The sequence below is a fragment of the Agelaius tricolor genome, unplaced genomic scaffold, assembly GCF_023055355.1.
Source record: "Agelaius tricolor isolate 1412-34295 unplaced genomic scaffold, bAgeTri1.0.p SCAF_3, whole genome shotgun sequence".
Taxonomy (NCBI): Eukaryota; Metazoa; Chordata; class Aves; order Passeriformes; family Icteridae; genus Agelaius; species Agelaius tricolor.
Window position 1 is genome coordinate 39,045,181 of NW_027269263.1, and position 72,089 is coordinate 39,117,269.

The window sequence follows — 72,089 nt, forward strand, 5'->3', positions numbered from 1 at the left end:
CAGCCTTCGGTCACCTTTGTGTCCCTCCTCTGGGCTGGCTCCAGCAGGTCCATGTCCTTTAGGGCTGCAGGGCTGGATGCAGCACTCCAGGCGAGGTCCCACCAGAGCAGGGCAGAGCAGAGGGGCAGAATCCCATCCCTCACCCTGCTGGCCACGCTGTTTTGGGTACAGCCCAGGACACTCCTGCCTTTCTGGGCTATGAGTGCACCTTGTTGGGTCATGTCCAGCCTCTCCTCCATCCCAAGTCCTTCTCAGCAGGGCTCCTCTCATCCTGAAGCCTGTGTTGACATTGAGGATTGTTCTGACTTAGGTGCAGCACATTGCTCTTGACCCTGTTGAACTTCAAGTTCATGAGGTTCAAGTGGACCCACTTCTCAAACTTGTCTGCCAAACAGCCATTAAGGCCCTCAGCAGATTCAAAAAAGCCATTTGACAATTTCAGAGCATGATGCTTTGATTTCAGACAAGTAGTAGCAAACTACCAAAGTCATTTTTTGTTTGTTAACATAGCCAGATAGTTCTGTTCTTAATGCTGAGTGCAGGGAATGTGATAGGACCATGTCACTTCGATCAAACTGAGAGCAATACGGAGAATATTTTGCCATTTCATAAATTGTATGAGATAGCCTGTTTTTTAAGAGTTACATTTTTTGTTGTTGTCTGACATTATGTAACATCTGGCCTTTTATTTTACAGGCCCTGTGGGTAGGGATTCAGATAAACCCTTGTGGCAATCATGACCAAAGTGGATCTCTGACTGCTGTTTTGCTAGCTGGAATTATTTAGGGACATGACTCTCTCTGTAACATTAAGATAAATGGGAGCCTTACCTCCCATTTCAACAGGGGTGTGATCAAGCTGCATTATGCTGCTGGACACAGACATAGCCAGGAAGACATACATAAACTTAAAAGGGACCTCTCATTATCAGTCAGATTTCTCTCAAAATATTGCCTCTTCTCAGCACTATCTGAGGCAACATATTGGCAACTGAACTTTTAAATTCAGTCCTTGTCCAGTTAACTTCCCACGGACTTGAACAGAAAAAACACTTCAAAATCATGAGCTTTGAGGAATATTGCAAGCTAGTAAATGTTTTGTGAAGGAATCATGTGGCTTATGGAAATATCAATGATTTCCCCAAATGGAGGCTATTAGGTAGATGTTATGAACAGAGTGAAATTTTATTATGACCCTAAATTATGATTAGTTTTTAGGTTCCTCCTTGAATTTGAGACTCCAGGCACTAAGAACTGTAATTAAATCCATCTTAATAGGTTTTGACATATCTGTTTGACTCCATACTATGGTCCATTTTCCAGAGAAGATTAAGGTAATAACATTTTTTTAAATATTAAGCTTTCAGATTACCAGCTGTTCAGTCTAATAGTAGCATATAATTGAAATTCTCAAGGATCACCTCCTTTACAGAGCTTCACAAAGCATATTTGATTTTTATATTGTCTCAATGTGTGGGCAGCTGGTGTGTCAGCATCCAAACAACAATCTCCTTTGCAATGACAGAGAAGTTGCCTTATCTTGGCACAGTAATGGACATGGTGACTAAGCACAAATGATTCAGTATATTTGACAGTGAGTGTTATTCAAGAGGACACAGTTCCTAGGAAGAGTTTGAAAAGTTTTTCTCATTATTTTTGCTCTGGCATTTTATGGGGCACTCTTTTCTAATACATTCCCACCTAAGCACTGGCTGTCACTTAACAAAATAAAAGAAATAGGAGAAAAAAGAGGAAAAAAAAGAAGGCATATCAAAGGATTAAAGTCTACTGTAAGAAACACAACAAACATAGTCCACAGTTTCCTAATACTTGTCTCTATGTAGGGATGTAATATTTATTTTCTTAGTATCTGTTAATGTATTGAGTCTGTGTTGCAAGGTTTTTGGAGTTGAGGAGGGGCTACAGGAGTAGCTTCTGTGAGAAGCTGTCAGAAACTTTCCCCATGTCTGACAGACAATGCCAGGAGGCTCCTAGAACAACCCACCACTGGCCAAGTTCAAGCCAGTCAGCAACAATTGGTAACATCTCTTGGACAACATGTTTAAAAAGGGAAAAAAAAACCAATCTCAAGTTATTGTGCAGATGTAATGGCCAGAAAAGAGTGGAGTGAGAACATATCAAAGGAACAACTCTGCAGACGCTGAAGTCAGCTCAGCAGGAGGGGGAGGAGGTGCTCCAGGTGCCAGAGCTGAGATTCCCTGCAGCCTGTGTCTGTGGCACAGACCATGGTGAGGCAGCTGTGCCCTGAAGCCCGTGGAGGTCCATGGAGGTGCAGAGATCCACCTGCAGATCACAGAGCAGACCCACACTGGAGCAGGTGGATGAACAAAAGAAGTCTGTGACCCCATGGGAAGCCTGCACTGAATCAGGCTCCTGGAAGGAACATGTGGACCCTTGGAGGGAGGAGGCCACGCTGCAGCAAGTTTGTTGAGAGGACTAGTGACCCTGTGGAGGACCCACACTGGAACAGCCTATTCCTGAAGGACTGTACCCCATGGAACGGGCCCACACTGGAGAAGTTAATGGACAACTGTTTCCTGTGGGAGGGACCCATGCAAGAGCCATGAGAGTCCTCTCCCTGAGGAAGAAGTAGTGGCAGAAGCAGCATGTGATGAATTGGGGGTAGTCCCCATTCCCTGTCTTCCTGTGCCAGAGAGAAGGTAAAGCTGGGGAGGAAGGAGGGGTGGGGGAAAGATTGTTTAAGATTTGTTTTGCTTCTCATTTTGCAGCTGTGATTTTGATTGGCAATAAGTTCCCTGTGGGAACTCAGCACATCGTTCCCGATGTCCAGAGATGCCAGGAGAACCCTTGGGGGTCTCGGAAATCCTGGAATGTTGCCAAGAGTGTTTGGTGGCTTGATTTTGATCCATCCACAGAAGTGACAGCAGTTTGAGGACATGAGAATCACTTTAGAGTGAAGGGTGTAAAAGGGACACATTTAGAGGGTGAAATATAAACTTTAAGGTTTTTGGTACAGGGGAGTTATGGAGACAAGATGGAGGGATCAGGGCGTGTCTCGTCCTTCTTCTTTCTTCTTCTTGTCTTCCATCTCCTGTGGTGATGTTGGCACTTGGGGATTGGTTTATGGTGAAGGTGCACTTGCTAACATGGGTGAAAAGTATTGGAAAATAAAGGTAAATATCATCTACGTAGATTTTAGTATAAAAAGACATGACCGCCCCGTGGGTGGTCAGAGTGCCTGTGGCTGCCTTGCAGATCAGATCTCTGTTGGGCAGACAGAAAATTTTGTAGATAAGAAACAATAAACAATCTGAAGATCGAAAAGCTGAAGAGTCCAGACTCGTCCTTTGAAACGCGTGCCACCCAAGAACCACCCTACCCGTGTCGGGGCAGAGACAGACAGCCGGACCCGACAGTTCCCTAAGTTGTGACGACTGTTGTGCCCATGATGGTAATTGGTGAGTGATCTCTCCCTGCTTTTATGAGCCTTTCATTCTATTTTTTTCTCCCCTGTTCAATTGAGGAGGGGAGTGATAGAGTGGCTTTTGTAGGTAGCTGGCCTCCAGCCAGCATCACACCACCACAGTCTCATAAGAACATCACCGTACAGATCATCCAAAAGTAGACAAAAATAAAGCAGAAAAAGACCCTGCAGATTTACTGCAATTAGGTAAATCTAGCTCACATCCTAATCTTGCTGCTGTGAAAATCTTCCTTTGACTTGGAGAAGGAAAATATATCTATTCTCAGTGAAGGTAGGGAAAGCAGCTACGGAATGAGTTACTTGGATAAATATTTCAGACAGTATTTTTGGAAGCTGGATGCTTGTAAATATCCTCAGTTCAAGAGAGGTCTGCCATCTACAACTCACACACACAGGACAAAAATCCAATCTCACACTAAGATCATCCTTTTCAATCACAGGGTGAGTAGAGTGCAAGTGAAGCATGAATAGCAATGCAGCATCTACCAAAGCATGACTGCTCTACAGGGCACGGGAGAAAGCTAATCAGAGGACCAATGACTTCATTACAGGACTCCCTGCTCAGCCCTCCAGAGGACAAAAGTTAAATTCCTGATCAGATGCTTATTTCTCTTGGTAAAGAGAAATTTATTTAGGCACAAGAAATGTAATATTTTTCAATGGAATAAAGAGAAGATGTCATGTTACATCACAAAAGAGAGTAAGCTGGAAGTTACTAGAAGGCCCTGCTCGAGGCTTCTAAACAGCATATGCAAAGTTTAATTTTGCATGGCCAAAACTCAGGAAGGCCATGAGTGTATCTGGACATGAGGAAGGCCAGATTTGTCTGTTAACAATCTGCACTCTCTAAAGGGATTTTATGGATCAAAGACACTAACAGGCTCCTTAGACAAAATAATCAAAATAATACATGGGTGTGGTTTACGCCCAGCTTGATTCTGCACTTCTGCCAGTGCTGAACAGCTGCCAGCTCTCCCTGATATGTGATATTTGTGGGTGAAGTGAAGGGTCCCAGACTCTTGCCTGGGGTGGGCTGATGTATCTGAGACAAGCCTTTTATGAGAGTCTAAATCTTGCTGATTTTCGTGAAAACTGTAACAGCTCTTCAGATCAGTCCCTACCCCTCATCCTTACAATATCTAGCAGATTTCTCTTTCATTTTTCCCTGAAAGAGTCATGATAGCATCAGTGACAACAACAATTGAACAGAAACTCAGCGCTCTCAGTGAGGAGACAGAAAGCAAAATCTGAGTTTATGTTCATCCTCCACATCAGAAGTTCAACCTAAATTCAATCTCTGTTGAGGCATTGCACTAGTGTGTATCTCAGATTAGATATCCACCCTTTGTCATTCTCCTGCTTGGCAAGATTGCAAAGATTTGTCAGCAGCAGCTTTGGAAACCAGGGATGATAGTGCAGCCTTGGAAAATCTTAAAGATAGAACTCTGAAAATGTTAGGCTTTGTGTTTTCTCAGATCACTGCACCTGCATAAGCAGTATGATAAATGATATAATTGTTAGATGTGATGATTGTTTAGTAATTAAATATAATTATTATATAATCATAAGAAGAATCATGAGAAACTATGTTGGAAATTTAAGGGGGCTATGTTTAGCTGAAATCTATGTATACAATAGAACAATATAAGTTTAATAATTAACATGAAAGTTATATAACGATAGAATATAAAAACACGATCATCTCAAATGTATGGTCGGAGTCAGATTTGAGTTGAATACTCCTGACACCCGGAGCTCTTAATAAAAGCACCTGCATATAATTGCTTATGTGATTATGTGTTTCTGAATGCTAACAGGGGCAGATGCCAAGGGTATTAGGCAGCAGCTGGATGGTTTGGGAAACTTAATGCAAAGGAAGAAGGAGGACTGTGCATCCCCCAGGCGGTGTCTGAGGTGCTTGCTGACTCTTCTCATGGTCTTCAAAGAATCACTGTCAGGTTATAGGAGTTGCTTTTTCTTTTGTCCTTCGTCATTAGAGCCTAATGAGGAAGCATGTGATTAAGGAAACTAGGAGGCAAGCAACACACTTCAGCTATTTCACTGAGGAGCAAGGTCATGTACAGGTAAAGATGTAACTGATGAGCTTAGAACTAAATGGGATAACTACTTTTGTTTTCCAGCTGTTATTTTTCTGGGTGGCCTCCAGAGATCTGAAGGGCATTTTTCTCATAGACAAGCTATTTTCTGCTACAGATGGTGCTTTTAACTTTCCTAAGTCACAAAATGACAACAATTTTTAGAGGAGCAGTTGAGTCCTTATTTTACAGATTTCCATTCACCACTTTGAAATTTCAGGTAAAGCAACCTCCCACAGATCTTAATTTTGGAGGCTAGTTGATACAACAAACTTTAAACTTATTTAATTTATTTAGAATATTAATTTATTCATAGGGAGATGATTTTTAGCTAGTAACAAGTTTCTGCTTCTAAGACTGCATAGACATACACAAAAAATATTTTCCTCACAATTTGTCTACTCTTTTTTTGCTGTGACCCACCACTCTCTCCCAAACTTTTGTCCAAACCATTTCTATTTGGCTCTGCCTAGAATCTAATACTTTGAGCCAAGAAAACAAAAAACAAAAATTATGAAAAACATGCTCAGCCAAAGTCTTTTAGACTGTGAAAGAATGAACATAAGAAATGACTTAGAAAGAATGTGGTGCCTGGAGAATTAAATTAGAAAGGCATTAAAAATATATTTTCCATACAAAAACATTTTGAGAAGAAATAAAATAGTTCATGTGAGGAAATCATGGTGATGGGAAGAAAAAATTATTATTTATACAAAGCAAAAGAAAATCAGAGTAAAATGTATGGGGTCCTTCAGTGTGAACAATTTATTCATAAATAGGCATATGTTCAGAGACTGTTTGTCCACACTGGATTTGTGTAACTCTATTCTATTTGGCAAGATTTAGATTTTAAATGAAGAACACATATGGCAGCTTCATCTCCAGCTCTGTGCAAGCATAGCCCAGAACACAGACACCTCAGCTTTACCTGGGAGTTGTGCTTGTGCACCAGTTTGGGCCCAGACTACAGTGCCTCAGATGAGAGCAGCATACTTCTGCTGGTTCTGAAGTTTCATCACTTCATACTATCTGTATCCAGGCATAAGGTCTGAGACCAGGCAATATTATTTGATGTAGATTTGAATATACACTCATGGTCTATTAATGTCTGGCAAATATTTTAAGTGCAGTTTGTAGGTACTAAATTTAATTTTGTTAAGGGTGTATGGAGTGTTAATAGAGTGTTTTCTTCAAATTGGTTACATGAAAATTGATATTTTCATCAAGAATGCAGCTCGGCCATCCCCTGTGATGCTGAGATTGTGCATGACACAAATGGAGCAAACTAAAAAAGCAGATGGCCATACATTAGCTGTTAAGTGAAGAGAAGCATCCCTCAGGATTTCCTAGAGGACATAATGATGTGAGCCCTAGGAAGGACTTAGGAAGATCACCTTTTAACTTGTTTGAGATCTCTGAGAGTACTCTAACCTTTAGCTAGTGCTCTGCAGCTCTCAGACTCTGCAAAACTATGATACTGTATGTAAATATGAAAAAGAACATCTCTGGATTGTGATTTTTTAATCCCCTCTCTGCTGTCAGGACCATTGTTATCACATCTCAGTGTTACAAGGTAAAAGAAAATAGTCCATTAGATCTCTAGGGCAAAAAGCAGGGTAGGAAGAGAGTGGGTGAGCCCCACAAATATCTTTATGGGGCCCCTTCTTTGCTACTGGAGAACAAGGATGGTGAAAATTAAATGGTTCATTAATGTAATCATCTTTATGTAAAATCAGGAAAGAAATGTTAATTTTAGTACTTTAAATCTCCATTAACATTCTGTGGGGATCATGGTCTATCAGGAGGAGCAATTATTAAGTCAAGCCCTGATTGAGAAACGAAGAAAGTCACAAATGTCAGCATCAATGAGCAATTTACTTGAGGGAGAACACAGATGATGTTTCCTCTGGATGTGAAGGGAGTTGAGCATTGATGAGTGAGGCCAGACCTATACAAAAGAAAGAAAACTTGGTCCATTCAAAATACTCTCCAAGTCCTTTTTTTATACCTGTTTCTATATCTGCAAGGACTTCACTTTTCAGGAGCTGAACTGCATGCTTTAGCCTGCAAGACTTTGTGACATAACACTCTTAAAGTGTGTTCATGGAGTGAGTTAATACCTTCTTTGGAAAGCTTTACCTGCCTTTTATCTGGTTTGTAGGTAGAATTTTATTGCAACCACTCTTGACATAATTTTGATCTTTCCTGTCACCCCAACTTTCTCTTCCTCTCAACTCATCTTTCCTTTTTTTTCCTGCTACTACCTTAAGCCTTGTTCTGTAAAAGTCATTACTGTTCTGAAAACCAACATAATACAGTTAAATGGATTGGAATTCAGACTTCCTGTGAAGCAAATCTAGCTATTCAAATCAACAAACTCTTTCTTTTCTTATATTATCCTTTTCGAAAGACTTATTTAAAGGAATGTCTTAGGCAATTTTACTTTTTACTAGGCTTTTAACCTATGGCATGGAAACTCTAGTTTTCTACCTGCAGTTAATCTACATCCATAAGTTTTGTTGATTTTGAATGAAGTAGCAGAAGCAGCCTGTAAACAAAGGGGTTAATGGAGAAATTTTCACAGAATATCACATTTTACAACATTGTCATTTCCAAGAGCATATTTTTAATCACATGTTTGTTCTGGATTAGAAACATAATTAAAAGGACAATCCCCCTTCCAGCTGGAAGATTATAACTAACAACTATCCAGTACACATATAGAAGGATGTGTTAAAGGCAGAATAAAATCACCTTTCATTTTATTATTCCTTGATTAACATATTCCCCTTAGCTCTAATGTGCTTTTTTTGTGCATCTGTGTGATAGGGTTTTATTATTTTAACAATGGTTTCTGGTTTTCAGCTTGAAAAAACATTATACAATACCTGATCAGTACACAACAATTTTTCAGGAATATTTTAATTATGCTTACAATAGGCCAAGCTTATGAAAAAGTAATTGATTACCTGATTTTTGTCATAGCGAGAGGCTACAGAAATTTACTGTTGTATTGATTATGGACTTTGGCTTCCTGTAAAACACAGGTTCCTTTTATTTCCTGCCTCCAGCCAACACAAGGTACTAGAAACCAGAGATAGTACCATTTGTCAGTAGTATCCAACAAATTTATTTTAAAAATCAAGTTATATATTAATTTTGATTCTTTTTAAATTAAATGGGAAGAGGAAGGGAATCTCATGTATTTTTTCTCCCTCAAGAAAACACAATTCAAATTTGTACAGTGACCTGTAAATGGAGTGGGCATGTTCCTTTGTTTTGGTAATGTATGAGGAATGCCAGCACCCACCCAAGTCACAAGAACTGGAAAGTACATACAAAATGGTATATGGGAAATTTGAGGCAGAGAAAAGACAAAAATAATAATTTCTGAGTAACTTTCAGAGCACTGCTAGCTAAGAGGTGGCTGATTCCTCTCTGAAGTGCACTCTGCTGCTGAGAGTGCAGCTCTCAATATAAGAAGTCCTCATAATGGTTTCAGATTATTTTGAGCTGTTTTCTTCCCCACCAAAACTGGTTTCACACCGTTGTAAATCAAGGAAGCCTCTTGTGCTTTGCTTTGACAGTTTTGGACAGAGGAGAGATTCAGGAAAAAATTAAACCCAAGTTGAGCATGGGAACATTTCCTCTACTTTGTTTAAGATCTGATTTCCCCTTACCTCATACTTCTCAGTTCTCTCTTTTTTAGCCTCAGAGAAGACAAAATAGGGATGTGTTCATGGAACACTTTAGTCTGCCCCTACTTTAGTGAACATTTATTATCCAGTTATATGTGAACATATATTAACCAGTTATAACTCACAAAAGAAAAAGTTTGGACTTTCAACAAGTATAGTAAAAATTACAGAGGTTTATTGTAAAATTTTTTTTACATAACTGTTCTTGTAGAATTGGATGGGAAATAATGAATAAGATGTTTGCAAAATATTAGAAATACTTCTTAAATTTATCTGCTGGAGGATTTCAATAAATTCACATCACATACACACAGATAGAAATTAAAACTTCTTTCTTTCATGAAAAATAATTACAAGGTCCAACTGTTTCTAGACATGACTGTTCTACTTGGTGAGAAAAACAACAACATGATAGTTTTGAGGTACTGGACTCTACAGTATGGAACTAAATACATGTAAGAGGGACATAGATGAATCAAGAATTCTTCTCATTCCTTGAAAGGGCTGATGTGTTAATCTTGCTTGCATAAATAAAATTCTCTGATTAAAGTAAAACCCCAGGGGTACCATGATGTATTGAATGGGAAAATGAAAGCTGTGCCTTCTAGCCAAAGTAATACAGCTATTTATTAACCAAAAACGATATTTTCTTTTCCTTTTTCCTTTGCCAAAATAATGATTGTAGCCTTCTAGCAAGGTGAATAATCAAATCATGACATAACCATTTATTTCACAATACGGTGAATATTCTATCCAAGAATACTCTGAAATGTAGTTATAAAACTTCCTCCTTCTTTTGTTTTGCTAAACTGAAGTGAAAACAACTGAGAAATAGTATTGGTGTGTGTCTCTACAGATAATTTTATATTCTGATTATTCTGACACAGAAGATGAATAAAACAGGATTTTTCCCCACAGAATTTTTACATTTATAAACGCATAATTTAAAAAAATCTAAGAAATATGTCTATAGTTCTATGGATCCCATTTAATGGAAAATTGATCCTGCTTTTAAGAAAGTCCTAAAACTAGAGTTTTTCCAATAAAAGAAAACCTGTTGTCATTCTTTAAATGGTAAACAATAGAGGCTGTAATGGTTCATCCTTTCTTCAGGTTCATTATTGCCTTCCAGCTTCCAATCTAAAAGCTCTTAGCAACATAATTACCTCTTGGGCTTTTGCAAAATGTCATGGCTCCTGTTTAGCCAATGGATCACATCACATGAGTCTGCAGCTTCCTTTTTAAACACAGAATTAATAGCTGAAATGTTGGGCAGGCTGGCTTATAAGCTTGGCAACAAATTGGTCTCACTTCTCACCTTTCCTGGACTTGCTGTTATTTTGGGAAGCAAGAAGGAGATCTGAAGCCACATATATCTGGATCCAAAGACATGCCTACTCAGAGTGACCTTAGAATCGAAGACATCCGCGCCCTTTTCCAGACACCTAAACACTATCCTTGCCACTTTGTTGCATTGTCATTAGTCTTAATCATTCATAACTTTTGTATGTATGGTGGCCTCATATATAGAAGTACAGTTTGAAGTCAGAGGTTAAATGGCATTAAATAGACTACTGTATCTGAATAAGAAAGAAAAAAAAAATCCAATGACAGACCTCACATGGGGATCCCGACGAAGAATGTCTATCTCTTCCAGCTGTGTTGAGTAGAATAAAAAAACAAATTTTCACCAACAAAATTGTTATTCTCCCTATATTCAACATTCCATTCTGCTGGGTTGCTAGGGCATCTGTCTGACTTTCACTCTTCCTCTTTCCCTCTAATATGAGATCTTTTCTGAGTCCCTTGGAAAGTCACATAACCTCTGTGCAATTAGCAGCCATACCAGCCTTTCAATGTGGTGAGTCTGATGTTATTCTGCTCTAACTCCTGCTGCTCAGCTTTTCATCATGTGTGTATATGTATCTTAAAGTTCTTCATCTGTTCACAAATTTTTTTGGCTACCTTGAATAAAAAAAAGAGCTGTCCAACTAGCACAGATAAGGTGTGTGAAGTGCCACTTTCTCTTTGCAAATTGCTCTTTTCCAAGACCAGAACACTTTCTATGTGCAGAATATGTATTTCCGCCCTGAAAAAAGCCTTCCAACATGAATGAAATTATGAAAGCTTGGTTTCCCACCCTCTTCATGAAAGAGGATAATGTGTTGATGAGGTACTTCAAACTCTCTGTGGGCTGGCAGCATGACAGAATGTGGTTATTTAGTGAGAACACATTGGGTGAAGAGAGAACAAAAACTACTCATCAGTGTACTGAATTGATCCTCAATATGGCAAACATTGTGATTAACAAAATTTCAAGATTAGAAGCAAAATGAAAATTGTAATTAAAATTTAAAAATTGCTCAGTGCTTTGTGATCTGTAAAAGTGAGCTAAACCCCACCTTTTTATGCTAATATTTGAGAAAAGATAAGATTAATAAGGTTTAATCATCCAAAGAAAATCCCATTTATTAATGGAATAAAACTGAAATAATGTGCACACTCTACTAGATGATTTTGGGGTAAACTCCACATTCTTTGTTAGATATTTGTGGACAATAACCCCCTGATAAGGAATGTGACTGAAATTAGGAGTTTAAAAGCATCAGGTGATTTACCTGGAGTTCTGCATCCCACTCTGTGGTCTGCAGCACAGGAAGGACGTGGACCTATTGGAGTGAGTCCAGAGCAGGGCCACATAGATAATTAGAAGGATGGAACTCCTCTCCAATGAGGAAAGGCTGAGAGAGATGGGATCATTGAGTCTGGAGAAGGGAAAGCTGGATGGAGAGGGACTTTTTACAAGAGCATGCAGAGACATGACAAAGGGGAATGCCTTCAAGCTGAAAGAGAATGGGCTTAGATTAGATGTTAGGAAGTAATTCTTTCCTGTGAGAATGGGGAGACACAGGAACAGGTTGCCCAGAGAAGTTGTGGATGCCCCATTCCTGCAAGTAGTCAAGGCCAGCCTAATGGGATCTTTAGCAACCTGATCTAGTGGAAGGTGTCTTGCCCATGGTAGGGGGGTTGGAATGAGATCTTTAAGGTCCCTTCCAACACAAACCATTCTATGATTCTATGATTTATCAATGAGTTTCATTGTTTAGTGGGGTGACTTTGTCTAGGATCTGAAACAGACCACTAAAAAGAGAAAAACCCAAGGTTTCTAGGATCTGATCCATCTGGAAACACGAGAGAACATTGAGAGCCTCCATAGACATAACTGCTTTTTTCCCTTTAGCTTTATTCTTGTGTAGGGTAGAAGGATGTGTGTTTTGCTTTGTTTTCCTTATTTGAGATTCTGAGTATTATTTGGAGTTTGATCATCTGAATACTGATCAGGTTCAGAAATTATGAAATCTAGGACATTAAGGAGCTTGATGGTGTAGGAAGGAACATGGTTTATAATGGAAAGAAATTTTATACACACTCCCATTTCTCAGTGATACCCTTAGAATTTGAAATTTTATCCGTTATAAAAGGGTCTTGATAGTTCAGATTCAGAAGATGAGTCAAATTTTATAACAGCTTTAGTTCTGAGATCCAGTCTAAAAAAATTGTTTTGAGCATTACTGTAAAAAGAACTCTAAAAAGAACTTCAGCTTTGTAGTTCCTACAGTTAAAAAAAAAGTGTTACAACTCTTCTTAAAATAAAAGTGAAAACTTTCTATGCAGATTTACCTTTTATTAATTTATGAAAGTGGCTTTGTTGTCTAAAGAGTTGAAAAATTAATTAAAATCATATTAAAAATGTATGAATTAATTTATTTTTTGTGTTTAGATGAACAAAGTACTTGTAGTGTTGTTTGACTGCAAGAAAAAAAAAATTAACTCACCAACACACACCAATGAAACCACTTTTAAAATTTTTCCCAGGCTGCTTTTCCCCATAGGTGCTAATTGTCTTCAATTTTGTAAAGCTTTTGCAAATGGAAAAGGAAAAATATGTACTGTTGCCAGAGAGTCTCTCCCTTACATTTTGAAAAGATACAAATTCATGATTACCATGAAGCCTCTGGCTGGGCATTTAGTAGTAACCTGCTTATTTGTGAAAATATTGCCTCTGAGATGGTATTTTTTTTGGCTCAAGGAGTTAATGAAAACCAAGCTTGTTGGTTTGATGTTTATCCTGAAGCCCTAATAGGAAAACAGTAATTCAACATGACAAGTTCCATGTTTTCATATTTAACAGTGTCTATTTAGACAGGTAAGCCTTTTGGGCTCAGTAAGGTATTTTCTCATATGGCTCTACATTCATTCTCTAGTTATTATTTCCAGATACCCTTCAGTTATCTTTAAAACTGAAACCATCTTCTTCTCTGTGTTTTGGACTTGTAATTTTTAACATCAGGAACATAACAGATTGTCAGTCCATACTAAGGCTGCCACTGGCTGTTATCAGAGGAAAATGTACTGACTCAGATCCAGCTTTAAGGCCTTCATCAGCACATGGTACAGGCCAATTGGGCAAGATGGTGATACTGGTGATCCTCTGCATGTTTCCAGGAAATTTAATGTTCTACACCTGTTCTCTAGTGCAGGATGCCTCCCTGGATGAGGGAACCAGGCTTGAGTCACTGAAGCATACCTCACTTCAGCTACCTGTCTTTCCTTGGCATTGCCATAACTCTGAAGAATTATTTGCTGACTTTTGCATCCCACTATGACATGACAACCTGTTCCTCACTGTATCCAAAGCCTCAGTCATGTCCACCAGACATTTAGTTGCCTAATGGGGACAAATTGCTGTCTTAGCAGTCCAGTGACCAAGTTCTTCTGTGAATTGAGTCTTTGGGCAATATAGCAGGTAGAGAAAAAGTCATAGCAGTTGCTGTTGGCTGAAATGGTCTCCCAAAGGCAAACCATTTCCTCATCTGAAAATTGTGTTCTTTGTGTTATAATAGTTTGCATAAGATCCCAACCCATTTAAGTCGTATCACTCAGATATTTTTAAATGTCAGATGAAAGTAGAAGCCTGTGTATGACACTCAAGCAGTTTGTTTGTACTTGTATTGTTGTTTTTTAAGTAACCAGAATGATCATTTCATGTTGACAAGATAGCTGTTATGAAGTATGAGCTGAGCCATGAAGTAACAGACCCAGAGAAGACGAGATGATAAAAAGTTTAAATCCCTAGCAGAAGGTTGAATAAAACCTTTTTATTGTCTGAGATATACTTGTGAGTTAACTAATTGTGAAGAGATAATAAATGATTTAATTATTTCCCATCTGTTAGTAATTCAATTAGATCCTGCTCAGTTTGCATAGCTGCAGCCCTTTCATTACTGTGCTTTGCATTCCCTACCAAGTCTGAAGTCCCCAGAGTTAAGCTATGTTATTACCCTCTGAGGTAAAGATGGGAAAGCAATTTAAAAGCATTTTTTTCTCCCTTAAATCCATCATGTCTGTATTCTTAACATTGCATTTCCAGCATCTTTTTAACATAATGAATGCTGCATTAATTTAGTTGGAGAAAACACAAACCCAAACAAAACAGCAATGCCTGAATTGGTTTTTGGAAAAAAATATTTTAGAAAAAAAAATTATTGAGAACTTTGAGGTATAGATTTAACCGTACACTAAGTAAACTTAAAAATACTTATTTTTAGAGTAAGGATAGAAAACTAGAAAGTTAAAGACAGGGAGTGACTTGACAGGGAGTCACTCATATATGATAAATACACAGGGCATACTCTTCTACACTTTAATGAGAATAATTCATGCTATTTTCATGAGAAAAAGAAAAATCCATTATTTTGCCTTTATTTCTAGGGCAACTGAGAGAAATATACTTAGTTTAAAAGGAGATATAAAGCGAAGAATATTTAGTTCACAAACTTGTCATTTGCTCCTTGTCATTTAATACCAGTGAGAGAGGAGGAGGAGGAGGTTCTCCCTGCCCCTACCTTGGCTGATGTGTTCATTCAGCCCAGAGAGCAAAAGCAGGGGTAGACTCTCACAGTGAATTTAGGATGGTTAGGCACTACTCACAGTTAACAGTCTGTTCTGTGTTTGTTGTTGTGTGCTGGTGCTGGCTGAGGGAATTAATTTTCTTTGCAGTGGCTGGTATTAGGCTGTATTTTGGATTTTTACTGACCACAGGGTTGATAATACAGAGATGTTTTTGTTATTGCTGAGCAGAGCTTACACAGAGCCAAGGCCTTTCCTGCTTTTCTTACTGCCACACTGGGAAGGAGGCTGGGGGTGCCTGGGGGGTTGGGAGGAGACACAGCCAGGACAGGTGACCCAAAGTGGCCACAGGGAGATCCCAGACCATGTGCCATCGTGCTCAGTGTATGCACTGGGGGAAAGGAGGAGGGAGAGGGGGACATTTGGAGTGATGTCATTTGTCTTCTCCAGTAACCATTACATGTGATGGGGCCCTGCTCTCCTGGAGATGGCTGAACACCTGCCTGCCATTGCAAAGCAGGGAATTAACCCAAATTGCTTTGCTTGTGTGTGCTCAGCTTTTGCTTTCCCTATTAAAGTGTCTTTACCTCAACCCACAACTCTCTGGCTTTTACCTTCCTGATTCTCTCCCTGATCCAGTTGGTGGGGGAATAAGCAAGTGGGGCTTGGCCGCTGGCTGGGGTTAAACCACAACGTGTAGGAAATAGGATTTATATTTCCCTCCTTAACTGTCCACTGGGGATGGATGAGGACAGGTTTCTAGGAGGTTCAGATGGTGTTTCCCTCCCTCCCACCTTTCCATCCTCTTTCCCTCTCTCACTCTCTCCCTCCCTTTTTCCCTGGCTCCATCTTTCACAATGCAGCAGTCATCCCTCCTAGGGCAATTTCTCACAATTCAGCACTACTGACCTACATAGATATCGTGCCAAAAACTCCTCTTCACTCTGAACCCTGGTTCTAGACCAGAGGAATACTCAACTACCTAACTCCCACAAAAATCAGATCAGAAATCAGAAATCCCCTGAGGACTTTGGCTGCTTTCAACTGCAATAAGGAAAACTCTCTTCTAGGATAAAAGACAAGCATGTCTTCTTTACAGCTCTCATATAATGGGCTGAAAATTAAGGAATTCTTCATGAGCATCCATGTCTCAAATATTCTGCAGAGAGAAGAGATTTTAAAAGCATTTTGCCTATTTCCCCTGCCACTCACATAAGTATTCAACAACTCTGTGCTTCACTTTGTTTTACACTGTCACTCTAAGCTGCATTTAAGAAGCTGTCTCCTCTTGCCCTTGATAAGATACACTAATTAATTGGGTGACCTAACTGCATTTATTACACAATCATATTAGCTCTTGGATTAACTTATTTAAACCTAAGTAAACCAAGCAGAGATTTTACCTTTTTTTCAAGCCGACTGTCTTTTGATATTTGCCTTTGAAACCATGCAGCAAGTTCTCCTGGAAGGGCATAAGGGAAAAAAATCATTATAATCTTTTTTAACTCCATGACTGCTCTTCCCTCTGATATGTAGAGCCTCAGGTGACATGACTTAGGCCAATTGTTTCACTTATCAAAAATAGGTAACATAAGCCCTCAACAAATCTGTATGCATGGTTGGTTTTGACCTCTTATTGAGTGCTTGTCAATTGTCACTTTGACTCACAATCCTATATTAAGAGGTTTGAGAATATTGCTTTGCTGGGGCAGATTTATATTGACACAGTTGGGTTTGTTTTAGTACTATATCATCAAGTTTATGTTTTGCTGCCCTGATGATCTAACACATAAAAATATAGCACCAGACAAAGGACAACAGCAAGGAGTGGTTTTGGTTTTGGTTTTTTGGGTTTTTGTCTGTTTTGTGTCATTTTACTTGTGCTGAACATTAAAAGTTTTAGACTCTATGTGGGCCCTGTAGACTTTAATGCTGAAAGAAAATTTCTGTCTATGTGGGCATCTGTAAATACACAACTATTCAAAAAGTAAGCATAAACACATTTTCTGCTCTGGTAATCCCAATTAACACTGTGTAAAGTGGCATTACATCATCTGAAAATCCTTGTTGAAGGGTATTTCATTGCATAGAAGCTCTGGAGTAAATTGTAATTTGCAACTGTAAATATGTGCCAAAATTGTAATTTGTTCAATCTCATCTTTTTACCCCCAGGACAAAGAAAGAGAAGGAACATGTGCTGGGTCAGAGTGGCTGTTTAAGAGAGACAGGAGTGTGATAGAGGCCTTAGTTCAGTAATATACATTAGATATGAACCATCTCTACTTTAACATGTACTGAGATTGATCAGTCGTGGGTCATGGAGCAGGGAATTGCACATGGCTCTTGGCCACCTCTATTTGTCACAGAAAGCAAAGTAAAGCTCAGATCCATTGGAAAATAAAGGCAAGACAATATCATGATAAATACAGATATCATTCTGCATTTTCAAAGGAAAAAATAAATGAAAATGACAAATATGCATCCAACATATAAACAGGATGAACATTTTTATGTGGTAAGCTACTAAGCCATTCTTGTTTGTGATTTACTTTACTGTATCTTTGGCTATTATGTTTCTCCTTTTTACTCACTCAGGACTTAGTTTTCCAATTTTCCTGTTCCACCTCAAATAAACAAATTCCAGAAAGTCACTATTAGAAAAAATGCACTCAGTGATTGTTGAAGAAATATTTACTGTGCTCTTGAAATGTACTAAACCCTTCGTCTATGTGCAGCCAGGAGAATATTTGAAATGCATGTTCAGCAAAAGCTTTTAGCAGGAACTCTTTTTCAGTTTTTTCAAAACATGACTGCTAGAGCCTGGTGGGATTTTATTGCAGGACATGGGTTGGTCCCCCAGAGCTCACTGTCAGTATTTCAGGTACTGCAAATCTGACATCATACTTACACAGAAAAAACACACACACTGAATAAAATCCCTTTTTTTTTTTTTTTGAACAGTCTCCTCAGTGCTTGTCCTGGTTCCAAGAAATACCTGTTTCAGTGCACACCAAAGAAATAAAATAGTGAGCCACCAACCTGTTTAACAGTGGTCAGAGAGCAGCTCTGTGATAGCTGCTTTGCTTGTTTCTCCCCACAGCAGGATGTGCCAGCCCCAGGAGCACCTGGGTAGGTACCTGGACCTGCTGGCAAGAGATCTTCAAATGGGCAGCTCAGTCACATCAGGAACACAGTGCTGAAATCTAAACCCTCATGGATTGGGACCCTCATGGATTTTTTGATTGTTGAATTTATTTTGTTTTATCTTATTTTGTTATGATTTACTTTTTGAAATGTAAAGGGTTCATATCCATTTTCAAGCTACATGTTTGAAAAGCAAGATAACACCTCTGAGAAAGAATGACCAATCATAAATTATTCCTGTGAAATATGTCCTACACTCTTTGTTCAGCATTTCTCAGGAAATAAATATTCCTGCAAGTTCTTAGTATCTCATCTAAAACAAACAAACAAACAAAAAGCCAGAATGGGTTGACAAGACTGCTGTGACTTCTGCCAAACTCAGCTAGTATTAAACTTGCTATTAAGAAATATAAGCTGCAAATTCCTCTGCTTATGAACTTGAGATTGTGCTCTGGTCCAGTCAAAATAGACTTTGTTTACACTGATTTAGTGGCCTTATGAGATTGCCTGGTTGCTTGCCTGAGTTCCCTCAGCAGGTGAAATTACTTGCTGAGCTGCACAAAATCATGCTGGGGAATAGCTGTGCCATGTCTTGCCAGTATTTATTTAATGTTGTGTTACTGTTTGAAAATGAAAAGCATTTATTTTTAAAACACAGTCCATGTGATTAAGACCTATAAAAGCAAAACAAAAGGCTGAGTAACAAATGAAACTATAACTTACATGCTGGTTTTGATGTCATTGTTTCTACTGCTTCAACAGCAGCTGCCTTTGTTCTTTTGCAAACCACAAACAGTATAATAGTTTTATATCTCTCCTGTTCTCTAGTTATAGGTCCCTCTCTAACCACTGGCATGCTGTCTCATTAAAGCCTGTGTACCCTGAACTGCTTTTGGATTACAAAGGCAGGAGATTGCTGGAAAGTCATCTATCAGTCATAACACCTATATCTGGAGGTCCTTAGGAGCCATACATCATCCTGGGATGGGTCTAAAGAATGGTACAGACACCTGCTTTCCTGATCTCTGCCTATCCCAGAGGCTTGAAGCTTGTTTGTTTGTGCTAAAATAGCAAATTCAAGCCCAGCATGTGTAATGTGCTTGCTCTGAAGTTCTTACATTAAAACACAGAGTTTCATTCAGCTGATTAACGTAGATGTTAAGTAATATTGGTCCTAGTATCAACACTCTACCCCAGGCAAAAAAAAACCCACAAAAAAACCAGCCTCCAACCAGACATTGTACTGTAGGTAACAACCATCTGAGCCTGGCAGTTCAGCCACTTTTCAATGCACTGTATTCAATACATGTTACTGTAATCCTACACATGAGGATGTCCCAAGACACTGCATAAAATTTTGCTAAAGTTGAAACAAACACTATCCAGTCCTCTTTCCTCCTACACCAAGCAAATCATTGTAGGAGGTTGCCAAGTCAGAGATGACTTTCTGTTCATAAATTCATGTTGACTGCTTGCAAATACCTTCATGTCCTCTATGTGTTTGGAAACTAGCCCCAGTATTATTTGCTCCATCACCTCTCTAGAGCCTGAAAAACACCTGGCCAGCCTGTAGTTCCCTGGTTCCTCCTCCCTGCCATTTTGGAAGGACATTTGCTTTACCTCCAGTCCTCAGTATCCTCTCCTGTGTTATCCCCAAGCTCTATTTTTTAAGTTTATTTCTGAAAAGTTAAATGTAAATACCAGTGTCAGCACTGAGCTTCTGTTCTATTTCTTTCTTTCTCCCTTCCTTTCTAATAGAGCAGGTCTTTCTTCATACCAGTTTTTGCTAAGTCATTCCTTAGCTGCTTCAGACCAACCTGTTGAGCAGACTCAGCAGGAGAGATGATGACAGAAGGTGCAGGGTGGCTTAATGCAATGCTAAAGTTACAGCTATAACCTTGCTTTCCTATTCCCATTCCCTAATATTCTATTATACATCTCAAAGGGTCCTGATCTTCCAGATCCTTTTCCCGGAGTTGCTCTCTGTCATTTCAGGACTTTTTGGGGAAACAAGCTGTATTGGTAGGTATACATATACACGCACATATACCTGAGGTGTTTTTCTTCTCTTTAGACTAAGCACTTTAAATTGTAACATGAATTCTGGGAAAGTTCTGCAAGCCTCATTTTGCAAGGGAACTACTGCAGTCTACAATATGCCTCTGTCTATATAAATATTATTGACAGACAGTGGAAAATACGCTGAAAATTACTGGCTGCATCACACAAGAGCAGTGTTCTAGACGGTTGAGTTTTAAGCTGTTGCACCCCAAAGCAAAACCTCAAGCTTTTCAAAGGACAGATCTCTAGTTGTGGCACAATTCCATGAAAAGATGCAAACATGAAACTCACAATAAACTCTGAATAATATGCAGCTTAAGCCTCACACAGAGAATGCATCCTAGTTTACTTGCCAAAATAAACAACACAGGAGAGTGACAGATATGCCAATATTCCATGATTTTGGGGACAAGTGCAAATACTATTGACATAACTAAAAGGCTGTTATCTTTAACCTGCAGCCTTGGGTACTGTCAGTTATCACCACCTGCTGTCTAAATATTAAAGTTCTTAAGGATGGAATATTTGAAGAGCATATCTGGGATAGGAAGGAAAATAGTAACAACAATGGTGGCAATAATAATACAAACATAGTAAATGACAAGAAAAAACATATTCATGTGGAAGCTGAAATTTTGTCATGTATAAGAACCTCTCTTCCCATAAAGAGATCAAATTGCAAGGGGCTGAATGTTTTAGATAATCTGTCTTAGGGTGGATTGTCTATTTATGTGCTAAGCAGAATACCTTTATTTCTTCTATATGATTTTTCCAATGCATTTGAGAAGACGCGTATTTTTAAAAGTGTTTCTAATCTTTTAAATCAAAAGCAAAAGAAGTAAAAGAAGCAAAGATCAAGGATTTGATATCCCTAATAGAAAAGATATATCCTATTCTTTTTGTAAAACTGTATGAAATCAGGTGTTAGAATTTAACTTGGTTATAATTGCAGCATTGCAAGGGCATGGACAAAGCTGAGTGGTTGCTGATAGTTTCTTTAGATTTCTCTGCACCCAATCATTCTCACAATACTAGAGGCTTCTGTCACTGCAGGAGCTGGCAGAATTTAGTGACTACCCAGAGAAATGCCTTCTGAAGATCTGTTCTCAGAACAACGTTCTCAGCAAATCAATGCAACAAATAAAATTGCTTTGTTCCTCACATATGCAAAAGCTTTTTTGCAGTTAGTGTTGCTATCTCTTTCATTTTAAATCTGACAATATTGCTATTAAGATGCAGAATAGACTTTTCAAGGACTGTAGGTTTCCTCTTAATTTCAATGACCAAGAGAATTGCATTGTTTATTTACTGTGTGCCCGGGGGCTAAGAAGGCTACATATAAGTTTATCACTCATATTTTCACTACATATTTTTGCCTCAAATTCAGTGATCCATTTAGCTGCAGTAGAAGGTCACTGTTACTAATTTACTCTCATTCATTGGTGTCAGTGACAGAATTTAATTGTTTCAGGTTAGTTCATAGTGGGAGAGCAGCTGCAGTGCTTAAAACACTGTAATGAAAACCAGTAAACCCTTACCTTGTCTCAGCAAAAGACCAAGAAAACAGCAGTTAAACTTACAGTCTGTCATCTCAACTCCAAAAAAAGCCACGTGCTTTACCTTAATAAATTGGAGAATTCATCTGTCTTACAGCTGTGTAATTGTTCTTTGAGTTGGAGCTGTCACTCGCTAATATCAATGGAAGCCTTCCTAAAATTGGAGGAAGATGCTATATTGAGTAATATATAAGTATGGAGAAGAAGGGATGCTTTGAAACAGTCTTTTAGATAAGGCTTGCAGTGCTTTTAGAGGCAAATGTGGTCTCTCTCAGTGCAGAAAGGATGGCACCCTGAAGCCAGTGAGAACTGCAGGGAAAATAAGCTGGATACAACATTACCAGAGAGAGGGATCTGGCCTATTGATTCATTCTAGGATAACTAATAAAATGACAGAAAATCTAAAGGGGCAGCTAACTCTTCTTCCATATAAACATGTGAGTAGCATGCTACATGGCCTGGATGCACTGGATAAGAAAAAAAAACAAAAACAAATAAAGCCCTTCAGAAAACAGGACAGACACAAAGCATTCCTGGCTAAAAGGACTGGCTTGTCAGCCTGGCCAAACTCAGCAAATCAACTTCAAATTCAATAAAATGTTCCACTGTGTAGTTCTCCACCTTAATAAACTCTTGTTTTACAGACTTATATGTGTTTTGGCAGAAAAAGAAAAGATAAAAGCTGTATACTGGAGCACTTCTGCAGGAATTCCTTCTTGTCCAAAGAGTGTTCCCTGTGAAAAGTCCCTTCCCCTTTTCTTTTCCAGAAATGCCTCACTTAAGGTTCCTGAATAACATTAAACATGCTAAAAACAGAATGCCTGTCCTTAATTTTAAATTGTGTTCTTATTGAAGATCTAGATGCAAAACCCATTGTCATTGCAGAAAAGAGATATTGTTGGACATCCTTATTGAAAGGATGCATTGCAAATGAAATTGTATGATAAGAAAGCTGTTCATCACAACAAAGTTGCTAGAAAGTGGTTTCAGGCATTTCCAAGACTACTTTTAGAAAAGTCTAAAAATCTGAAAACTAGAAAAGTAATTCTAAAGTAAGAAAATTAAATATTTAAGAATATATTTGAAATAGTATTAATACATTTGCTGTCTTTAAGTGAAATTCTATAAGTGAATAGAATTTCTAATTTTCCAGTGCCTCAGGAACTGTTCTTTTATACCACTGTAAAAATTCTATTCATAATTTTTTGTCAAGATAGTTGACAACTTATTAAAATTCATATATTATCTACCCTTTCACTCATGGGAAAAACTGTTTCATTTTATCCTAGATGTTTTGACATAACAAATAATTCACCTGCTTTTACATTAAAATATTAAATATTCTTTAAACAATAATTACAGACTGGACTATGTAGGTTCTCACTATTCACAGAACATACTAATAGACTAATATTTGCAGTATGGTCTTTGATTAACTGCAATTGTCTTGTGGACTAGTTATCATCAGTTGCCCATGAATGAGTTTAAACTGTCAATATTGCCATTCACACAACAGAAAAGGCTTTTTTTCTTCATCACTTGCTTACTGTTTCTGGAAACACCCACACTGGTATGGTTCAAGCTGTGACTATCGTAGATCTAATTTTACAAACTGTAATTTCCAAATTTAGTTTCTTAATGCAGACCTTTGTGTCATTGGAATTGAGATTTATGCAGTTCTGGTTATCTTCAAAGGGGTGCATGTGTGGTGTATAGATATTTGTGGAACAGGCACATAATTTCAAGGTCTCTGAAATTAAATGCTTTCATGACTGCGACTGAATAAGGTGAATTTCTGTTAATCTGCTATTGGAATTCTCAATAATTAAAAGGAAAATGATCACTTTTTATAGTGGACCATCAGATTAATATGGAACATCTTTGGGGAGAGGCACTTTCTTTAAATCAAGGTTGTTTCAAAATTTCCCTAAAATGAGTGCCTTTCTCATCAGTTTCCCCCAAAAATGGACTATTATTCCTGGATTAAAACTAAATTTCTGGCATTTTATTTCACTTAACCAAGGCCTGAATCCAGCATATATGACACCAGAAAGTCACAAGTGATTCAGATACCTGTCTGATTTGCAAGTGTCCAAGTACTGTGTTTAGTAAGAAGCATCAAGACAAATCTCACCTTTTTCTGTGGTAAGACAAATACACGGCTTTGTTTCATTCAAAAATCTTATAAGTTGAAGAAGAGAAGGCTGAGAGACCTATTTTATGGTAACCTGATAACAGCACTGAAAAGAAAAATCAAGGAAAATAATAGCTTTCTACTGAATAGCAAACCAGAAAGGCTGAAGCACTAGGCAAAGCTCCACTCATTTTAAGGGAACAATAAGTATTTTGATTGCTAGGGAATTAGTAATATGGCATTTATCCTTCATCCATCTTTAGACCACATTTTATATGAACAGCTTATAGTCATGAGGGACACCCAAATGAAAAGGATAAAAAGGGTGCTCTGGATCCTTTTGTCTTCACTTGTCTGAAATCAAATAAAAACTCTCATCAGCATATCATGTTCTGGCCTTGCATCCAGCTCTGTTCTTTCTTTCCCTATATGGATAATGTCTGGCCAGGAAGGAAATGACTACATTTTCAACTACAGAATGAAATCGGGGCTAATGGAAACTTGGTTGAATTACTTCCTGCAAGTTAATGACTAAAGAGAGTTTTTCAGGGGGATGGCCAGTAAAAGCCATAACAACCTGAAATACCAGCAACGTGTATTCTCACAAAGCTGTCTTCTGTTTCTGTGCAATCTGGGAACAGAGGGTTAACATTGTTTGAAAAATAGAGATAAAATGTTTGAAAAGTAAAACAGGTTTTACCTTTATTCACCTGATATGGTCTGTTCATCAGTGAAGACCCTGAGACGCTCCACTGAGCCAATATATCTGTTAGACAGTATTTAGTGAAATAGTTGAAATGCTGAGAAAACAGCATTTGAGGGTTCACAGTGTCCCTGCTCAGATGCCACTGAAAATTGTTACTTTCCAATATGGACACTTTGATACTTTCATTCTTATTGTTCAATTCAAGTTTCCTGTACACAATGCAGAAATTTCCTGGTTTACTTTGATTTTTCTGAAAGAAGAGATGGATTTGTGACTTTGTTTGGTACAGGAAATGTCTAGAAAAGAAAAAAGTAGGTGTTTCTCAGGTAGCCACATGAAAAAGAAATAATAATCAATTTCAAAAGTTCAACCAGTCCAGACAATTTCAATTCATTCAATGTATCTAATTTGAATTGAACAATAAGAATGAAAGTATCAAAGTGTCCATATTGGAAAGTGACAATTTTCAGCATAAAAATGTACCATTTTGCCTTGGGATTTATATTTGCAATTTAATAATACATGATTTAAAATTTCCTTTGATTTCAGAAGAAACCAATCTTGGTGTGACCTCTTGAACAGATCAAGATCATCTTAATATGTCTGGATTAGCCACTTGGAATGGCAGTTGTTTTAACCAATTAGAGTACAATATCATGGTCTGTTTCTAAGAGAAAATTCAGTATGTATTCAGGAAAGTTAATTATATTTCCTTTTTTGACATCTTTCTATTGTCCAATCCCCCCTTTTCCCACCGGACCGTGCAAACTTAGAACTAACTCTCCAAATAGTGTTAGTACATTGTTTGGTCTCTCACATGCTGCCTGAAGGGATTAGCTGAGGTGACAGAAATTGTAATAAAATTTTATAGCATTAAACTTGGCTTGAAGAGCAGATGTAAAGGTCCTGCTGATTGCCACACATTTAAGCATTCATTCATAAGGAAGCTCACCACTGTGCATATGTGGGACACAATTTTTTGCTATGCCAAAAGTGAATCTTCATGCTATTGGATTGCTGCATTTCCCACTGCTACTCAAAATGCTATCCTGAGTACTCATGCCAGGGAGAGCTCTCTCCCTGGAAAATGCTCATCTTCAGTCCACCTCAAGAGGTCTGACTTGTACTCTATCCCTGATTCTTTGCCAATTTGCAGCCAATGTTTTCTTTATTGCCACAAATTAATGAGGGAAAGATTGTGGCGCTAACTTTTCTTTCACTGTGATGTTATGAAAGAGGCATAAATAAATAAATGGCAAGAGAAGGGAGGAAGGAAAAAAAAACCAGAGACTCTGCAAAGATTAATGTAATATCCCCTTCACCCTCAAGAAATGAAATTATTCTGACAGGGTCAGAGATTCTGCTTGGCAAACCATCTTAAATTAATTACTTACCTGACATTTTAAAGGAAGGTTTCAGATCGTAAATTTAACCCAGACAAAGCATTCTTTTTAATCTTGTCAGTATGCAAACTACTTTGCACTGCAGTCTGTGAATTATTTATCAGAAAAGCGACCCCAAAAGGGTGAAAGGAAAATCGGGAGTATTTGATCTTGGGTTCTGCAAGCTGATGTATTTCTCTACCCCAGATCCCTACCTGTTACAGTTGAATAAATTCTTTTTGTTTGATGTGCTGGTATATAGCTCTCACACTGTGCTTCTCTGAAGCCTAAATATTTTTTTCTCGATTTAAATTACTTTTAAAGCAGTGTCTCAGTGAATAAATGTATCTATTTTCCAGGGGAAAACAAAAGTTAAATAAAGGGGACAAATTCACCTGTCTTTCTGTTTTATGTCTTTTCATTAGCAAAAGCATGCAGTATTGATGGCTGTTGGGGTTTTTTCCCTGCACTTGGGTGAAAGTACAGTCTGCAATAGTAACTAATCTACAAAGGCTGATTTTTTACTTGTAAACTGCAGGAAACATTAATCCTGTAACAAGCTGTGTAACAGTAATGATGAAAACTGCTCACCTGGGGTAAAAAACCTTGGAAGATGTGAATCCAGAATCCAGTTTTGATACAGGTTTTTTTGGTTCAGTTGGTTGTTCTATTTGTGGTTTTTTGCCTTTTTTCTTTTTTTTTTGCATCAAGTTACTTAATTTTAATCTCCTGTTTTTTAAATGAAGCCTAGACAACTTCTAATTTTCCATCTCTTGGTCTTTTTATTTCACAGGTTTATTTATTCAACAGTATTTCATTTAGCTTTTAGTATTACTGCTGAAAAAAAAACCCTCTAAGTCCAATGTGAAAGACAATTGTAACTGAGGGACCCAAACAAATCAGTTTCTATCCTAATATCTGGTCTTGTTTAGTATTGGACCTTCTTTTTTAGTCACTCTGGATTTCTACATGATTCTCTGAAGACATCAACCAACTTAGCACCTGATACTTAGAAGAAAGTCAGATTTGGAAATTCAGCAGGGAAGAGAACCCCATTAATCAATTGTAACAACTCAGAGATGTAATACTACTATTCCACATTTTTCACTTTGAGAATGTTTGCTCCCTGGATGTGCTTTGTTAATTTTTGATGCTGCATGTTTCAAAGGAGTTCCAGTATTTTCTGTTTAATCCTTGTGTAAGATGAACTTTAGCTGAGCTAAATGGACAGTTCAGTAGAAAGTCTATCAATTTGCACAGAGAAATTATAACTCCCTTATGCTTCTTCCATGTAGTATGGAAAATTATTTATTGGAACTATGGAAGTTCCTGCATTTTCATGTGAGCTGAAATAAAGCTGATAAAAATTTTTTACCCTCCTTTGGTTTATTATGCTACCTAATGCTTTGTTTTACAATTTTTAATTCTTTAGTATGGAGGATTTTTTCCCTACCAGAAGTCTTTCTTCTTCCTTTGTGTCAATGTTGAATGTTGCAAGAGCAAGACACAAGACACTTCATAAACAAAATGTGGACATGCTTTTATTTCACTCTGCAGTCCTAATGAAATAAGTCACTTCTGACAGATAATCCTGTGTTCAATAAATATTTGTCAGATTTCTACTTAGGCTTTTAAGTATCCCAAGCATTTCAAACATGATTTCAGTTTCCTCTGATAATAAAAAAGAGCTTAAACTCCTTATGAGTTTCTGAAAGATGAACTATGTAGGGCATAAAGTCAGGGAATTGACACAAGTTAATTGCAGGTCTCCCCACTTTAAGGCTGTATACACTTTTCATCTGTTTTTACCATAAAACTCCCAAGAAATCATTAAAGTATTGTGTGTATCCACCACAATGTATTTATCTTCCTATAAATTCCCCTTTGCAGATTTGTGTATTCATACAAAATACACAGTTAAGAAACTGAAGACTTTTGCTTACTGAATATTCCAGGTCCCTCCTTAAGGACATGTAAGTATAAGCTCTAGTGTCCATGGGTACATTTTAATTAGGGATTTTGGCTATTGTTTGACTATGATAATTTCCCCTGTGATTTCTGCTCAGCTGATTTCACTTCTCCCCTCAGCCCCAGCACAAAGCTTCTGGAGTATCAGTGCTGGGGCTATGATCAGAGACCACCCTAACAACAGCTGCATTTCAATGTCTTTCCTCTGCTTGAAGGCTTTTTCACATTTCCCAACTGATTTTTGAGGGTGGTTAAGAATCATAGAAGTGCAAAGAATTACCTTTATCTAGAATTAAATATTATTTTATGCTAATTCCTAAAGCTATTATTTTAGGAAAAATAAAATAGGCAATCCCTGATTTTTATGTGTTTACCCATAGGAATTAAACTTTGATGTTCCCTTTCATGACTGCTTTCAGATATTCTGACATTAAAATAACTGCAGGACTTTTTCAAGCTGTTAAAATACATATTTTTTAAAGTCATAATGAGTAGACCATAGATTCTTCATTTCCTGGGTAGCTGAGGCTGAACATTAGTAGAGGAGTAATAAAATTCTTCTATCAAGATATGCACTAGTGGTCTTGGCTGTGCTCCCAAGTCCAAACCATTCTGAATGAAATTCACCCCTCTGCAGCACCAGCTAAACCTTACTTGTGCTCTGCTTGCTGGAACATCAGCCTTTCCTGGTTACTGTGCACAAAAATGGATTTCAGCCGCTGTGTGTTCAGACCTTTAGCATTTCAATTCTATTTCATTGACTGCGTGTCTTCTTTTATTTCCCTGAGAGCATTATTATGAGATTCCACTATCCTGGTCTGTACTGAAATATCATTTGTATGGGTTTGGTTTGGTTTTACTTAACCTTGAATTTTCATTGATCATCTCTGTACTTTGTTCTTTCATGATGACTTTTCTTTACCCTTCACAAAGACCTGATACACATAATGAGATAGATGTAGTGCAAAGCAACTGTTGGGAATTGCTCTGGGGCAGCAAAACAGAGCCTCTAGTACAACTTTCCTCTCTGCTGGAGGGTGGTGGTACTTCATGTTGCACATGGAGATGGCATGGAAAAGGAGACAGTCCATAATTAACATTCTACACATTGTTAATATCCTTGGCTTCCCTCATGGCAAAGTGTCCACACTTAGCTTGCTTAGCATTTCAGTCAGAGAGTGAGAATGTTCCTGAAATGTGGCAGAGCTCAAATGAGTGGTGCACAGGGGCAAAGCTCTTGTTTTTCCCACTAGGCTGGTATGTAAGCCTGAGACACCACATAGAGTTTTAAAGTATATTAGGGTCTATAAGGCAGTTGGCTTAGTGTTTAAAACCTATAGTTTGGGGTGAGGGTGTTTTTGTCAGCTTTCTTTTTCTATGTACTTTCCACCAGATAACTATTCCATTTGTTTTGCCTGATTGCTAACAATTTGTGGTGAGAATGCCCTTCAAAACACAGCATCCCTAACAATCCAGCATACTACCTTTCACCTTGGATAAGGCTTTTATTTATTTTTAATAAATTCCACCTCATTTCTAACACATTAAACCTCATTATGGTGTAATTTCCCTTGGTATGGAAAGACCTCATTAATTGTTCCATTCAAAACCGATTATCTCTCAGGATAGATGTTATAGGGAAGTGTAATGGATAAGGGGTTTTTTCCACATTCTGCTTGAGCATTACTTTTTCTCAAGTGATTAGCTTTGCTGCACCTGTGTTTACTTAAGAAACTGAAGCTAAAATAATTAGTAACAGGTGGCTGAGGTCTTAGTGATAATCTGCCTGCTTTTTAGATGTATGTCTATACGAAGTATTCAATCCCCACATTTTGGCTCTTTCCCACATTTAACAGGCTGTAATGAGAAGTAATCTTGTACAGTATGGTACTCAGATTTATGTGGTTCTAGGAGAAATTTTATTGTAACAGTTTTAACTGACTGTATGACACACATTTTACTCTTTAGTAATAATATACCTTCATCTCTTCCTTCTGTATAAGGGTTTTCATGGTTATTGTTTTCTGTAGCCCGTTTTTCTAAGGATATGCTTACATTCCTAGTTTATTTGGTATTTTCAATTGTGTTCATTCCTGATTCTGTTCTCAGGAATTTTCAGTGGACTTAGCCCCAACAGCTGTTCACAAAATTTTTCAGATACTTTTCTGCTGACTCTGGTAATGTTTAAGAGACAGGTGTTAAACTTTTAATATTGATGCTTTTGGGAGGTCTTGGGAATTATGACTGAGATCCCTTAAAGTTATGTACTAAAGTTGTTTACCTAAAATGTGGCATCTGCCCATCTGAGCTTCTTAGCTATCCAGCTATGAATGCAGTGAGAACAAGAAGTCATTCAGCTGTGCAGGATGGGCTGGATATGGTTTATTGACATTTATGACTGCAGGTAGGAGATTGCTACAGCTATTTGAACACTCAGGCAGGGTGGTCCTGTATCAAGAGCAGGATGGAAAGCCAAGTTTATGAAACCATCCATGCAGCTACTCCACAGCCAAGTGGTTTTGACATATGCTGAGGATATACACAGCTATAATTCAAGAGCCCCACTGTGCCCAGATCATTCCAGCAGCTTGAGGTGTTGCTTTCCACATCCCCAGATGTAAAGAGAGGGGGTTTTATTGAAACAATTTCATTTTCTGTAAATACACACTTACTAAGCTACAGTGAAGATGACATTGCATTTTAATGATTGACTTCTTCTCCTGAGATGTTTGAGGACACTGGTTGGGGACACTGGCATTGAATCTGATGGTGTTTGGGATTATTTTTTCTGAACAACAGGTAAATGCCTAAAAAAATGTTTAAAAATACTTCAGAGATTTGGGGGTGGATTTTTAGAATGTGAAAAGAAAATGAGAAATCCTTGCTGCCGTTATGCAGAGCACAGGAAATTTCACATTTGCTAAGACAACTTTACACTGGGATCAGTCTGAAGGACCTGTGCTAAGCAGCACACATGGTTTTACAGTTCTCTCCATTCATTTAGTGTCACCTGCACCCATCCTGACAGAAAAACCAACTGTTAGCTGTCTTCTCAAAAAATATAATTTTAAAGGATTGTGATCCCTGGGAAAAAAGCAACAAACCAAACAATAACCAATAATCTCTTATCTTGCAACACTAGGAAATAATTTAATATTAATATAATAATATTATATTAATAATATAACAATAATACATAACAAGTATGATTTTCTGTCCTGACTCAGGACAGAATAAGTCCTGAATTTTCCTTTAAGTTTAACATTATTTTCCAACCACATCATTTGAGTACAGAATTCAAGATTTTTGCTCTACACTATATAGGAAATATAAACCACATGTAGAAACTACATACTTGTGCTCTCCCCTCAAATCCTGTGCAAGAAATAAAACCTGTAGAGAGGTGGGTATCTTGGGGTTTTCTTTATGTCCTAATTCCCATACTGTCCTAATATATTTTTATTCTTAAACAACCATCATTTTTAGCAATGGTCAACTTTAAAAATAAATTACTGTAAAATAAATTCTTGTCTTTCAGTCTGAAAATTAATAACTGAAATGTGGAAGTATGTGAAATTTTAAAGGAACAACTCAGTGTGGAAAGTTATTAGTGGCATGCAAATAACATCTTTCTAGTTATAGGGTGAGATAAAGTGGTCTGAAGAACTATGCAGGAAAATTGCATCAAGTAAAATGGAACTGATCTAGAGAGATAATAACAGCATAATTCTATTCCTTGATGGAAAATATTATTAAGAAAGATTATGGTGAATTGTCTTTCACAGTTCAGAGAAAATATACTTAGATGCCTATTTAAATTAAGAATCAAATTATCATTCTGCAGTTCATTGTGAAGTAGTCAAAATATTAGTAGATCACCCATTTAATCTGAATGATTCAGAATAGGAAGAAAAAGAACACACTACAGAGGAACGTCAAAATGATTATTATTTAATTTTTTTCATAGAAACACAAAAATGAAGATCTTCAGGAGCAGAACCTGTCAGAGGTTGTCATGCCTCACCAGGAGCAATGAGTAGGGGAGGCAGCAATAACAGGATCTGACAGACCCTGCTCTATTGAGGGGTGTTCCATGGGCTGCAGTGTGGTTATTTTCTCCATTGTGGTCCTCCATGGGCTGCAGGGGAACAACTCTCTCACATCTGCCATGCAGAGTTTTCACCCTTTCCTGAATGTGCTGTCCCAGCACCAGCAGTGCTGATGAGCTCAGCTTTGAGCAGAGCAGCTCTTCAGCTGGGCTGGTTCTGTGCCACTCGGACAGCCCTTGGTCTGTGCTCACAGACACCTCCTGTGCAGCCCCTCCAATGCTGCCAGCACCTGCACATGGACCCTCTGCACAAGCTAACACCAGGACCTGAGATTCCCATAACAAATAGCACTCCTGAAGGATCAAGAAGCCCTTTTTGTCAGGAATAGTGACAGTTCTCTATTTTCTCTACAGGTTGAAACGTAACACTGCATCTGTCTCATATTTAAAGACACCTGTTTTCATCAGTGATGCTGAGCTATCTGCTGCCTCTGTATGGTTCCTAGGTCAGGTTACAAACTTTTCCGATGCAGTGGTCCAGATCCTCTTTTACTCAAATTAATTTATTCCCACACAACCCAAATACAAAGTAGAGATCCCATGCTCTGATCTGAAACTATACTTCTCTCTTACTCATGTTTTCTGTTCCAAGGGAGGGGAAAAATATTCTTTTTTTTTAAACTCATTTCTTTTCTTTCAGTCTGAAAATTAATAACTGAAATGTGGAAGTATATGTGGGTAGTTATGTGTTTGAATGTTCATAAACTGAAGGAGTTTCTCTAAAAGCTCTTAATATCTGAATTGTTACCATTTGTATCATTTGGTGATGCTATCTGAAATTCTACTATATAACAATCCATGTGCCTCTCTCTGGGGCTGCTACTGAAATGTGGTTTAAGGGCATATGCATAGACATTTTTCCTGAGTGATTTTGGTGCTATTTTTCCTGCATTAATCTGCTTTTTTCACCATTATTATTATTATTGCAGTTGTTGTTATCGTTATTGTTGTTACTTTTTTTTTTGCCAGATGCTAATGAAATTATACTACTAAGCAGTAAACCTAATAAGTCAAGAATTTGCTCCTAATCAGAAAAATGAAATTGCTACAGAAGCTTCCTAAATTTAGTTGTGAAACTAAAGCCATCCTTTTGATAAACAGTTTGTAGAAGACAGACAGAAGCCTGCAAAGAGAGGTTCCCTCCACAGCAAGGTTTGTGCATCTTTTTCCTCTGGAAATTCCCCACTAGCTGACTAGAGCTAGTGCAATAAACAGAAATTGGTTTAATGGGCTCTGGAACACACAACTTTAAAAGAAGATATTGGACTGTATAGATTTTTTAGCATTGTAATAATGAGCATGTGAGACAAAAACCATTGAGTTAAATATGCAGAAGTAATCCTGAGAGGATGAACAAGAGATGAGCTCCATGCCTTCCAGCAGTGGAAGCTGTTCTTCTCTCAGCTGGAGAACTTAGGCTATCACCTGTTGCTTCTTTTTCTGTTCACTTATCTATTCTACTCCAGAATTTTTATTTCCTCCTCTGTGAGGAGGCCCAGCTCTTTCAGGCAGTTAGGAGCATGTTGTCCTCCTCAGTCAAGGTTGCTAAAATGTGGTAGATGCAGGCTGGACTGCCACAGAACACCAAAGGCTCCCAATTTCTGCATAAACTTCTAACCATTCTTAATGACACCAGTTCTTTTACTGCTTAATTTCTGCTTCAGCAGTTGTTTTTAAAAGAAAACCACTGCAGGCATATTTTCTGAGGGACCCATCCTATTCCTTTGTGTTGAGCTTGCTCTGCAAGTCCCTGTCAGATCAGAGTCCTCTCCAAGGGTTTTGGGCTCGCAATGGGACTCAAGGAGGAGCTGCCCATCTTTCTGCACAGGCCAAGTGGATTTGGCACAGAAACAGAGCTGCAGGAGCCTAGAAAAAGGGTTGTATGGACTTTCCTTTGAGGTGGGATTGTGCTGAGGGTATTTTGAATGCGGGTTTTAATTTTGAACCCTAACTCCACCTATATCTGTTTCTAAGGTTCTCTGTCACTTTCAAGGATTAGCCCTTAGGAAGATCTGAAAATCCCAGCTGCTGTGCTGAACCCTTTCTTTCAATGTCTTTCCTTCCAATGTAATATTCTCTTGGAATAGCAGTTCACTTTACAGTGCTTTATTTATATTAACTACCAGTAGAAAATAACATGTGAATTATCCAGAAGCAAAAAATGCATGTATGGTCGAACTGGGGAAAAAAAACCCTCTGAGGATCTATTTCAAACTTTTGCTGCAATCTAAAAAGGTATAAGATGCAATTAGCTATTACAGAGAGAAAGCTGATGTGGTTTCTAACAGAGATACTTGCTTTAGGTTTGCAACACATTCAGAGAACAGCCTTGTGAATCCCCTGGGCTCACCTTCATCATTTTACTCACAGAGCCTGTGGCTGCAATTACATCTGAGCAATGTGTTACACTGTGGGGAGAGAGAGGGCACAAGCAGCAGGTGACAAAAGCAAGCATAAATGAATCTAGATATTTTCATTACATTTTGGTTGTAAGCTGGAAAAAAGGAGGAGGAAAAAATTATGTCTTGTAAGAGACATAAGCATAACATTCAGTGCCCGGCAAGGCAAAGCAGAAAATGTTATGAGATTTGCTGAGAGCGAGGCAACTCAAGGTAAGGCCAATGAAGAAACTGTGAGGAAGCCTTTTGGAACACTGCTTAATGTCATGGGCAAGAGACAGACATTTTATTTCCATAGTGTCTCCCAATGAGCTGCCTGCTGTGTCCCTGGCTATCTTCATTATGCTGTTTGTGCTGGAACTCGGAATGGAATTTAGTCATGTTAGAAAGAAGTGTACTTTTAATTACATACCAAATTAAAGAAGTTGTTTTCTTTTATTCCAGCAAAATCAGAGCTTAAAGTTAAAACAAATCCATCAGCTTTTTTTTTTTTTTCTTCTCTTCTTTCTCCAGTTCGCCTGCTGGGATATTCAGATCCTTCACTCAAGTAAACGTGAGTGACTTTTCCTTGCATTTCACAGTATTGTCACTTACATGAAGTTTTACATTCTGTCCAAGCTGTGCTCAAGATAACCATTTCATAAATGAGTTCACTTTCATTAACATTATCTATAGCATTCACACACGATGATGAGCTGCAAAGATAAGTCAGAGTGGCAGACACCTCCCACAGACTCCAATGGCTTTTCCCATGAGGTCCCTTGTATCCTGCTGACGTCTCAATCTGTTTCTCCCCAAGGGTCATGAAATCAATTTGTTGCCAGGAACTTTGTCAGCCTCGTTCTACTGCTTGACTTTCAAATTTAGTGTGACAACTATTTTAGATGAGATGGCATGACGGTAACTGCTTCTGATTCTGGGATCTGGTCAAGCACAAACAGATGATGCTTTGAAGAGCAAAATACCTCTACTGGATTAGTGAACTTTTGTGTGCACAATCAATTGACACAGAGCAGTGGAGTGAAGGCCCTCATACCAAAGCAAAGGGGTGAAATCTCTCCCTTTTTGCTTGAAACATCTGCAGAAATCCTGACAGCATGGCTTATTATGCAAGGAAACAAATTGAGTTCCCTTTGCCATAGAAAACTGTGTGGCTTTATGATGCCTCTGGGATCAGATTTTTAAGGATATACAGGAGTGCAACAGATCTTGCAGCCCATAGGAGACAAAAAGTGTGATTTCTCCAAGAGAAAATTGAGAGACCAGTTTCCAAGCAGAAATTTTTTTCATGGGTTTGGCCACTCCGGAACTAAAAAGAGCATCAAATGTTCTTCCAGTCTAAATACTGTTCTGGTTGTTTCCTCTAGATAGACAGCTGGTACCATTCAGTCCACTAAACCTATGTAACCTCTAACTACTGCTCATTACATACTTATACACTGAACTTCTAAATTTTCTTTCCATCTTTTCAGTACTTGTCTTCTAGTAAGAAAAAAATATTTAACTCAGAAGCCTACTCAAGGATTTTGTGCTCTCTGAAGGCTGTCAGGAACTTTCAGAAACTCAAAGGCTTTCAATATGCTGTGATGCACCAGTCCTCTGGGGCCATAAGTTAAACTGGGACACTTAATATATTGAGAAAGTAACAGTAACATTAAATGTGAGAAGCTGATTCTTACATCCAATGCTGAATTTTTGGATTGTTAATTTTCAGTGTTTTTATGGGGGAAAAAAAAGTGCATCTCATGCAGGTTGGTTTCAGAAGAGAAAAAGCTTTTTGTTTTCTTATGTGTTGTAAAAATAAGGAAAATACTGTTACATAGATCTGTATATATGTATGGATATGTGCATATATATATTTGTATTTATATATACATATGCTCTGGGTTTTTTTACTTTCTTGATCTCATAATTTTAAACTAAAAAAAATAAAAGAGGGCAGAAAGAGAAAAATATAGCAATAAAGACATTATATGGTTAGAAAAGTCTATTAAAAACAAAGAAAAAAGAAAAAAAAAGGTTTTTGGTTGCAACAGCAAAAATATACACCCATTGTGATAAGACCTGTCATGGCCTCTAAGTTTACTTTGAGTCTTCCTACATTCTAATGTGAACTTTTGTTTTGAAGGGAGCAAATTAAAATCTCTTAAAAAGTGTTCATATAACAGCTTGTAATTTATGCAGGTGTTGACTAAGAACATCTTTTGAGCAACAAAAATAAAGTTGTTTTTTTAGGGCAGATTTTTTGTGTGTGTGTGTGTGTGAAACTGTATTTTTTAATTCAAACACAAAGAGAATGGAAGACAACACTCAGTTCACTCTCAGGCTCACCTAATTGGAAGTCTACACTTTCAATTATTCAGTAGCCCTGAACTCTCAAACTGTAGGGAGGTGAGAGTAGGTCAGAAATGGAAGACAAGGAAGAAGCTGCAGATGAGTGTTAGTACAAATGTGAAATATGAATCTTATTTACTTTGGGATCGGCTGACTGATTGGCTGCCTTAACTCTATGCTTTGGTTAGCTTACAAAAACATTTTTTCCTCATAGCCAGATCTTTTGTGACAGGGGCCCTTTCTGTTTCCTCTATCCACTCACACAGAAATATGCTACTTAGAATGGTCTCTTGTGCCCCAGACACTGCTCTGTGAACTTCAGCCTCAGCAAGCTGGGCAAGAAGGAGTGCCATCTCTCAGAATCTGCAGACCCAGATCACAGGTCTTGATTTAGACAAAGATGCCACTGAGATCAGGAATACATCTAGGCATGAGTGGATGAGGACTTGCATGCATACCAAATCCCCACTGGGATTTCAGCATGTCTAGGGGTATTTATTTTTGTGGTACCAAACAATAGGACAATTTGTTATTAGAATAATTTTCTACCTGTCACATATTAGTGATATCTGTTCTAGCTGGATATCCAACACTGGAGAGATGACTTTATATCCTTTTCTCATGTCTTTGTATCTCAATTCTTTATTTTTCATTAGGGAGGCTGTGACACCTGCTTTATATTACTTCTTGTCAGCTGATATGACAAGAATACATTTTTTAAAGCTTATTTTGCGCTCTTTAGTCTGATGTTGTCCCAAACAGGGATTCAAGAAAGTGCTCTACTTGCATAAATACCGTAAATAAAAATGTGGGTTATAGCATCACAAAACAGAAATTGTTGAGGTACCACCCACTATGACAATCTTGTCTTAAGTAGGACTCTTAACTTAAAAGAGATGCTAATCACACAAGATTTTGGAACAGACTATGCTTACCTTGGAGTGAGACTGCCAAAAGGAAAATGATGGCGAAGCAAACTGATGAGAGTGTATTTCCAGTCCCTTTTGATTATGCTGTGCTGGTCCCCTATGCACTGGGCTGCCAAAGAAACAGTCTTATTACACATGAGCATTGTCCAGACACCAAGACATGAGTGGGAGGAGAGAAGGCTGTGGATTACTTCAGGGTATAAAGCTAGACAAGAACTGAACTAAGCTGTAGGATGGCACTTGTGATTTGAGACAGAAAAAAAAAGGTGAGACCTTGTCTGATGAACACCAACATCAAAAAGTAGGGGGAGAGCTCATGTCCTGCTAGATTTATGTACAGAACTCCCACTTATGTGAATGGCAGTCTGAGAACAAAATAAAATGCCAGGGAAAAAAGAATCAGTAAGAGATAATTGTTTATCAAATACCTATAAAATTAATTTAAATGCTTATGATTAACCTGACTTGATTTAAAGTTCACTGATGTCTCTTTTACAGTTCACTGGGAGTCTCTTTACTGACTTTTGTGGACTTTCAAATCAGGCACTAGAAAGGATGCTCATTTCTTCTGAGAAAACACCATTTTATTGTGAGTTAAAAATTATGCTTTCCTGTAATTTTCTTGAAATGTAAACTCAAAAGAAAACTTTGACAAGACGTTTATAAGCCCATAATTTAATCTGTGATACACAGTGTTTATGTCTATGGTGGAAAATGACAGTAGGAGAGCAATCTAGAATGTTAGTGTAAAAGCATGATCTTTCCATAGATGAATTTGTACACTCGTGCCATTAAACTCTGCCACATGAAGACCTCACATTGTATGTGCTGACTTTAAAACATTTTCAGAAACACAGAAATGTGTTAAAGAAATTGCTTTTTAATTCCCTCTGGGCTCTCTCAGGACTAAAATTTAATAATTTTAAATTGTGTAATATTTTGACTATGGATTTATAATTTTACTTCCTCCCTTTGTTTAGAAATTAGGCTGAAGTAATGTCACTTTTGTAGTGAAAGGGAATGGATCAGATTCTCATGGAGTGATGCCTTCTTAAAAAAAGCATCTGACTTGGTATTTCTTACTGCATATTTTTATTGTGCTTTTTTTATTGAGAGATGTGTGGGTGAGTCGCATTCCTTTATTCTCAGTTGCACTTTTGTAGTAAAATTTTTCTGACTTCCTTACACAATTAAGTAGCCCCAGTGGGACTTCCTCTTACAGGTTAACAGCAGGGTTTTTTTGTGTGAATGTGCAGCTTCACTGTTTGACAGTGACTTCAAAAAGTCTCCTTAGAGTATCTCTTTCTTCCTTCTGTTACAAGGAAATTCTTCATTCTGTACATTAACAAGATGTGCTAGAGCAGATGACATGAAAGAAGCTTTTTAAACTGAGAAATATACTGCTGTTTTCTCTCTTATAAATGACAAGATATTGAATATATCTGTGAACTTGAGATTTCCATCAGCACTTGAGAATAGTATGAAAATGATCTTTCATTACTATTCTATGAATGGACATCTGCATCACTTAAAGCAAATAACGAAAAGCCCATTCATACACATCCCTCTGCATCAAAAGCAGCATGGGCAGCAGGTCAAGGAAGGAGCTTCTGACCTCCTACTCTGCTCCAGAAATTCATTGTGTTAGAATTACCTTCTCATATTTTTATATAGGTTGAGACAGATTCTTTTGCAGCTAGTATATCACATAAACCAACAGTAAATTATCACCTAAATTATCATCTACATAGCTATATATAGTACCTATACAGTAGTATGCTCAAGTTTGAGTACATTTTAATTTTATTTTTACTGAATCATGGTGTCACATTTAGCTGAAAGATGCTGTTCTTCAAATATGCATGAAAAAGAAAAACAAGACAAAAGCTAGTTGATTTCCAAATAACTTACATTCATCTATATTTTGTCTGAGCTGCAATTCCCCTGAGTTTTTTAGGCAATGTCTTTTACTACTTACTTAGTAGCCCTGATATGAAGCCTGAAGCACTCTGCTTTGAGTGAAGAGTCCCATTGGAGCAGTCCAGGGAACTTCTCAGGAAAAATAGAGGACATTCTAATAAATGGTCAACATATTTTAATAAATGAAGAGACTGCCAAACAGATAGAACTGTTTGAGTGAAAAGTGTGTAGAGTCCTCTTAATGCCTTGTCCTAATTTCCTGGTCCATCAGAGTAAGAGAGTGGAGAAGCGTGAGTACATGGTGGCCTCTGTATTGCTACACCGAGCACTTCATCTCAGGCCCCGGGGAAAAGACAGTGGCTCCTTGTACCTTTTGTTGGCTGACTATACAAAAAGGATAGATAGATGGTGATCTGGAGCTTTCCCAGGCCATACTGTTATAGGAAAGGTGAAAGACAGGATGAGCATAATGATAATGATGTAACCCATGGCACTTTCCTTAGGTTTGAAGAATGGGACAATTTTAATTTCTGATATAGACATAAACTCATGAACTTGGAAAGAACAGTCAAATCTCTATACACAATAATTAGCTTGTCATAGTTACCATTATTCAGAGAGTATTAAATAAATCTTTGAAGCTAGAACAACAAAGAAATTGAGATTCTTAACTTACAATCAATCCGTCACTACAGAGATAATAAACAGCAGGACATTTCTGTTTTCAGATTTACAACTTTACATTCTAGAAATAATACAGCAGTTTAGATTTCTCACCCTGTGGCAGGCAGCCTTGAGTTGTAATACTTATGTCTTTACAACCTGTTGAGAGCACCTCATATTATTGTTTTAGGGCTGCTTTTCAGGTAGAGAGTTTCTATGCAGCATCTGCCAAATGTTCAGGTGTTCTTTGTCCAACATCAGTCCACTGTACTTGGAGTGTTTTACAATCAGAGTGGCTGAGGCTGGCAGACATTCTGGAGATGGGTCAGACCTTCTGACCCTTCTGCTCAGAGATGGGTCAGCTGAAGCAGGCTGCCCAGGAGCGTTTGGGCTTCAGACATTTCCACATTTCCTTCAAGCATCTCCATTTCTGGAGATGCCAGAACTTCTCCAGGCTGCCTGCTACAGTGAGCAACCAGCCCCACAGTAAAAGTTTTGCCTTGCAGAATGTCTTGCATAGACTGAAATAATTCTAAAAATGTAAGTGATAGGCTCTTTCTCTGCGAAGAATAATTTGTGCAGTAAAAGTAAAAATACATTTTTTCTGGAAATGCAAGATGGACACAGAAAGATTGAGGGTTGAGTAAGTAGGATGCGAAGGAGAATGAGATGATTGATTTCTTTTTCTCCAGCTTCTAACTTTTGCAAGAATTTTAAATTATTCCAGCCCTTCATTCCTTATTCCTAAAAGAAGGTTAAATTTTCTTTTCTGGAGTACATGTTTTTCTTTCACACAGACAGTATGAGTTGAGTTCTTTTACATTCATCCAAACAGAACAGCAGGCACTGAATTCCATTCTTAATAGCACAGAAACCTTGTAAAGAGAGAGGAATCTTGTACCAGAATGGAGCAAAGCTTTTAGCTTTTTTGTAAAAGGAAAAAAGATCTGTATCTACATACCGAATTAAAATAAAGGATTGGTTTAATTTGAACTGTGGAACTCTAATATTTTTCTAAATTGTACTAGTTTCTGGTAAATTTCCTCTTTTTCTTTTTCAGGTATAAGTGTTTGACATAATACATAATAACATGAGCTTATAAATAAATTTGATCCGATTCAAAGTGAACTTGGTGGGATACATTTATTTTTTTGTCAAAAACCTCAAAACTTGCAAGAATAACAGGGGTTGTTTCCACTAAATCTTGCTAGGAATAACGTGATAGGATAGAGGAGGAATATGGCCATATCATTTAATGCATTAATTTATTCCAGCACATATAAAATAATATGAAAGAATATGGTTTGTGTGCTATGGGAAGACAGAGGTGCTTTTTTTCTCTACTAACTGACTACAAGTCTGGAAATTCTTTATCAAGACCTGAATTAAACTCTTCTGTTAAATGAGATTGCTTCCTCCACTTCTAAAATGCTTTTGAAAAATCACATGTTTCATATCAGAATAGATCTCTGGAAATTATTAAGAATAAATAATTGGATAAGGAAATATCAAATGTCTCAGCAAATCTCTCTGCTTTAAAATATGCTTACCTTGTCAACTGGATTATATTCTGAGAATATAATAGTGCAAATGAGAAAACTTGAGTACAGAAATTGCACTGCTGTACTCAAGCCACAGTATTCAATAATTAAACTGGGACTTCTGCTGGGAGTCTGGAATGTTTCAGACTCACAGAGTTGGTTGTTGCAATACTTATGCTTTTAAGGTAACTTTTTAATTGAATCAATATGATTCAGATCCATATCGAACGTAGCTGTGAAGATGGAATCTCATCTTGAAAAGCAAAGGAAATAATATGCACTGCACACCCTCAGCCCATGATTGCCTCAGGCACTCCAAGAAAAATGCAAACTCCCTCTCTTTCCCAAATCCAGCCTTAAAATTCAGGTTGAGAAAAGCAAATGAAGAGCTGGTAACTAGGAAGGTTATTTTATGTATGTGTATGGCCTGCCTTAAAATTCAGGGAAAGAAGACAGGATTAAGATCTCTGAACTAGGCCTATTTATTTACTTATTTTTGTGTGTCTTTGTTCTCAGGTGAACGGAACATGCATTAGTGTCAGGTGTCTCACACTGCAGTCATAAAGACAGTTTTTCCCCAGCTTTTGAAACACAGAATAAATTTATACACTAGCAGTATCTCTATTCTCATTTTTGAGTTCTGAATTTCTTTTTCTTTAAAAAGGGCATCCTCCATTGGAGAGGAATGGCCTTGGAATGCTGGCTCATTTGGACCCGAGTGAAACCAGGCTTTAATTCCTTAACATAGAATGAAGGGAGTTAAAATACAGAAGAAAATCAAGGTTTTGAAATGTGTCTTGCATTTATGAGGAAGCTATAGAAACCATGTCAAGAAGAAAATGATCTTTAGTCTCACATACAGGGTGAGTAAATCTGTCTATTGTTTATTGGAAATAAGTAACTCTAGGATTCCTGGAAGAAAAACAAAGCGATGTGCTCTGTGTTTAGTAAGGGTACAGACCCTCAAGTCAGTGTTCAAAAGCCCTGTCAGGTGTACTTTGGCCTCTAGTGCCACTGAGTCATGCCTGCTTGGATGCCAGGAGCTGTTTTCTGCAGAGGGAAGCTGACTCACCCAGCACAGCCCAGCAGCAACCTGACCAGAATGTTCCAGGAGATCGTAACTCAAGGGAGGGCGCCGTGGGTTTGATCACTGATTTATTCTTTTGTGTCACACAACCAGGTTTTTTCATGTCAGTCTCCATGGTGATGAGTTTGCCCATCACCCCCAGGGACAGCACAGAGTGGTGCAGAGAGCTCACCTGGGCAGATTTATACCGCTGCTGTGTGCCACAGGAACCACGACAGAGAACTACTGACATACAGAGCTGCTCAAAGTCACTTCCCATCGAGGCATAAAAAATACATTTTCTCATCTGGCAGGCAATCCAAACTGCTAATTACTGGCAAAAATGTTTCCTTTTTTTGGCTAAACAGCTAGGGAATACAAGTTAGTCTTGCTTTTTTGCCGAGGGTGTGAGAAAGGAGCTGACCTAGAACATAAGTAAAACCCAACCCAAAATTTGCTGCTCAGTTACGAAGTCAAATACCTCAATCTCTGCCTTTGCTTTTCCCTCGTTATCCAAATTATATAGCAAATCAAAGAGAGAGAGGTCAACTAAGTTAGATTAAATTGCAAAGCATGTGTGAGAAGTGAAAAACTGAATGTCAATTTGACTGTCAGAACTAATACTATTTCATATACTAGCAGAACTCAATATTCTGGAAGAGTGCATGGCAGTGAAATATCAGAAAATTATTTAATTAATCAAATAAACATCCATGTAGACAGTTTAAAATCACAGTAATTTTCATTCTGTTTTGGGTAGGATGCTGTATTTTCTGCTGTTAATCAGGACTTTCAGTAAACTGAGACTCTCAGGGAAGGGCAGAATATTTTGTACCTTTTGCTAGTGCAGTTGAAAAGCACAAATTGCCATAATCTTTCTACAGAACTGAGCAATTGTGCATATTTTGCTTAGGAAAAGAAGCTTTTATAGCAGTTCGGGGACAGAATTGTTAGGTGACCATGAAGATCTCAGTAAGCTCATTTCTCCCACCAAATCATTAGGGTAATCTGCTGTTACTATTTTCCTCTATTAATGATAGAAATATATATGTACCTTTGTATTATGCATAATATGTATATTTCATACGTTTATATTACATGAGCATGTTGAAATTCAAAACCTTAGTGACAGTACAAACCAGTCTAGATGTGTATAAAAGTCCTGAAAATCAACATTTCATACCAATATGTGATAGATTCCTGACCTTATGAACCCCTCCCTTTCCTGAACACTTTGGATTGTAAGCAGGGACTCTGCTAACTATGGAGGTTGGAGATGTATGTTATCTGTAGAGGTAGATGTGTGTGGTTAAACATTCCTGGATTTTGAAAATCTTAAAAGTATATTGAGAAACCAGTATATAGATTCCTACACTGCTGAATTCCCAGAAATGGTAATGGTTTCACAGAACACAATAAAGCTTTGCAGAATGTGCTGTTTGTTGTGTTTGGGATGTTTTTGAGTATGGTTTACACACCTGGTATTTACCCCTGATAGGAAGATGGATTATGGACTTAGCATACATATTTTCTTTCTCATAAATACTTCCAGTAACTTCTTGTATAAGCACTATCACAGCCTGGTAAAGTTTAATACAGTGTCTTGCATATGTTCAATGTAGATTGAAACTACATGCTTTTAGGCCTTGAGCTGAAGATGTGCTCAGTGAGCTGACTTGCATATAGTTACTGAAACCACTAATACTGGGAGCTGGGACCATAGGCAGATGTGAACTATTTTAAACATGCAAGCTGATTTCAAAAATTACTTTGATTATGATGGAATTTGAGCAACCATGCATCACTGAGCACATCAGACATAAATTAGGTTGCTTTTCAGTAATCACAGATTTTCTGTTTTATCTGACACTGTGGAAATGCATTTATATCATACAATCTTCCATCATATGGTGCAGAATTAGTTTCACTTGACATTGCACTATTTAACTTCTGGAGTGTGCACAAATGTGGTGTCTGTATTTGTCATGACACACGGCATTTAAAATGCGGAAAATATACACACACTTATTTTGTGGAAATTTATGCACGCAGCTTTTCTCTGGCCTTCCGGATGGTATTTGGCTCTGGATTAAATTATCTGGATAGAGGTGTCCATATGGGCTAGGTGTCTAAACTCCCACTACAGCCTGAGGAGACAGGGAGCTCAGTTCATCCACCCACACTCAGCTGCCTGGTGTCATCTGCATAGGCTGAGGATTTGTCTGTCCTCTGACAAAAGCACAGGTCTCCCACAGATCTGCCACCCCCATGTGTCAGGGACATGTGAGGCTTGTGAGGCTCTTTAAGATGCAGCCCCTTTTATGCACCACCTAAGTTCTTAACCCTACATCTCCTGACTGCAGTGGGAGATCAAGGAGCCATCTCCCACAAATAAACCTGTATTCAGACACCTTTCTTCAGACATCTTCATCTCGAAATGAAGCATGCTTTCAGCATTTCAGTCTTCTGGGACAATGTAAATGAAATGCATGAAAAAAGAAAATATTCATATTCAGTCCTGTTGTAACATATCTCAAAATTTTAAAGGAATATAGCATGTTTTCTTACATTCACTGTTATTTATGGAAATACCTTTGAAAAGGTTTGTCTCTCACTGAACTTCTCTAATTTATACATCACATGATCTTAAACAGCTCACATTTCTTCTAAAATGGTATCAAAAGAGATGAAAACCAGAAAGAATAATATTTTTTCTTTTTTTTTTGTCATTATTTTACTATGTTTAGGATTGTACTTCAAAATGGATTGAATGAAAGAAACATAAATGCTGTTGGTAGAGTACATCTTATTATTGTCAACAAATATACCTCCTGCTATCATGAATATTTTCTATGAATTTTAAAACAATATTTATTGTAAATTAATATTCGGTAAAATTTATTTATTAACCTGGAAGGGCAAGGGTCAAAAAAGATGCATAGAGCTGCATTAGGAAGAACTTTTCTTTATGCTCACTATCATCTTTCTTCTGCTACAGTGTTAACTCATTGCTGGTCAAAGGAAGTGCTTCCTCAAAATAATATTTTAAATCGGTTGTCACTGCTTTTAAGTGTTGCAGCAGCTGGGATTGGGCAGATATCTTCTCAAAATATTATTTTTCTTTTTGATGATGTAAATATGTTAGCTTTTTCTCTAGTGATCTGTAATGATGTTTACTGAGGCACAGGTCCCATAGAGGTAAATGACCAGTTCACCACAAGGAATAGTGGTTGCTATACTGTCTACCAGGGACAACACAGAAAGAATATTTAGAATTCAAGTACAAAATTTATATTCAAATTTACCATTCATCACTACTTGAAATCTGTATTTCCTATTCTTTTCTGATGAAGAGTAAATTAAAAGAGAAAAACATATTTCTAGTAAATGCCAAATTTAAAATAATGGACAAACCCAACATTTTTGTATTTTTTTATATCAGCAATGTATAACTGCAATTAAAAGGATTAATAAAGCTCCTGGGTCACAAAGAATAAATAAGATTTACATTTGACAGTCTTTTAAAATGGTGGAAAAGTGCTGTTAAATACTCCCTTAAACTTCAGTGCCTGCTGTTGCAGAACAGAAGTATCCAGCTGCATGAGAATTGATTTCAGCTCTCCTGAAAGGGTTAAATATCATAGTTAAATTTGTAATATACCATACATATTTGCCACAGAGATGAAATCAACTCTAAATCAGACTCCTACTAGAGACAAAGTAATGTATCAGGTAGATGAATAACTTCGATCAATACAGGGGATGTGTTTTACTAAATAGAAGGACTCCCCAACATGAATGCAACACTTCAGGGTGTAGCACCTATGGCTCCTGTAGGCTCCCAAAGAAAACCTCCACTGGTGTTAACAAGAGCTTTCTGTGAGTAAGGACCATCTCATAGAAGGTAACTCCTCCCAGTATACTTAAATGCTAAATTCTTACCCCTCTTTTGTTTCTCTAGAGACACAGAGTGAAACCCAAAGCTCTGTGTTTGAGAACGGACCAGAAAGTCATCAAATAAGTATTTGTTTTCATAGTAAATAGTATGGATAAACTGACAATACCCTAAGTACATCAGCAATTTGTAACTGTCCTGCAATGTCTTTCTGCATACTCCTGGAGCTTCTGGCCCCATCCTCAACCAAAACACTGGGCTGGCCCAGGATCTGCTCTTACCTGGTAAGATGGACTGCCTTGGAGCTGACTGCCATGAAAGCAGCTCCGTTGGGAGGAGGAGGAGGCAGGAGAATCATGAGTATCACCCTCCATCTATGTACCCTCAGCCCTTGAATCGGGAAATGCATTAACACCTGATCTTACAGTTATCCAGTAAAGCACAACAGTCAGAACTCCCAAGATGGGTCTTGGATGTTTCGTAGCCTTCAAGGGAACAGAAGGAAAGAGAAACCAAAGTGTTCACTCTGATATCAGGTCCTTTCCTGAGCTTCTTGCAGGCATGTTGTATCCAGCCTTGTGCTTGGTCTGTCTATCCTGGCAGGCTGGACCTCAGAGCTGCTGTGTCACTGCCAGCGTGTCTATCCCTGGCCTGTGTCAGCCCCACTTTTGTCTCAATCTTTAGGGAAGCAAGACATGCTTGCTTGGGGAAGGCACTGCTCTGCTTGCCTTGCTGTTAGCACAGCTCTTGGCTCCCTGTCATGTGCAGGAGAGCTCAGCCCTAAACCTCCTTGACACGAAGATCACAAGCTGTATTGTTACTTATCTTGATCATGGGAAGCACTCTTGCTTATCAGATGCTCAGAAAATGGATGTTTGATCAATACTATAGACATAACAGGGCATTGGCCAATGGATTTAAAATGTTCTCTCATTACTGGCAGCACTTGATTATTGGTTTCCACAATCTTTACCTGCACTTATTAGTTAGGCAATGCAAGCTTAAATAGTTCTAAGTGATGATCACCTCTCTAGAAGATACGCTGTGTGACATAAAAAAAAAAAACCATTAAAAATTTCAGAAAAAGTAATCTTTAACTGAGTGCTCTGAAGTTGTCAGTGTCATTGCCAAGGAGGAGAAAGAACTTTCTAGTGTTTAAATTACCATCTATCTAAAAGACAAGCAGAATGTTAACTGTAGTACCACAGTGACAGCAAGTTGAGGGAGGGGATGCTGCTCTTCTGCTCAGCACTGGTAAGACACACCTGTAGTGCTCAGACCAGTGCTGGAGCCCCCAGTCAGTACAGGAGAGGTATGGACATAGTGGAGACAGTTCAGCAAGGAGGCTGGACTGCTGAATATGATTGGAACATCTGTCATTTCAGGAGAGGCTGAGAAAGCTGAAACTGTTCAGCCTGGAGAAGTCTCATGGGGTACCTTACCAATGTATAGAAAGATCTGATGTGGGAATCGGACTCTTCTCTGTTGGTGACCAGGGAAAGAACAAAGGGTGATGGATACTACCTGAAATACAGGAAATTCATTCAAACAAATGAAAAATCTTTTTTACTGTGAGAGTAGTCATTACACAGAAGCAGATTGCCCACATAGTTTGTGGGTTTCTATTCTTGGAGATACCCAAACTCCAAATGGACACAGTCCTGTGTAGCCTCTCTGGCTCTGAGCTGCAGGGTATGACTTCCTGTCCCTCCAGTTCTGTTTCTTCACACCTGGCTGGGCTGTTAATAACTGAGCTTCTGTGACAGGTTCTGTTTATAGGAGTACTGGCTTTTTGTAGCCAAATCTCCTTTTACTAGAGAGTTTCACTTCCATGTATGGGGCCTTCAATAGCAAATGGATGTTTCCAGGCCTTTCTTGTGAAGGAAGATCTCTGCTGTGACTCGTACTCAGCCTGAAACCATTTGTGTTCGAATATTCCTCACTACTTGACACAGCCATAATATTCCTTCTAACTATTTTAATTTAAATTAATTTACCACAGAAATTTCTTTTTTATTTTCTCTTTTATTTCCCTGAGACTTACTGACATCAGACTGGACCCTTTGGTTTCTCATTCTTTCTGTTCCCTCCAATGTTATAAAACATCCAAGCTCAGCCTTGGAATTTCTGACTGGTGAGCTTTACTGGATACCTATAAGGCCAACTAATGAAAGCTTGATCTGGCACATTCCTTCCTGAGCTATAAAACACTATCTGTGTGTTTTCTAGGAACCAGGACAGTCACAGGAATATAGAGTCAGAATGAGTATCAGAAAGGTTTCTGCTACTTGGAATAAAAAGTCCTTGTCTGAAGACAGGTCACAAAGTTTTCTCATTTTCAGTACTACCACTACCAATGCTGCAAAGAATTGGCACGCAGGTATTTTCTTTCCAGTGTTTTTATAATTTTGCCTTTTGAAGCTAGAAAAAGAATCAAAGGACATTTCCAAGGTAGTAGCAATGCTGACAGTTAAACCCCTAATTTTTGTAAATTTGTCAGGCAACAGCATCTGGTACAATAATCCTACAAAATACAAAGGAATTTCTAATTGTTATTATGTGTTCTGGAAAGAATGGCCTAGTTCAGTACACGGGAAAAATGAAAATCATTCATTTTTCATGATTCAGGAAATAAGAAATTAAACCAGATGCTGATGGTTTTTTTACCAATAACATCCCTGCAAAATGAGATAGGGACTGCTTTGTTTGTGCTCCCATTTCAATAGCTGATAGTAAGAATGAAGATGGACTTGCTAACTTCTTTAGGAAAAGCTGTTGTCCTCACTGAATTCATGTCATAAACACAAATATCAAAGAAATGAAACCAAATTGCCCTGAAAGATATCTTATTCTTACACTGAGGCCCAAACTGCAGAGGGAACTGTATCTCCAGGCAATATGTGTGCAACCAGAATGCAATGGATGAGAGCAGAGCCTGGTTTCTCACATCCCACAGCATTGGCATTTTGGATAACATCTGCTGCACAACCACTCTGAGCTGGGATTGAGAGAGAGTGGAACAAGGTTCATCTGAATATATCTGCATCCTCTCCCAGCTTTTCCTCACAAAGCTTTTCTTTTCTCAGAATCCTTAGCAAGAAGTAATTTAAATGTGCTGGGATTACCAAGGCAAGTGGAGTTTGCCAGTTCATGCAATGACACATACCAGTCTCATAGGGAAAAATGATTTATATTTTGTTCTGGACTGCAGATTCATGCTAAGAAACATGTCTGTGTTGGTCTCACCCTTGGCTCTATATGCATTTACAGTTGTAAGGCATTTTTCACTTCTAAGAGTTTGGGGAAAGGGAATGTAAACAAAAAAAAATGAAATGGAATAATTTGCCTGGGGAATAAATTTGATACAATGTGTTGTATTCTGGTTGTATTACAAATTTTCTTTTAAAAATGTATTATATGATTATGCAAAAAGTTTGGTGAAAATCTTTAAGGTATCTCAAAATAAATCTCTTCTATTATACTACTGTACATATGTTTGCAACACTGAAATGTGGACAAAAAAAATGTCTACAAAATACTTTGAATAACATCCTGTGGGATTGCAAAGTCCTGCTGGCCTGGAAAACTAGATACAACTTTAATAGTGTTCCCATGGCTACCATCGTGCTGTGTTTGCTAATAAATCTGAGGAATCGGAAAAAAAATAATAGGAAAGGGTCATATACCTCTGCATATAGCTAGGAAAGGGAATTGTACTGATTTGCATACTCAGCTTTATTCATTGTCACTGGTTCTGCAGTTTTCTCTTTTCCCTGCTGTTCTCTCCTGAAATGCTACATCATCTGCTCACTGCAACACGGCCCCCAAGAAGCAGCGATTCAGTGTTCTTGTACCCTGTGCTAAGTGAAATACATCCTTCCATTGCTCCTGATAATCAGGAAATAACCAAACCACCTGTTGTCCTCATGAATAGGAAAAAAACCCTGACATAGACCTTTCCTTTATCACTGTGCACTTTAAGAAAAACTAGGGATTGCAATTGTATTCCATTTTGCGGTTTTTTGTCTTATTTTTATTCATCAAGTTCTGTCAATAAGCTTGGCTTTTTACAAGGCAGAGGAAAAAAAAACCCTGCTGTCCTAGGGAAATTAAATGTGTATAAATACTAAGTATGTACTTATTTAGCTGTTTTACAGAGCCCACTGCTTGCAATGAGAAGTAACTTGTAAAGGGTCAGGCCTCCTGTGTTTTTCTTGAATGCACAGATGTATACCAGAGGCACATTACAGGGATAAGGATGTGCAGGCATCCTAACCATTTAAGAAAGGTCAGGTTTCACAAAGAAAAGAACATTCGAAGAACAAAATATACAATCAGTTTTGTTACTTTGTACATACATTAGGAGATGTTGACCTGGAATCAGCAAGAACAGTAGCATGATATCAACAGGTCTATAGAGAATATGATATGAAAACCAGGGGAAAGTGGATGGAATGGACAAAATGAAAATTGGCAGCCACAGAAATGTTACAGCAGCAATCAAGATGAAGGTGCAGAGTGAAAGGACATTGTGGCAGTTTAAGAATTAACTACACTGAGATACCCAGACAGTTCTGTAAGGGAACACAAGAAATGATGAGAGAGATCTCACCCATGTGTCCTGCCTAAAACCTAGATGGAAATAGCAAGGGTTAGAAATAATTCTGAAATTTTGAAGCCCCATATGATAATGGGGAAAGTAAATGAGAGTGAAGAATGAATGCAGAGAGAGAGGAAGGTCTTATTTTTCAATGTGGAGTTAGAACAGCACTGGAAAAGCTGTTACATAAGCATGTATATGTTGACATGAACTCAAGTACAAAAATTTGAAGATAGAGAGTCTGATTTTTTTTTAATAATATCATCCAGGGTCAGGAATAATATATAGAAGGGAGAGAGAAATAAAATTAATGCAAGTGGCACCCCATGAGGCCTTAGTGTTAAGTGGAAGGGAGGGGAAGTGAAGGCAATTTTAAGAAAGATACAGTTGAAGGACGTTTAGAGAAGAGCTGCTAAACTGAAGTGCCATCCAGGATTAAGGAAGAGAAAATGATAGGTTTGGCTGAATGTAGCCAATAGACTGAGATGGATGAGAGTAGAAAGGAGGTCTACAGAGAGAAGAGGTCACAGCTGACCTTGGTAAGGGGTGTTTCAGTGGAGTGGAACTAGCAGAGAGCAGCTTAGGGGGATCTGAGGGGCAGCAGAATGCAGAGGGAGCCAGAGCATCTGAGGCAGGTAGCATATGAAGGGTCTGTGACAGCCAGGGGAAAGCAGCAGCTGCAGAAAGACAAGGGGCATCACATCAGGGACCAAACCATGCTAAGACATATTAAAAGAGAAAATCAAAGAAGAAAGAGAAAGAGAAAGAAAAAGTGAAAGAAAAACAGAAAGAAAAAGAGAATTGGAAAGAAAGAAAAAGAAAAAGAAAAAGAAAAAGAAAAAGAAAAAGAAAAAGAAAAAGAAAAAGAGAAAAAGAAAAATAGAAGCAAAAAGAAAAAGAGGCTAGCTTGAATGAAAACTTATGGGTGACTGTAACTGAAGAGAAAATGGAAAGGTAGAAGTGAGTGGGAGGAGAAAAAGGGTAACAGATGAAAAAGAATCCCATGCCAGGGATGCTGGCAGAGGACAGACAAAATATGATGTGTGTGTAGGCAGGGAGACTGGAGCTGAAAAGAAGGGAGATAATAAACCAGCTCAGCAGAGGCTGAATGATATCTGGTCAAAGTATAATCCTTCATGCTTGTTGGGCTATTCTAAGATGTGACAGAGTTTAACACAGCGGAAAAAGACGAAATTTAAAATATTTGGCTTTAATTTGTGAGAAAAAAGTCTGCCCTTGAAGACAATGCTGATTTAAGGGCCATTACAATCCAGCTAGGTATTCTTGTAAAGAGCACAGTACAAACAGACAAAGGCATCTGGAGAGATGAAAGTGACATATGGAGAGCTCATCAAGAAGTGCTTGCCTTTATCACAAAGCTTTTCTAGTTTCAGCATTTCCTGTTCCACACCCAGATGAAAATAAAATGTTACTGAGCTTCTTTCTAATAAAAGACACATAAAAACTCAACTCAGAAGTAAACTTTATTAATTTTCTATCCACATGGCAGATTCAGGTTCAAATATGTGTTTGTCTATATCCATACAATTTTTGTGTACCTTTGATTGGAGTTGATTTGAGTAATCTAAAAGGAAAAAAAAAAAGCAAGGCATATATCATCTACCAGAAGATTATACTTAAAACTGTCTTTTTCAAATTTTTTTGCAGTTTGTGAAGAAGTTTAAAATTTGACCTGCATGTAAAATTGCTGGCTAGCTGTCAGACTAGCTGCCTTCTGCAGCTGGAACACCAAGCTTTGTTATTTCCTCTATCCCCAAAACATACTGAACACACACTGTGAAATTCCTTGTTAACCAGTACTCTTCTTGGGACAGAAATGTATTTACTGTATTACTGAAATGTATTAATGTATTACTGTAAATGTATTTACACACAGAAAGAGTGTGAGGTCCTAACTAGTTACTGAGAGAAGCAGTAATGGAAAGCCATGTACTTGATTGGATAAACTGGGTGTTAGTCTTAAGTTTTTATATGCCTTTTCTGCTTAAATAAATTCATGTAAGTTTCATGCTTTTACAGCAGTTCTTTACAAAGCATTCTCTTTCCTAATGATCCAGGTTTTACAGTCTTGCCTTGAAATTAGTTTAACAGAGCTTTTTTTACAGAGGTATGGAAATCAGACTGTCCTTATAGACCAAGCAATACATTCCTGGTTTCCCAAGCCTGTCCAGCAGTCAGAACATCCCCCCACCCCAACTGGAAACTATAATTGGAGTAATGGTAAACTGCATAGACTTACTGTCAAGTCATTTGTCATTTCAAAATTATTACAAAATCAGCAACTTATCTTCAGTTAGAATTTCCTACTTCTGTGTAAAGTCTTCTTCTGTTAATTATAACATTGATTATGTTGCCACAAATTTCCCTAAAGATTATATCTACAAGTTTTAAATTGCTGAAATAAGAAAACACAGAGGATACCTAGAGCAATGCAAGGAACACACATCTTGCCTGCTGCCTGTTAGCTGGAAGCACATCTATTGACAGTATGCCTTATGAACTACCCTTTCAGGAGGTTTAATATTTTAGTAAATCAGAAATTCAGAACCAATTAGGCCCTTTCAGATATTAAGAAAATGTCTCAGAATTTTTACTATCCCTTAACTAAAGATTACTTTTACATCCATATTGACACCTTAGGTGCTGAGCAAGACAGGGGTGGGGGTGATTGAGTCGTGTTTCTCCCTCTTGTGAACATTTTCACACTCAACAGTAGAAGTGTTGAAAGGAAGGTTCCTCTGCTCCCTCCCTCATGAATACATCCCTGATTGAATGCTATTTTATTTTACAGTGCATGAATGTGTTATAGAACAGTTTAATTTGGAATTTTAGCAGATCCACACATGAATGGTGAGGAGTTCAGCTTCGCTCATCTCTGCTCTGAAAAGAAAAACGTTGTACTCATTGTACTGAAGATTGCAAACCCTTGTATGAGCAAAACCTTGCAAGTTGCAGAGAGCTTAGGATCATGCTAGACTGTTCTCACAAACCCATCAACAGCACAGAAATGAGCAGCGTCTGGAGGTAAAGGGGATGTTTCCAAATGGGAAATAAACCAAATACTGATCTGTTCCTGCAGAGCAGTAGAGACCTCTCCTTTGTGTTAAACATCCAAATGATATAAACAGACCAGCTGTTCCCTTAAAGCTTAAAGGATAATTAATTCACTCCTGAGATCCCAAACAAAGTAGCAGCCAATTAACTGTTAGGTGTGCCTGCTGCAGCAGGAATGATCTATCTGAGCTACAATAGGAAAGAGTTAATGTGGACATGAAGACAAGATGGGAAACACCAGTAAAGTAAACATTGGAGAATGACTTAAGATGGACTAGAGTAACAAAAACAGAGTGATTCTCCTGTGGATGTGCTCACAAACCCCCCCCTTAAAGAAAATTACATGCACAATACATCAAAAAGAAACACAACCGGAAGTTCGTATTTTTAAGTGACAAGATAATAATTATTTAAAGATTGCAATACTGCATTTTTAGGCACTGATATTTACTTGCAGTTCAAGGAGCAGAATGTGGATTTGGAAGCAAGAAGTACCTGATGAAACAGGCAATTAATTATCTTTTGTTTAAAACTATTATGAAAATTATATGTTTAACTATTGAGGTGGAAAAGGCATGATAACATGTATTTAGAGATTGAACTAAAGATAAAAAAGCAGTGGCATGAAACTAAATTATATTAAATTTAGATATAAATTGCACTGTGTCAAAAACTAATAGCATATTATTTACAAGTTATTAAGATCCCAAATCAATGCATCAAGGTAAAAGATTTTTAATTAAATATAAGGTTGTATAGATTATATCCCTTGAGCTTTGATAAATGTGCTTAAAGATAAGAAATTGATCTATGTGTTTATGAATCATATAATGCAATATTAGTGTACAACTCTGTGGCCATAATAAAATTTAAGAAAATTTAAAGCCTGGGATTCATTTAACATATGGAACAAATAGTGATCAGGCTTTCAAACAGTGAAGATATTTGACAAAAAAATCCAAACCTTTAATGCTGATGAAGACTTCGGATGGAATAGCAGACAAGAATTCCCACACGAGGAGAAATAGACGACATGGGTGTTTGGAGCTGGGAGAATGGAGAGCTGATTTAAAGCCTAGGAGATCCATTCAAGGATCCCACAATTCCCTCAGCACTTATTTATATGTTTACCTCTGTATGAAGAAAGAATTATGAAAATCCAGACACTGTCAATCACTGAGGTACCTCACTGGAAATTGTATATCCAACAATTCCCCATCAAGAACAATTTCCAGAGATTTGTCAGCCATCCATGCTTGAATCAATTTTAGCACATTTTATTGATGCTATATAACATTAATTAATCAGAATATAGGCAGTACATACAAAATCTGTTATGATTATGGAGTTATATTTAGTAAGCAACTTGTACCCCTGTCAGAAAATGAAATAGTTGCTAAGATAAGTTCTTTAGAAAACTACCACACTGTTGGCAGCAGTTCTTACTACTCAAACTGTTATCTAAAGCATTATTATGTCTTATGTTTTAATTATTAAGTACTCTGCAGTTACATGAATCACTACACTTATCTCATGAATATTAGGAAAAAAAATCCAGAGTTTTCTGATACATTAAATTTTATCCCCAAAATCTTTATACTATGAAGCCAGAGGTTTCAGTTGTCTCTTCTAAGACTCCAGGGTACAAGACAGCTCTACTAATGTTACAAAAAATGTGATTCTAGCTATTGTTTAACATCATCTGAAATTATCACTGGAGAGAAAAATCCTTATGATTAGGATATAAATACTTTTTTCTTTATTTCCCTGAAAACAAAACCATCATTTATATTTTTATTATCTCCATGTAGTAGTTGGCACATAGCACTGAATTTTGTTTACAGACAACTCTTAATTTTCCTCATCCCCTACAAACTTTTCCCTATAATTTCAGCTTCTTCTATCAAAATTTATTGTTCAGACAGACTAGTTTATATTGATTACTCTTTCCTCCTTCTAAAATATAATAGTCATTTATCTTTGTTTGTTTACTTGGTTAGATGTGGGGAAATTACCCCCTTTTTGACTATAAAATCTTAAATTTCTGTATTCACTTAATAAAAATTTCTAGTTCTTACTCGTGGTTTTTTTTTTCTAAATCTGCCTTGGTCAACTTCACTTATAATTTCCCTCAATTTTGAAATTTTCCTTAAACTGATTGGACAGCCTACCAAACAATCAGTGAAGAATAAAATTTACTTAATTGATGTATTTGTGCAGGACTGAATGTAATGCTCTGATCTGCAGTTCAAAGTTCTAGCCTTACCTGGAAAATTACTTTTGCTTAAAAGCCACAGTTCTGAAAAACCACCTAAAAACAACAGATACCCAGCTTAATTCTCAGTGATGTTCATGGGTTTCAATGGTCCTTAACAAGAACACACAATAAAATCTTAAAAGCAAATAAAATCACAGGAATAAAGTATAGTGACCAGAAAACTGATCACTTCATATCTGTAAATTAGAAGGAACTTATTGTAGGAAAAGACGTCAATACCCTTCTTATGTGCAATGAAATATTACCAGACTTCTAATAATGTAAACCTTCTTCTTTCACCTGCATCCCACTGTCCTTCTGTCTCTAGTTACAAACAAATGTCGTGATTCTGCATCAAATGTCTCATAAAATTTGTGATAGGAGATATTTTGTCACCGTGACATTCTGTAAGAAGAGAAGACATCACTTGCTTCTCCCAGCTAGGAACGTTTCTCTCTCACCAGAGAAGATAAGATACCTCTCATACCAAGTACCAAATGGCTGCATGTAATTGATCTCACTGAACACAAATCAAACCCAAATTAACAACGGACTCAGATGTTATTTTGTTGTTTGATTCTTTCATTGTTTTCAAGTGAAACCCATTGTTTTGTGGAGACCAGACAGTTTATCAGTATTTACTCCTGTGAGGAACTGGTTGGACAGATTTACAGTTCTGTTGCCAACAGTCACAATTTTGTGGGCATAAAAGGTAGGGAAAGGTAGTTCAGCTTGCTAAAATTATGCTTGCTGTAATAAGCTTCTGCCCATGGTGCAGGTTCTAACAGTTCTAGAACTCATTTTGGTATGTTGTAGTGACCATTTGAGCTCAGTGGGAAATTTCCACTGATGTCCAGACCTTTCCACATTGTTTCTGCACTCAGACTTGATTCAAATCTTCTGCCTCCATTAGCAAGAGCCTTTCAGTCCTTGTCAAGTAGGTGACAAGGTGACTCCCCTAATGTTGTCTAAATTTTCATGTGGACAGATGCAGACTGACTTTCAGAGCATCCCCATGCTCTCATAGCCTTTGTCTAGATCTCATTTACAAATTAGGACTGCAATTAGACCTGGTGGGCAAAAGAAAAATCCTCAGCAGCACCTATAATCTGAATGAAAAAAGAGAAGACATCTGACAGATTGGTTGAGCTAAAAAAATATCAGAGAAATCAGGTATTTTAAGCAGAGTTCATGGACTTAAATTATGGTTTGATTCTGTACAGCAGTTTTGAAATAGAAAAGAACACAATTAAGAAATTTCACCAGCAGACTGATCATTTTGTATTTAGTAAGTCGGCATGAATACAATTTTAAGCATGAGAGACACAAAATTAAACCCCTCATTTAAATGGAATTTAATGCACACTTATAAAGCACACAAAGAGTATTACTACAATTTAATAAACTCTGTTCCTCTGTACCTACTATAAAGTAAGCCATATACTCAGGAGAGTAAGAAAACCTACTTGAAAAATGTACATTCCAGATCAGAGACAGTTTACAAATTAAAACAAAACAGAGAAATTAAGTAAAGGATGATGCATAAGTTAACAGTGCCTGGAGGCAGCCTTAGCTTTAATGCCAACAAATCATGCAGGTTTAATATAGTTATTCACTCCGGTGTTCAATAAAAAATGAGGTTACTGTAAGAATACCAAACATATCCTTAAAGAAACACACTCAATAAGTCATATGAAGCAATAAGTCATATGAACTTTACACTGCAGTGTAGAGGGCAAATATATTATACATCTAAATAATGCATGTTTTCTCAGGATTTGAAACTTAGCTACAAGTTTTGAGGTAGCAGTGGAAAGCTGCTGTCAGTGAATTGAATTAGGACTTACTATATAAAAGGACAGGACAGTGGTGTCTATGTCACTACATTAGAAAAGTTATGAATGAACTCACTGAAATTGGTAATATTATCTTAAATATTTTGGAATTGAAAAATGACACAAAATGATCATTTATTTTCTAATAAAAAGATTTTGCTTTTTTTGTTTCACCTTTTCATAAGGTGAAAACTGAATAAAGATGGCATAGTAAAGAATTAAGAGAGAAAAAGAGAGAGAGACAAAGAAATAGAGAGAGAAAGAAAGAAAGAAAAAGGAAGGAAGGAAGGAAGGAAGGAAGGAAGGAAGGAAGGAAGGAAGGAAGGAAGGAAGGAAGGAAGGAAGGAAGGAAGGAAAGAGAAATCAACTTCCACTTGGCAACCTCAAATATTTTTGCATATTTAGGAGGAAAATGAAAGCTCAAAATACCATTAATACATAAATTTATTTCTCCTTTCTCACATAAAATGCACCCCACTCCCACACTCCAACTTTCTCTAGAATTCAATGGTTAAATATTTCCTAAAGAACAGCAGTTTGGGATAATTTTTTTTTTTAATTTGGTAATTTCAAAAAGCCTTTGGAACAGTAAAAATTGTTGATTGTCTTATTATTGATAGTTCTGTTATTCTATTTGCTATTCTAACTAGTGGATATTTTCATATTCATGAAAACTTCTTCTTTCTGGTAGAAGTCTTAGCCTTAAACAGATGACCTTTACATTTTTAATCATGTAATCACTTTCCTTGCTATTCTAAGATGTGTGTATATTCAATTGCTTCAGGAAGTGAAAGAGAAATAACAAAATGGAAAATACTGTGCCTCTGCTATCCTTCTTGTTCAAATAGTATGAATTTAAAGATCAAATTGAATGAATAGCTCTGAATAATTGAAGATTAGAATCTTCACAATTATTCACACAAATGACTGATTTTATTTTAATATTTCAACAGTACACACTTTCTTGGGAGAGAGGAAAAATAGAATTTTAGATGGTAACATAATGGAAAAGACAGGGAAGAAATAATTTCTTGGTTTTACTTTTCCTTTATGTAAAAAGCTGCCAAGTAGTTCCGTGCTGGGCAGAGTCAGGGCCAGCTGTAAATAACCTGTCCATTCCTGGAGAGGAAAAAGCCACAGATTTCTTTTTTACTGCTATGGGCTGCTTTTCCCATGGCCAAGCAGAGAAGCAGACTGAAACCAAGATGATTCCTGGTCACTGGGAATAAAGTGAAATTACACTAATAGCTTGAGATGGAATTTTGAAAATCCCACCTCTTCTTACAACATGTAGCTTTTGGAAGGTCATGGGATGGATCCCACCTCTGACAAGTGATCCCACTTTACAACAAGAGCACAAGAACAGGTGGGACATGGGACAGACAGACTTCCTTTCATGCAATGATTCTTTTAGTATGAAATTCTAAAGAAACAGAAACATTCTTGACAGCAAAAGACAGAAAAAATGTGAAGTGGCCTGGCCCCATAATAGAGAAAACATGAAAGGTACCATAAAACAGAGATTGCACCAACCACAGGTTACAGATTTCTGCTAATTTTGTTTAAATGAAGTTAAAATTCTTGTTTGCATTGAGACTTTCCTTGAGAATGGGAATTGAGAGTGTTTCCATTAGTCAGCACTACTTATACTAGGAATATGTACACTTTCTTGTAAGAACCCACAGGTGAATAAGCCACACAGAGCTGAGGTTTGGGCAATTTCAGGTGGTCTCCAGCTTCCTGAATAAATAAATAACCAATTAGGCTATTACATAAAAAGCAGACACCTGAAGATGGTTTAGGTATCCTTGATTTTTTAGATGTGCATAAAGACACACTGAGAGGTCATTTATCAGATCAAAATCCTTAGGGGACTTTAGCAAAAAACCTACTTTGGCAAGATTAATCTAATCTATTTTATATGTCTACAGTGCAGACAGCCACTTGGGCACATCAAGGCTGTGATTCATCTTCTGATATAGACATTGAAAACAGACCAATTGAATACTGCAGCAGAAATACCTATTTCTTTCCATTGATTCTGAAGAGATGATAAAATCTGTCTCTTTACAAAGCATTCTTTCCACTGGTTTGCACGGCATAGATGTCTGAATATTAAAGACATCTAAATGTAGAGGACATGAATTTTATCCCTACTTTGACCACAATCAGACAAGAGTCAAGTCCTGAGTTGCTCAGAATTGGAGCACCTGGTTTCAGACACTTTGATAAGCAGTTTGAAAGGACTTTTGCTTTTTGAAACAGATGAAGTACCCAGTTAGTAAATTTAAGCACCGCTAGAATTGGGCAGCAGCAAGTACAGTTTTCAGTTCATTATTCAGGCCTTGCACAACATGAAACTTTCTCCTTTCAGAATGCAAACCTGAGACTAACCTTTGGATTCATATTTTCATGTAAATTAGGTTTTTCTTTGTTAGAACCTGTTTTTAAACTTCAGTACTAAACTCTCCACTCTGGCAGATTTGTCAACATTTGGGTAACATATTTAGCAACTGGCAGTTTACTTGCCTCTGAATGTACTTCTATTACAAGCAGGCCAAAATATGCATCCCTTTCTCAAGAAAAGACCTGGAAAGAATCTTGACTAAGAAGATTATTTATGAATTGCAATAGGCCAACCAGTGATTTTTCTACCTTGTCCCTTTCACAGCAGTCAGAATGAGCTGGTGTTGTCATCTATAGTTCATAGGCAGAACTACTAGAGTTCAATGTACGATTTAATTTGGAAACGACAACTACATCCTCTTTTATTTTCACATCTGGCAAAGCAGATATGAAAAGATCAAAAGACAAGAGTAGATGTAACTACAACTAATATTAGATTCTAAAGAGGCACATTGCAATTTTGCTTTTATATGGAGGTAACACAAATAAGGCAGAATCATTCATACTCTAATATCCTGTATATAATTGACTGTGCCTTTGTATCTTGTTTCTTACTAATTTTCATTGTCTTGCATTTCAGGCTCTTCTGAATACATCTCATGAGACTTGAATAGATGATACTGAGCTGTGCCCCACACACTGACATTCTTTTTCATTGCCAGCCACAAGGTTGTATTAGCTTATTTCTGTTCTGAAAGACACAAAAAACATTGCTTAGATTCTCACTGAGGAGTTTGTAGCACCATGAATTCCACCTGCCAGGACTCCTGCCCACATCTGATATCCCTGCTCTATGACAGCTTTCCAGATAGTACGATTGAAATTCCAGTGTTAAACGTCTTCCACGACTGAGCCCCAAAACACCAGCTGCTTCCCCATAGGCCACAGATGGCAAGACTGCTCTCTGCTCCTTCTTTTAAAATACACTGGCTTGTGTTGATCAGCTTCTGAAAGTATTTCTTCTCAAGTTATTTAATCAATATCCTGTCTCACAGTTTACAACCACACTTCTGGTATTTGTGTTTGAGTAGAAGACCCTTTCTTCCTTCCAAATTAAACCTTCTATCACCCAGGATCATTTTATTTTAAAGAGGGGATAATTAAAACAGGGGATCATTAAAAGCGTAGAATTAGCATTACCTTATGACAGCTGAACATGTCTGCTCTATTTGTTCGTTAAACCATTGGTGTCTTATTCCTCAAGAGTAAAATAAAACATTTTCTATAACTAAATACCGTAGTCATTAATATAAGTAAAGATCAGCTCCTTGTGCTGGTGACCCTGGAAGCAGCATTTTATAAATAGAAAGCAAAATCAGCTACTGGGAAGTTATGATGTTTTTGAAGGAGCTACCTCAATTACATTGTCACCAGTCCCACTGTATACAAGTGGTTCTGAATTACTGTGCAGGTATGCCACACTATTATGTCAATAATCCTATAGTCAGACTCAGAAAGTGCTCTGGAAAGAGAGTGTAAAGCAGGAGAATTCAACTGGTGATGGCATTACCCAGATCCATGCACAGAGAGGACTTGGTTCTGTGTGTTAGTATAGGTTGCCAATGTCTGAATCACATCAGGCATCTTTTTGAAAAAGTTGGGAGTTTGCTGTCTTTTGGATTAGTGGATGTGGGATCAGGTTTTTTGTTTCAGTGTTTTGCATTATTTTCAAGCTCTGTTGCACAATTTCTGAGTGTGTTTCAGAAACTCTTTCATCTTGCCTCTATTGTCCTCATTTAAATCTAAGATAATGTGGGGTTTTCCTCCATGTGGTAAAACAGCTAAGTACAACTAGAAGCAAGTGCTCTGAGAGACTTTGATAAGAGATTACAAGTACACACAGATGAGGTACAAACAAACATTATGTAATGGCCTGGCTTTAATCACTGTGGTGTCTGTTTTATTTCAAGGCCTTGTACTTCTGTTTCATGTGTCCCTATGTAACAGCTGAGTTGAGGGTTGTCCTGGGTTTCAATGCCTGATTTTTATTCAAACCTTAAAAAAATTTATCACTAAAACCAACAGAACCATCTTTTACTTTTGACTTGGTTAAGTTAGTATTTGCTGCAAATAAGACTTCTGTTTGGAAATTTTGGCTCTACTGATTTTGGCTACCTTTTCGGACCAGACTGTTTAAGTGATTGGACATCTGCATTCAGAGCACCTGTGTATCTGAGCATCCTCTGAAACATGCTAGTCCCCTCCACTGCAGTTAAGTGGAGATTGTCTGCTCAAAGCCTCAGCAATCCTGAGGGAAAACACAGAGAAAATACAAAGAATTCTGCTGATGAGGTGCTTTTCAAAGATGAACTGCATGAATCTGTATCCCTAATGACTTGCTGCAGGTCTGAACTGCATTCGTGTATTCAATGTAATCAGGGAAAACAGGTAAATACTTAACTAAACTTTTAAAAAGTGATGGTGGAAAAATTACTCAAATTGTATTATTGACATAAGGAATAATAAAAAATCCAGTAATTATGACACATAAAACATTTGCCATGATTGAAATTGTTATTATGTGTCTCAGTTACACTCAATAGTCTCTTCCTCCACAGTTGAGCTGGCTGCAAACTGTGGATGTGTTTTATGTTAAACATAATAGCAAAAGGATGATTCAAGGTAGCAGAATAAAAAAGAGGGTTAATACTTCAGACTAATTTCCATTTGGTTTTTATATTCTTTTTAATTCATGCATGGGTAGATGTGCATTATTTGTTGAGATTTCATACTTTTCTCTATTGTAACAAAGCTGCTTGCCTTGATAATTGCACATATTTGGAAAATGACTAATAATTTGCTTATTAAGCTAAATCATTCTAAATTCCTGCTGCATTTCTCAGATTTTTTTTCTTGGAATCATTGCGTATTCTTTTCAAATTCTCCTGCTTCTCACATACTAGAAACTATGCATTTCAATAACTGTGCAAGTTGGAGCTTCAATAACAAATTAGAGCCTCAGAGCAGGGCACACAGAGGATGGGTTATGCAGTGCATGTACACATCTGACTGGATTATTAATTGATCCTAATTCTTCTTTACTGATGAGCTCTTCAACCAAATACCTTTCTATCCCAAAGGAAAAGAGAACAAACAAACCCCCCAGACCCCAAAAGTAACAGAACAGAGAAATAAAGCAGAATTGTTTCCTTGTTCCAAAATAGATTCAGCTACTTAATATAATTTCACATTTAACAGTACACTAATAAAGTGAGTTTCACAGTAATAAGCTTGGTTTTGATTCCTCTTTAAAATAGAAATATTTTGATTGTTTCAAATTAGCGTATGCATTGTGGAAGTATGGTAGATGCTGAGGCAAAGTGTTCTTTTGTATTAAAGAAAGCAGTTTTAACACTCGAGTTTGCTAAAAATAGTGTAAAATGCTTTACCGCTCTCACAAGAACAAATGAATTAAGTGAAGACCAACATTGTCCCCTAGTGGTCAAAGAAATATTTTATCCCATATAAAACGAAGGCTGATTCCTGCACTGAAATATTCAGTGTGGTGGATTTACAGAGAACAATACACTCCCCAGCAAATATGGATTGTGCTAAAATCTCACTGGATTCAAATATGCTCTCAAAGAATTGAATTTCTCTCAAAGAATTGAATTTCTTTTTAATAGCAAGTAGATTATTCAAATGGCACAGAAATTTAATTTTATCTCGTCTAGCCCTCACACAGAAAAGCTATTTGTATGATGATCAAGCTGAATCATATATATATATATATTACACACATGCACACATGCACGCAAATATGTACAGGTATGTATATATAAGATGCAGTGAATTTGCAGGCAAAAGACAGTCTGCAAAGACATTACTCAATTTGAGACAGGATGATGCATGTCAGCATTTTGTTTCACTTGGCAAAGGAGCAGAAATTGTACATGCACAAGTGTCACTGACGTGTGTCATGACATGCAAACCTGAGCAGTAACACTTGGGGGGAGTCCCAAACTGTCCTCACAAGAGAGGGCCCTGCTGACTTTCATCCATGCACACCAATGTACAGAACTGGGCAAAGCTTAATAGCATTCCATGTCTTCCTACCATCTTTCGGTGATTTGAAGCAGAAAAACTGAGAACAATCAAATAAGCTCTGCCAAGAACTTTCAAGCAATGCTGCTCACTCAGGGTGTCTCAACAGAAGGACTGCCCTGACAAACTGGCTGCTCAAAGGCAGGACCAGCTGCTGGTCCCTGCTCTGGAGCCAAATGCCCTTAGGTTGCCAAGAATCCTACTAGATTGTTCAAACTAGTGTCCATTGAACTACTGTAAAAGAAAAAAATCATATTAGGGAAGATTCCTTGTCCAATAAATTTACATTATCTTATTAAATTGATTTCTGCTTGAAAAATCCCTGACAGTTCTAGTGACAAAGTTGCCAAGGTCTGACAGCATTTCACAGATTCTACTGGGACATGTTCTCTCCTTCTTATATCATTAAACTTGTTCCCTTTCTTCCCCTTTTCTGCCTTCCCAGTCTAAATAATACTTTCTCAAAATAAATTCTTTGGAAAGAGAATAAAGAAATTAGAAACTGTAAGAAGTCATGAGACTGGCAATATTTCCAAATTTCTATCACAAATGTACAACAATGTATCACTTCTTTCTACCCCCTGTTTTGCAGACTTGTGTTTTCTACCTAGCTAGCTCGTATTGACATTTGATGGAAGCTGTATCTTATTTTGCTTTGAACATGGGAGAGAAAAAGGTGGAGACAGCAATTCTCACAACCTTCCTTGGGATTCCCAGTGCTTGCATCATTATGGAATAGCAAAAGGCCAGGAGGTAATTGAAAGGGTAACAAGGCAGGAGCATGTCTAAAAATTAGTAGAAACAAAATAAAAAATAAAACTATGTAGCATGTTTTCTTCAGCCACATAGAGATGAACTTCTTCAGCCATTACCCATAAGCTCAAAAATTAATATCTTTTCCCAGGAGATATTAAGTGTCATGTTAAGCGTTCCCGTGAGGAAAGTTTCCTTCAGCTCTTCTACATGTTGAATGAATGCACACGAAAAGATGATCTAAAAGATTGGCATTGCCAGCAGTACCCAAAGATGGCATTGCCAGCAGCATCCAAAGTCCTGAAGGTGTAACCCATATGGAGAGTTAGGAAAATTCCTTTTCCTGGGTCCCATCAGATTTTGATAGTATGTGTGTGCTGACAGGTTCAGTCTTTGCAGTGAAACCAGACACAGAACCCCAAGTCTAAGTCCATGTTTTACATTGCCTGGGGTAAGGATGAAATTGCCCTGACTTCACAGACCTAGATATTTTTTAAATCGTCATGCAGAGAGATTCATTACGACATATTCTGTTCTATCAAAACCAGGTCCTCTAGGAGGGAAAAAAGGCTGGTTGCTGTGTTTGTTTTACACTGGTCATGCAATTGTTTCAAAGGCAGATGGAATAGGTTGGGTTGGTGGGAGTGAAAGCCCTTTGCACGTGTGCTTTTGTGTGCGCTCTAGTTTGTATCTGGGGTTTTCCCCAAGGAGGACAACCATATCATGTTAAATCAAATTGTGTGTGCATTTCTGAGGGCAAGTACTAAGAAGAGTTGATGAGAGCCCGAAGTCAAAGCTTTAAAGCCCTCACAGAGGCTTGTGGAACACCAAAATTGAGTGGGGACAGTCTGCAAGAGGTTGTATCAGCTCAGTGGGGGCTGCAGATTTCCAATTTCATTCATGTGGTGCTCGGCTCTACTGCCTTCCTGCTCCTTAGATTTCAGTTCTGGTTTGCATTTAGTAACCTGTGAGTAAAGTAGACAGGAGTGGAGGCCCCTGAGATTCACTAGACAGAGCATTGTGACAGTCCAGATTTTGCCAGGTTGTGCTGATATTTTAAAGGATTTGCATGAGGAGCTCTCTGTATCTCTATTATGCTACAAAGTAGGGACATTGTGAGTTTGAAAGGGTTTTTTAGCCCTTTCCTACATATTTCGTTGTCTGAGACAAATGATTTTGTAAAAATGATAGTTTTCATTAATTAATCTGGATTCTTTCTTCTGACTTACTCATGTTTATTATTCAATATAGATACTTTCTTCTGATGACATAGTGGTTTTTTAGTGAAATTTATGCTTTTTCTTTCTTTTTCTAATTTCTTATAATTTTTCTATTTTCATCCCTTCACTAACTAAAATTAAAGTTCAATATTTGTAAGCTGTTTGGTTTTTGCTATGGAAACAACAAGATCTTTCATTTTATATCATAAGTTAAAGTGTCAGAACAGTTTTTAATATGTTTCTGCATACATTGTACTGATACTTAAAAGTTAGTTATGAGTCTTTTCTAAAGAGTTAGCAAATCTTTCCTAATAAGTCTAACTGAGTCTTTGAATGATAGTTTATTTCTGCATTAGGTAAGGCAAATAATCCCATTTATCTTCTCCAGAAGTGGTAGGTACATGGTGAGCAGATGGGAAATTAGAATTTACAGCTAACTTCCTAATGCTAAATTAGAATTTTTAAGAAGAGCCACCAGTTGCATAATTCATATTTATGCTACCTCATAAAATGAAACTCAATTTATGTAGTTTTAAATACATCCTGTAAACAGTGTTACATTGCCAACTTTTCTAAACTACATGAAAGAACACTGAAGCACGCTATACTGAAAAAAAAAATCCTTTTCTTACTTTCCAATAAAAAGTATTGATTCCAAACAGACAACAATATTACAGAAACGTAAATGTACCATTAAATGCAGACGAATTTTCATGTAAACTAGCAGTCCAAGTGTGATCATTGTGCCATGGCTGTGAATAATGATTAGTGTCCTCTATTTCAGTGAAGGGACCACACCAACAGACCCTCTGGAGAGGAGCTGTCACTCCTGATGCCTTTTCAATCTTGACCATCACAAAAGTGAGGAAACCTTCAGCAGAGAAAGCCTATAGACTACTTATTCCAACCCCCTCATCATCGCAGGGCAATTTCAAAATAAATCCAACATAGCCAGAGTAGGTTCCTTTGGGTCATATCTGGTGATCCGCTAAATAACTTCAAAGACAGGTTTCCATGACTTTTCTTGGCAAAATAGAGTAAAGCTATATGAAAATGAAAACAAAATAGAAAAGACATAAAGAATAATAGATGATGGCAGAAAGAAGTAATTCATACTTTGCATAAAACAAGAAGGTATTTAAAAATCTAAATTTATGCAAAGTTGAGATAGGAAAACAAACTAGACACAGTCATATTTCAAATAGTATAAAAAGATTCTTAGTATTACCTGCTACTGAAAGTAAGAATCTACAAGCAGAAACTTCAAATACTTTTCAAGTCCTTCTTTGTTCTTTGCTCTAACTAATGTAGAATTATTTGTTTATAAGACTATCTACATACAATTAAGACTGTCATGTAAGAGCAGAACATACAGCTAAGGAAAAAATGACTGTTTCATTTTTTAAAAAATGGCAAAATGTCTTTAAAAAGAATAGGATTTCTTTTTTCACTTACCCTTTTACCATCTTTTTCACTGAAATAGTATGTTAATCTTTCACAGAGAACCTGTGCACACATATGCTTATAGCCCCCTCCCTGGCTGTAGCTCATGCAAAGCCATTTAGGCTTGTCCTTGTACTTGCCATTACCTGATTGTCATATAAATTTTCCCAGGTAGATGTCAGACTAATGTTTCAATTCTGCATGGCTACATTTTAGATAGAACTCTCTAATCATTACAAAGCTCTATGAAAATATTGCTAGCATGCTTCAGAAATAAAGAAACCTCTCTGATAGCTTTAGAATTTCTGCCAGCTTAACAGAAATTTAGGGAGAAAATCTGATGCTTTTTTCCTCTTAATAGTTAGCAGCAGTGTTAGTGGTTCCTGAATGGGATTGAAAATTTCTAGTTGTTCCACTTACTCCCTAGGCATAGCAAATGTATGTTTACACTTAAATATTTTATCTTGGCAAGTTCTGACTGAAGTTAAAGGGCCATTAGCTTTTTCATTATGAACCCAATTAAAATGTCCTAGTCTTTATTGATTTAAATAGTATTAAGGATATTACTTAAACATAATTTTGTATTCATCATAGAGCTAATTTGAAATCTAACCAGCAGTTGCATTTGTTCTTTCTCTCTAAACATTTTTTCAACTTCCCAAATGATCCATAATCCTTTATTTTGCATTCTGGAGTTTGTCTGTGGTTTGGACTCTAGTAATTGTTTATAGACTATTATGTGCTCTGGAGTTTATTTTTCAACTGTCTTGCAGTGAAGAGAATAACACTTGAAGAACCATCCTACAGAACACCACATCTGCCCACAGCCTGAAATTCAATCCTGTCTTCCTTGACAAGTTTTGCCCCTCTAGGAAACTTTTAGGGCAATTGTCAATAAATCTTAAATCTTTCTCTAAGAGTGATGACAAAGGAGTTCAAGTCACACAAGTTCCAGTCATTTAAGAACTTATTTCTTAGACTGGTTTTGTCCCTCAGCCACAGCACCACAAATAGAATTTAGCATGTACTCTGCCCTCAGCTTTTAGTGTTATCAGAAATGTCTTCATTCCAGCATCACTGAATCCTTCAGAAGGCTTTTTGTTTAAGCTCAAACCTCAGGCTGCAAAAAACCAAAAAGATTAGGTTAACTTGGTTAGGTTAGGTTAGGTTAGGTTAGGTTAGGTTAGGTTAGGTCAGGTAAGGTTAGGTTAGGTTAGACAGGGCTGAGCAGTGCTAAATTGCATTAGTTTGGGTTAGGGACATGTTATTCCACAGCCGAAAAAGAATTTACATATTTCAGAGGGTAAATTTTCCACAAGAATTTAATGTGTGACTTCTCTGGTTTTTGGAGGTGGAGACAGCAGGAAGGGGAGACCTCTCAAGTGAGATACAGGGCAGCAGTGCTTGCAGAGACAATTGACAGTTTTTCTTGAATTCTAGAATTCAGTGTCCTTAAAATTCCATATCAAAACTAATTTTGGAAATTACACGCCCTATCATAAATACAGTTTTCCAGATTGTGCATTTACACAATGTGATGCTCAGCAGCACTCAGACATTGCTTGAATATCCAACTCAGAAATTAAAGTGAGAATTTTGAGGCCAGTGTTTCAGATATACTTAGGACAGGTTTTCAGTAATAATGATGATCCACCCAGGACTTTACTGAATGACATCTAAGGAAGCTTGTAAGGAGAATGGAAGGACAAATGGCATCTGACAAATTCAATGGTTTCCATATCAGTGTCACTGAGGGCTGAATTTAGACATCCTGAGGAGCTGGGATCTGCAGGCTAGTGCAGCTTCTCCTGAAGCTGAGCACCTGCAACATCATTGTGGGTAAGAGGAAAAGTTCATCCTCACCTCTAAGAAGGTGGCTCACAGCAGTCCATCTCATCATGGTTAATAGACTTGCTCAGGAAGTGGGATCCCCCCATCCCACAGAGATGCCAGGTTACAAACTTTTATGCACAGAAGTTATGGCCTATGTCTCCTGCTGACACAGAGTTCATGCTTCTGGAGGTGGAAAGAGACTATACTAAAGCAATTCTAAATCTCCAGTTTACTTGCAGTTCTCAGCTGAAAGATCTGAACCTCTCCACAATTTTGAATAAACCAGTTATGCTGCATCATGCTGGACTAACCAATCCCTATTTTTCCAACAAAATACTGAAGATTTATTTTTACACTGTATTATTTTTGGGGAGCAACTATTTCAGAGTGCTTTAGTTTATTTCTTTAAGGTTTTCTTTCCTCTGAGGCACTTCTTTGGTTCACAACTTTCTTGACCTACACAAACATGTAAATCGTAACATAAAAATAATAAAAATACTTAGACTCCCTTGCTGATTTTCCATGCTATGGAAAATCAATTTAATTCCTCCACTGTTACCTTTACTTTTTACAATTTGTATTAAATAAGATGAGGCAACTTCTTCATTGACATTTCCACATTTTAATTTTGGGGCAACAAAACACCTGATTCCTCTTTCCCCCTGTTCCTCTCAAAACATTTCAGGCACATGAAGTGTAGGTGAGTACTCCCTAGGAATCTCAAAAGAGGGACTTTTGTTCAAATATCCTTTAGAGAAAAATATATTTAATGTTTCCCAGTCTAGAAGGTCTTAGATCTCAAAAGTCCTCTGAAGGCTAAATTCATTGCCTTTACATGACCCAGAGAATTGTTAGTCTTTCATTGAACAATAACTTTTTTTTACTTTCTGTGATTATTCAGTTCCAGGTGGAGCTCAGTTAAGAATTACGGAGGCTTACATGGTCCAGAAGCTTTTTCAAATATCAACGACACTATAGATTTCATGGCCAATTCCAAACACAATATTGTTTGCTGCAATTGTGAGGACAAAAATTGTAGGGAGAAGGTGACCTGGTAAACATAAGGACTTCAAAAGTATGCAGGTAATTAACTCTCCCAGCCAGGAAGCAAAAGAGGTATATTCAGAGGTATGTCCAACAGTTAAGGGAGGAAAGCCAAATTACCAAGAAATTTAAATCAGACAAAGAGGGCTAAGCTCTGAGCACAATGTGGATAATCTCTGCTATTGAAAAAAAGAAACCAACCTAGCCACAAGTCACAATTACCTTGCCTTTTCATATATTTGTGTTTACAAGGACTGGAAATACTCAAGCCAGAGACACGATGGATCTGATGGATTTTGCCGTGCTTGTGGCTGTCAAGTTCTTTGAGAAACAACTAGAAAGTCTCACATTCCTGATCCCCATCTTCATGAAAACAAGGTTTCTTTTCCCAAAGACTCCCCTTAGCTTGCTGTTAGTGTAAAGATGTAGCCACAAAGCAAAACTCAAAGAACAAAGGTCCTGAAGGGAGCAGACACAGAAAAAGACTACATAAAGTACAACACCTGCAGGCACTTTGATGGCCAGAGCAGTGTGCAGTGATATATTGTTTGACCACAAAAGCCCAGTGGAGATTATTTGGTCTCATAAAAGCATCAGGGTGCAA